Here is a 72,089-nt window from a genome sequence, read left to right as displayed (position 1 = left end):
GAGCAGGACCAGATCTACATGTTTTTTGAGGGGGCGCAAAATTAAAAAATGATGCCCTCTTATGGGCCATTCTATCTTATGGTCCCATAGAATACAATGGACTCCATACCCAATTTGGCGCCCCCCCTCCATCGGCGCCCGGGGCAAGCACCCCCCTCTGCCCACCCCTAGATCCAGCCCTGCTTTTGAGGTGTCACAAGATTCTTTCTCACAATCTTTTGTTTTCCACCTTGGTTGAAATCTGAAATGGCATCTCTGAATTGATTATGCACTTGTTTTTTAAGCACGGTAGGGTTTGGAAGGGAGGTCAGCTTGCACACTTCTCAAACCCATTCTCTTGCTGTTGTGGCTTCAGGGTCATCAGGTACATTGCAGAGTTACCAGTGGAGGTTAATTATTTAATGAGCCTCGTCTGTCACACTTACCTCCAGTTCATGTCACAGCTCATTTGACATCCCTGATTCTTATCACTGCATGGCAGCGAAGTTGTCCAGGGTTCAGAAGAGGGAGAAAAAGAGAAAGAAAGGGCACAATTATCTTTTCATCATATCTATCTCAATTGTCTCTGCTGTTTGCTCCCACAGTGTAAAAAGATTAGAAACAGCTTATCAGGGAAAGAAAGAAAAAAAAAATCGTATTACTTTGAAAAGCCTGCTCTGCGGCCTTCTGCTGATAATAGCAAGCTGGGTTTACAGAGGACAGAACAATGAATAATGTGTTTGCAGTTAAAGTGTGACTGCAAACCCCAGAGTGTACAGAAAGGAGAAACGTGAACAAGCCAGGGATACCAAAAGCAAGCAGTAAATCTGCTTAGGGTTGACCCTATTGGGTCCTCTATGAAGCCGATAGGAAGAACTTTGCCCCTTTCAGTAACCAGGTCACATGGTTCAAATGAAACCTAACTTCCCATTTCCCCAGTATAATGTTAAGGCTACAACCGGGGGTGGAATTCTAGCAGGAGCTCCTTTGAATATTAGGCCATACACCCCTGATGCAGCCAATCCTCCAAGAGCTTACAAAGAAGAGCCTTGTAAGCTCTGGGAGGATTGGCTACATCAGGGGTGTGTGGCCTAATATGCAAAGGAGCTCCTGCTAGAATTCTACCCCTGGCTACAACCCTCCTATACTAGGGGCATAAACCCTGTTGAACCCAATGAAACCTCAGTCTGAACCAGATGTGTTTTCCCACTTATTTATTTAGGACGTAAGAACGTTTTCATGCCACCTTTCCAGACAGCCTGTTTGAGGTGTTCAGTTAGGAGTTAACTGGACATGGATGTCTGGCGAGACCCATTTTTCTCTGTCATCCTTCTCACAAAGCAATTTCACAAAGCATGAATGAGTGTGAGAGTAAGTCAAGTGAGAGGATAGGGGAACCAAAGAAAATGGCATTGGGATGTGCTTGGACTAGGGTCCTGATGGTCAAAGCCCCGAAGGAGGGGGCAGGGGAGCATTTTTATTGTATGGGAAAACTGCTTTTTTGGAAGGGTGACCCAGAGAACAAATTATTTATTTATTTTATTTTATCAGATTTATATCCTGCCCTCCCCTAATGGGCTCATCTGGAAGGGTGACCCAGACATACTCTATCCTAGAGGTGACTCAAAAGTATACATAAATAATGTCAGTTCTAGTTAGTCTCCTGCTTTCAAGTCAACATTCTTCGGATTGGCCTGTATGTCCTGATCTGCATACTGTTATCAGCTGACAGCATGGAGATTGCCCTTATACATATATTTATTTAGGATATTTCTGTGCTGCCTGTGTAGGGCTGCCAAGCCCCTGGTCCGGGTGGGGAATCTCCCACCCAGGAGGTTCTCAACCTGCCAGCCCCCATTGGGCCAGCAGGGGGAACCTCCCCTGCATAGCTGGCACGATGACATCACCTGGAAGTGACATCATCAAAATGGTGGCACCCATGTGGGGCCGCTCTAGGCGTTTCTGGAAAAACTCTATGGTTTTCCTGGACACTCTAGCCATTTGGGAGGTAAAACTCTATGGTACAATAGGTACCATAGATTTTAAACATCCCAAATGGCTAGAGCAACTGGGAAAACCATAAAGTTTCCCCGGAAATGCCTAGAGCGACCCCGCATGGGTGCCATCATTTTGATGACGTCACTTCCGGGTGACATCTTTTTGTCACCAGCGCGTGCATCGTGCATGTGAATGTTCCCTGCCGGGGGATGTAAGCTTTTCCTTACAGTGAGCTCCCCCTCACTGGCAGCCTTTAAACAGTGGTTGGATGAACACTTGTCAGGGATGCTCTAGGCTCATCCTGCATTGAGCAGGTGGTTGGACTAGATGGCCTGTATGGCCTCTTACAGCTCTGTGATTCTATGATTCTAAGCAGGCCATTAAAAAGCTAGAAGAAGAAAGTCTGAGTCCAGTGGCACCTTTATGCCCAACAAAGTTAAATTCTGGAAGTAAGCTCTGGTGTGCAGGCACACTTCTTCAGATACATTGAAACAGACTTCCTCAAGCCTTACATATAGGTAGAGGGGGGGGTTAGTTGCCAGGAAGGGCTAGTTATGTATAAGTAACTGGGTGATTTAAAAGCTAATAAGAGAAAGCCTGGGTAAAAGATGTGTTTTGGCTGTGCACCTAACAGAAAGTAAAGCTAGCGCTGGAGGAGCATCAAGGTCATTCTGGAGGCAAGCTGCCACTGAAGAAAATGCCCTGTCTCTAATTGCCACCCACATCCCCTCTGAAGGCAAGGGCATAGAGGGCAGTGATGGAGAGCCAGAAATTAACTGGCAGGCTGGATAGTATGACAGCAACTTCTGATAGGTGGGATGGCTTTAGGGTTGCCAGGAACTCTGGAGGTGAGGCAAGGGTCAGAAATAATGTAGCACAGCACATTATTTATTTATTCATTTGTTATTTTGAATTGATAACCTGTCCTCCCCAAAAGTGGGCTCAAGGCAGGTAACAACATATAAAACTTACAATAACTCCCCTCCCCCAATGAATTACAAGTTAAAACCGCAGATAACATTAATTAAAATACCAGGATGGTGACAGGAAAAAAAATCCTGTATGTTGCCTCATAGCTGGGCCAGAACACAGATGTCAGTAATCTTATGGGCCAAAAACTATGGCTGTCTGAAGTAGGGAGGCCATATGATTTTTCATCCACCACCTCAGCTAGAAGCATCAACGTCACTTCCGCATGAAAACATGAACGTGACCTTAGCGCATCAGGTGACTTTCTGGAATCCCCTCAATTCTAAAGTGTCACCTGACATACTGACATCATGTCTGGGTGTTCACCCGGAAGTGATGTTGATATGTCACACAATGTAATTTCCACCACCATCAGCCATTTCTCTCTCCAGACCAGATGCAAGGATGGGTGGGAGGACTGAAATGCAGAGAGACTTTCTGCCAAAAGCAGGCAATTGGCAATCCTAGATGCCTTAGACCAGTGTTTCCCATTTGCAGGGTCGTAAACTGGTACTGGGCCACGGAAGCCTCACTACTGGGTCACAAGAAAAGCCAAAGCTAGCCCCGCCCCATCTCTGTGTTGTGCAGAGAGGAGCTGTGCTGCCTCTCCTTCCTTCTCCCCCACACCCAGTGTTTGAGAGAAAAGCTGGCGTCCACTGGCACTTTAGACCCATGAAGTGTTCTTCAAGGTATGAGCTTTCATGTGCCTTGCAGTATGTTCTTTTAGGGAGATTTCCCTGGGAGGCCTGGGCGGCAAAGAAGGGTGTGTGTGTTTTTTTCAGCCAGGAGGGGCGGGGAGTGGGCATTCCAGTAGCTATTTTATTTTACCAAATGACCCCTGGGCATAGGCTTCCCAACCCTCCCGCCCTGGCGGGGGACCCCAGGATTTCCACCCTCTTCCCCCGCTCCCCCAAAAAACGGAAGCGGGGGGAGAGGGTGGAAACGGCGCCGGGGAGCATGGCCAGCCGCCGCATCCCGGGGCCGCTGCGCCGCTGCTGCCCCCTCTCCTCCCACCGCAGCTGCTCCTCCGAGATGAGCCCAGGCTGAGCCCATCTCAGAGGAGCAGCCAAGAGGTGGCAGCAGCGCAGGGGAGGGCGAGGCAGGCCAGGAGCATGGCAAGCCGCGAATCCAGGCCCTTCTAGGACCCAGACTCGCGGCTCGACACGTCCCCGGCCCGCCTCCACCCCCCCCCTCCGCTTCCACCCCAGAAGCGGAGCGGGCGAGGCGGCAGCGGCGGCCTCTTCTCCGCTCGCCGTGGCTGCTCCTCCGAGATGGGCTCAGACCATCTTGGAGGAGCAGCCACAGCGAGTGGAGAAGAGGCCGCCACGCCGCTGCCACCTCGCCCGCTCCGCTTTTGGGGTGGAAGCGGAGGGGGGGGTGGAGGCGGGCCGGGGACGTGGAGGCGGGCCAGGGCTCGTCATTTCCCCCCCTCCCCCCTAGCTCCACCCCAGTGTCTCCTGGCTCCACCCCCAAAGTCTCCTGGCTCCACCCCCAAAGTCCCCAGATATTTCTGGGGATGGACTTGGGAACCCTACCTGGGCATAATTTTTGCTGGCTGGAGTCATCTGATGGTGAGGAAGGCTTTTTTTTTCCTTTGCCCCTCCTCTTTCTTTCTTTCTTTCTTTCTTTCTTTCTTTCTTTCTTTCTTTCTTTCTTTCTTTCTTTCTTTCTTTCTTTCTTTCTTTCTTTCTTTCCCTGCAAGTGATGCTCTGTCTGTATTCTTGGTGCTGGGAGGGGGGGAAGCAACAGTGGGAGGGCTTCTAGTGCCCTGCCCCCGGTGGTGGACATTCTGGTGCTTTCTGGGCATTGTATGAGAGGATTTTGGACTGGATAGCCCACTGACCTGATCCAACGTGGGTCCTCTGCCAATGAAAAGTTGGCACCCTCAGTTGTAACCAGCTGGCCTTCTATGAGATTTCTGTGTGAGTGAGTGAGAGTAAGAGGTGTGGGGCAGAAAGAGATTATTGGAGATTACTGAGGTATATCTCAACAACACTGGAAGAGATGGTACTATGAACTTGCCACCATTTTACTGGTCCTGCTTTTAACAGCTGTCTGACACCAAAATTAAACTCCTCCTGTAGATATTAAAAAGGATGAAAGTAGTTCACTGGCTATCTGTACAACAGGTTGCTTTTAAAGGCATGGAAAACACAGCCAATAAAAAGCTGCAAGCCCTTAATAAATATCCTTTTTGGGATAACTGCAGAAAAGCTTGTATGAACTTCATATAACTTGAAATTAATTCATTAATTGCAATACAATTCTCTGCTATCTTTCACAGTAATTTCCCCATGTTTCAACCAAAGAAAAGTATGAAAAATAGCTGTCGAAAGATTTTCTTGAAACCAAGCAGGCTTGGTTGTAGCTTGAGGCAGGGTTCCAGGAGTAGCAGCTGAAGGAAGGGCCTACTAAATGTGTCAGCATATTTTGAGGTAGAGCAGCTGCCAGGGCCCAGTGTGGGTGGTAACAGTGCTAGCATTCCTGATGGCAATGGCAACAACACTCTCAATTGCATACACTGGCCAGTGCTGTTGAGGAAGGGATGTGTAGGTAGTGCAGGCAATTGAACATGGGCATTAGGAGTGCTTGCAAGCTGGAAAAGAATACACAAACAGATAGCTGCATGCAGGTGTGGGGGTGAAAAGAGAGGCCTGCCCACTTTCCACCCCCATTTTGGCTCAGCATGAGTTTCAGAGAGATTTTTCTGAAAATGAATTTACTTACGAAAAAGAGGCAGGTTTGGGGGAGTGCCCTGGAAGTGACATCACAGGAAAAGGTGGAGTTTTGGTTCAGTGTGACCCGGAAGTAACATCACTTGGTCCTTGACACTACAGAAAATGACATAATTCCTGTCTCCCGGCTCCACCCCCAAATTTTAGTTGTCCACGAAGGAGAAGTGTAAAAATAACCAGGCCACGGGAAAGAAAAGTTTGGGAAACTCTGCCTTAGACCATCCTCACCCCTGAGTAAATATAGAATGAGAGCCTTTTCCGAGAAAGCAAGGGCCAAACTAAACATCATATCATCATGGCCACCAAGACGATGCCATCACCATTTTAAAGGGATTTTAAAATGCTGTGAGGCATAAAGCTGTTTTTCCCAATGCCTGTTGTCTTCCATGCCTTTTAAAGTTCCAAAACAGTTGTGAGAAGTGTTTTAGTGGAAGAAGAGAAGAGGACCTGGTTTTTATACACTGCTTTTCTCTACCTTAAGGTGTCTCAAAGTGGCATACAATTGCCTTGCCTTCCTTTCCTCACAACAGGCACCTTGTGAGGTAGGAGGGGCTGAGAGAGTTCAGAGAGAACTGTGATTGGCCCAGGGTCACCCATCAGGCTTCATGTGGAGGACAGGGGAAGAAAACCTGGTTCTCCAGATTAGAGCCTGTCACTTAACCACTATGCCACATTTGATGAGGCACAAGAGTGGGAAACAAGCACTCCTTAGCCTGTCGCTCTGCAGGCTCAGTCAGGATCAGACCCTCACAGCATTTTTAAAAAGCTCTTTAAAATGGCAGCAGCATCCTTGTGGCAGCCATGAAGGTCCTTTCACATCTTGTTTGGCCCTGAGCCACCACTGACTGAGGAAAACACTGCAGAAAGAAAACAACCAAGGATGATATTATTTGGCACAACACAAGTTGAATGTTCTGTTTGGCCAGCATGCCAAGTCAAGCATATATCTGCTGTGTTTTCTCACCCTGTTTCACCCTTCCCTTACCCCTTTCCCTTTTCCCTCCAAGGGAAAAAAAAGTACTGTGTAAGGAAATGGAAACTGAAAGTAGAATGCCTGCCACAGATATCGCTGTACCACCAAAAAAACTGGCAAAACTGGTCCAGTTAATTTAGATAGTTGGAGGAAAATTTCATATGGATTAGGCTAAAAAGGAAGGGATTGTTTGTTACTATCAAAGTCCCTAATGAATAGAACTTGAAATGGGTTCCCAGGTCCCCTTTTGGCCACCAGTGGGGGATGCGGGGGGTATTATCACAGCCAGGTTGGGAAACTCCTGGTGACTTGGGGCAGAGCATGAGGGGGCAGAGACCTCAGTGGGGTACAATGCCAAGAGGTCCACCTCCCAAAGCATCCATTTTATCTAGGGGAACTGATCTTTGTAGTCGGGAGATGAGCTGTACTTCCAGGGGAGGCATCCCTAAAAAGCCAAAGGTGTGAAATGGCCTCCAGACCTGGAAACTGGAAGAATTTTCAAGATTTTGGGCTTCACACTTGTATACAACCCTTCAGATTTTACAAGATTCTTTTTAGTAGTATTTCTGGCTACTTCTTAGATATAACTCAAAAACAAGGAAATGTAATAGACTCTTTAATGGGAGCAGTGGCGTAGGGAGGGGGGGGCGGGGGGCGGATCGCCCCAGGTCTGGGGGGCCCCTTGGGGGCCCCTCAGAAGCCGGCTGCACTCGCCGGCGCCGCCTTCCCCGCCCGCGCGCGGGGCCCGGCGGCGGCGGCCGGGAAGCGGCGGAGAGGCCAAGGGGCCCCTCAGAAGCCGGCTGCACTCGCCGGCGCCGCCTTCCCTGCCCGCGCGCGGGGCCCGGCGGTGGAGGCCGGGAAGCGGCGGAGGTCGCTGGGAGGGAGGGAGGGGGCCGAAAGCGGGGGGGGGGGGGCGCTGGCGGGAGGGGGGGCGCTGGCGGGAGGGGGCGGCCTTCCTTCCTTCCTTCCCTCCTTCCTTTCTTCCCTCCTCCCTTCCTTCCTCCCTCCTTCCTTCCCTCCCTCCTCTTTGCAAATCTGCTTTGGGGGGATGGGAGGCGATCAGGACGGCTGCTCTATCCCAGCAAGCACACAATTCAAAGAGGCATCAGAACGAAGCAGGGCTAGCTGGCTGAGTTCCAGCTTTTCCAAAACTGCTTGGTGGGGAGGGGAAGAGGCCAGGCAGCTGCTTTACCTCGGCGATTCAAAGAAGCGCCAGGATGACGTGGACTCCGTGGACTGAGCTCCTTCCTGCCTTTGCAAAATTGATTGGTGGGAAGGGGAAGAGACCAGGGAGGCTGCTCTGCTTGAACAGGCGTGAGATCGAAGAGGCACCGGAACAACGCAGGGCTAGCGGGCTCAGTCAACGGAACTCCTGCCTTTGCAAAGCTGCTTGGAGGGGAGGGGAAGAGGCCAGATGGCTCCTCTACTCTAACAAGCGCAGAATTTAAAGAGCCCACAGAATGACGTGGAGGCTGGCCACAATGGTCGAGTGAGTTCCTGCCTTTGCAGAACTGTTTGATGGAGAGGAGAGAGGCCCCCCGCGGGACGGATGTTTGACACCCCTGTTCTAGAGCAAAAGAGCCATCTGGACTTCTCCAGTCAACCTTATTCATATACTAGAAGGCTCAAGGGAGAGTCAGGGTCTTACTACATTTGTACTGCGTTTTTGAAAATGAATCAGTGGGAGAACAAAAAAGAGCCCACCTCCTTCCAAAACCTCTGGCAAAAGGTGAGGTTTTAGCTCATTTATGCTGCTACGAAGAACAAGAAGAAATTGGATTTATATCCCACCCTATTTAAAGAGCCCTGTGGCGCAGAGTGGTAAAGCTGCAGTACTGCAGTCCTAAGCTCTGCTGATGACCTGAGTTCGATCCCGGCGGAAGCTGGGTTCAGGTAGCCAGTTCGAGGTTGACTCAGCTTTCCATCCTTCTGAGGTCGGTAAAATGAGTACTCAGCTTTCTGGGGGGAAAGTGTAGATGACTTGGGAAGGCAATGACAAACCACCCCATAAAAAGTCTGCCATGAAAAAGTGAAAGCAATGTCACCCCAGAGTCAGAAATGACCAGTGCTTGCACAGAATGTTTTTTTTAATATTCTGAATCTCAGAGTGGTCACAATCTTCTTTACTTCCCCCACCCCAACAGACACCCTGGTAGGTAGGTGGGGCTGAGAGAGTGCTTACAGCAGCTGCCCTTTCAAGGACAACCTCTGCTGACCCAATACCATTCCAGCAGCTGCTAGTGGAGGAGTGGGAAATCAAACCTTGCTCTCCCAGATAAGAGTCCGCGCACTTAACTACTACGCCAGACTGGCTCTAAGATGCACCAAGGAGACTCCCAGCACAAGCACAGATCAAAGGACTAAAGGTGTTGAGCACAGATTCAGACTGGTTAATAAGCCAAGCCAATTTTGTGAACCCCTGGCTATTTCATATTTGGACAGCACTATTAATTTCAGTCAATCAATCCACCTTTGTTGTGATCATAGATCAACCATGATTGGCACACAGAAAGAGTCATCAGTACATCTATATGCAGTAAAATTTCAGAAAATTAGTAAAAAGTCCTAACCAGCTGTTTCCTAAAAATGTGTCCACCTTAGAGGTGGTTTCGTTAGAATGGTCTGAGAGGAGGGAAAATATAAAATTAATCAGGTCTGCCTGGAAAAAAAGTAGAGTTATTTATAGAGACCAAATGTCCCTATAAAAAGGACAATACAGTGGCACACTGATTCAGCCATGTGCAGTTGGCAAGGGCAAACATTTTGACAGTAAGGAATAAATGTATATCTCCCTTCCAGAGGAACTGATAGTAACACTTTAAAGCAAGTGAAGATGACAGTCCTTTGGGAATTCTAAAGCACAGAAATGGTCTGCCAGAGCCAAGCTTTTACCATGATTCCCTACCACTGGATAACACTGTGCCTGCACTCTGTCTACTTGAAGAGTTATAGCCCTGACTTACCCTAATTACATCTAATGAATCCAAGATGGCATAGGGCGGGGGGCATATAAATGTAGTTTCACCAGCTCTCACCCAGCACGATTGGAATTTTTTTGAAAGAATTACTGAAATTAATCCAGAAGGGCTAAAATTTAATTTAAGCCAAAAGGAAATCTTCCGGCAGGTGGCGCGGGGGGAAATGATGTCACAGGAAGTGATGTCACTTCCTGTTTCCGGCAGGTTGCACGGGGGAAATGATGTCACAGGAAGTGACGGCGGTGGCATGATGTCACCGGAAGTGACGTCGCCGGAAGTGACGTCACTTCCTGTTTCCGGTGGTGTGCACACACGTAGGGGGGCCCACATAAATCTTGGGCCCCGGGCCCCCAAAGCCCTAGCTACGCCCCTGAATGGGAGGAAAAAAATCTACTGTATATGCTGAAAGGTAGGTCAAAATCAAGTTTTAAAATATACTCTGGGCCTCTGCCCTCCTATGTACTTGTGATCACAGGGGCAGAGAGAGAGAGAAAGGGTAAGAAATTTAAGCTTCTTTCAAGACCCAGAGATGAGAAGCAGGTATTTCAGTGCGATGTGAAGACTAACGTTTCCTGCTCACTGGAAAAGAATCTGTTAGAAAGAACAGTTCTATGGTGATCTTTTACCCAATGTGTTAATTTCTGTATACAGTGAGTGAGAGATCTCCCCCACCCCCCCAGGGAATCATTCAGTTGTGCAAGTTGTTCCTTCATATTCTGAAGTGACACAGGTAGGGTTGCCAAGGTGGTGTCTTGAAATCCCCTGTGATTACAACTGATCTCCAGGCAACAGAAAATGGCCACTTTGGAAGCCCACTGAATTCCCTCCTTGCCCCAACCCTGTCAGACTGTGCTTCATTGAAGTCTCTTTGCTTTATGAATGTATTTAATCCCTGCTTACTAATATCATTACTGAATAAAATTCTATGCTACTAACATATGTGTCCTGCAAGGAAAAGAGGAGGGGTGGGAATGGAGGTTGCCAAGACTCCAAAGGCCAGTGAGGCCTTTGAAGTGCAAAGCGCCCAGCTAGCCTCCCTGGCGCCTCCCGAGCAAAGCAAGGACATCACCAAGGGGGGGGGGGGAATGTAACCATCACCAGTAAAAGATAAGCAGGCGTGTGAAAGTGTTACTTGCAGGAACAACTGTAGTTTTATTATGAGAAATAGTTTAAAGCCCAAAGCCTTTGAAGTGTATTCATAAATGCCAATGGTTCAAGCTGTCTGTTATCAGTTTCAATGAATCCATGTAGAGAGTAACATTGTTGTAATCAATAAATGAAACTTAGTTTTTAACAAAGACAAGTCTGATCATTTTGAAACTTCAATGAACCCTTTGCTGACAAACCCAGATCTGGCAACCCTACACTAAGGGCTTCACATCATCTTAATGTACCTCTACTCTTTGAGGGACCTGTGGGGTGACAAGTAAACATGTGGGGTGAAAAGTAAACACTGCTATGTGGCTTTGCAGGTTATGGCCATATGTAACTTTTGATGACTGGTTTCATAGGAATATGAACTCTGGTCTCCCCAGTTTGACCTCTGGTGCAAACAGCTTCTCTTGCATTAAGAGAGGAGTGCAACCAGGAACAAGATTGTGAACCATAACTTGCTTTCTGGTTTAACGCCACATGTTGCTGCATGTTCGGGGTTCCTGGCAGGCAACCTGGTATTTTTATGCCATTTAATGCAGGTACGAAGTCTACAAAACTAAGGGAAAGGGCAGAGGCTGATCTGAAACACTCACTGCGACCTCTGATTAAGTATCTCTGAAACACTTCACGCAGGTCATAAACCTAGTTACCACTTCAGGTGGTAACTCACAGGATGAAAAAATCCTCCATACAAATATGACCCTGCTTATAGAAACTAGGGTGTCTGGCTTCACCACTCCCTAACATGGTAGTAGTAGTAACATGGTAGTTGTAGTAGTTTTTTTTTTTTTTTAAATGAATGCAGGGTATTCTTGTTGTGCACAGAGAAAATTTCAGTCATGTGAGTCCTCTGAGCTGTTATGACCCAGAAAAAAAGTTTACTGCTTCAGTGAGAACCAGGGCAAAAGTTCCTGTCTATTAATAGTACACCTGACCTCAGAGGATCAGCGGTCTCGGTTCACTCAGGGCAGTCTTCTATGAAAAAAGTTAAAAATAGACAAAAGTCCAACCCTGGTAAAACTTTAATTTGCTGAGATAAAAATAAGAACCACCACACTAGGACAATTAGGCCAAACAAAACATTCCTCGAGGTCATAGTACTTTCAGCAGCTGCTTAAACTGTGGAATAAGCATAATAGCTAACAATTCCAGCTTCAAAAAAGCGAGATTTGTAAAGAACGCTGGAGGAATTAAATCTGGCTCTAGCCAGCAAAGACATTTGGGTCTACACATCTGACTGTCGTTTTGATTTCTGGTCCTTTATCTCAAAATCAAAAGTGGTCCTTGATTTTTGTCATGCTTATAAATTGGGGGCATTTCGGATGAATTCAAGAAGGAGGCTGTGGAATATTTTCTGTAGTTAAGGTGGCTTACGTATGAAAATTAAAACAATAAAACAATGACATTTAAGCAAATATTAAAATTAATGGCATAACCAGCATATGTAAAGAAGAAGATATTGGATTTATATCTTGCCCCCCACAGACACCCTGTGAAGTGGGTGGGGTTTAGAGAGCTCTTAGAGCAGCTGCCCTTTCAAGGACAACTCCTACTAGAGCTATGGCTGACCCAAGGCCATTCCAGCAGGTGCAAGTGAAGGAATAGGGAATCAAACCCGGTTCTTCCAGATAAGAGTCTGCACAATTAACCACTACACTAAACTGGCTCTCTGTTTTCCTATATTTACCTGATAGGGAAATTACATTAAAAGGGAGGTTGGCTTTTAATCGCTATGCTAACATTTGCTTAAATAATGCAGGGCAGCCCTTCCGTGTGTCATGTGGTTCCAAACTGCAAAAAAGAAAAAAAAAGTATGCAAAAGAACAAAAATTACACAATTTATTTTTGGATCATTACTAAGAAGTACTCTTTCCATAGGGATGATTTCAAATGTTCTGCTGTGTCTGCCGGACGATCTCTTTTTTGAGTTTGTTTCTCCCCTGTGGAAACGGAACCTATGATTCTTTGCTTGGTACCATTTTCTACCAAACTACTAAAACAGTTCCTGTAAAAGGTATGCATGCAACTTGACTATCCATGACCCTGGGGAGAAATTGATTTCACCTGCTGCACAGATAAGAAACACCTTCAACAAGCCAAAGAAATGAAACTCCACCACTACAAGGAAATGAACACCATCAGAGCTACAGTGTAGGACTGCCATTCTCCTACCAGAGTTGGAGAAAGGCCATCAGTGACTTTGATCCACTCTAGGAATTGCCAGAAACTCTACAGTTTGCCTACAGTTAGAAGGATATGACATGACATGGAAGTGACCAGAGGTTCCCCAGAAGTGATGTCACTCTGTTGCTGATGGTGTCCCCTATGTCCCCCCCGCAAGTCAATTGTCAGTTGTCATGACCATGCCTAGCAACCAGGTCTCATTTTGGGCAGGAGCTCACAGGAACTTCTAAATTTTATAGTGCTCTTTCTCTCCCCCCCTAAAAATATACTTATTTCTGGGCTCCATTGTTCAAATCCCCTGTAAAAATTTTGCTGAGCTCTTAAGATTTGACAAACTTTCTAATATTTTTCCCCATAAAAAATGGGAAAATAACCAAAACATATAAAGCAGACAGATGGAAATCTTCATCATGCCACTGTAGCCACAGTGGAGAAAGTAATTTAAAAAGTATGATGGGAGTAAGATTTTATTATGACAATTATAATTCAAGAAGCATTTTAAGGTAGATGCTGAGCTGATATAATTTAGTACACCTTCCAGTGATGTCAGGGGTGTGTGGCATATGCAAATGAGTTGTGCTAATGAGCTCCAGCACCTCTTTTTCTACTAAATGACCCCTGCTAGAACTCTGCATTCTGCACCACAGATGTCTGGAAACTGTTCAGCTCTTGCAGCCATGAGTTCAGCAGATCAGAGTTATCATAAAATTTCCAGAAATTCCTAGAGCAGTGTGATGTCACTTCTGGGTTTTCCCCATAAGTGACATCACACTGTTGCCTGATGGCACCCCTCATGTCTCTGCCTTTTCAAACTACCACCATTTGCTGTGCCTGGCAACTCTACTCATGGGTGACCACAGCCTTTTGATGCAACATTTGCAGCATTCCTTGTCTAATCAGAACAATTGGCCATGTTCACAGCAAGCAGAACAGTCAAGACTGATGTTTCTGCATTCAGCAAGCATTTTCCTCAGTCATTGGTCACACTCAGAGGCCTGGAGAGAGAGTTTCTCCCTCTGAAGTATCCTGTTATCTGGGGCTAGAGAGAAAGGCCCAGACTCTGCCCACCAACCCCGAGAAATAGCCAGATGGAAGGGTTAGGTGGACTTTCACCCCTAGTAAACTGTAAGCATGCGCAAAGATGAAAGAGATCACTGGTTAGGAAGGTTTAAGTTTCTTCTGAGAATGAATGATAACTGCTGGCTCAGGATCTGAGACCTCTTGGAGAGAGGGCATAAATTCAAACTAGAACTAAGCAGGTGTTTATGGGGTAAGCATGATTTTGCCTATTCACTAAAGCAGAATGCGCCAGTGAAGGGAAAGCAGGCCCATTTCCCTCCCTACCTATGCGGACTGCTTGTCCAAAGCATGTTTTTTTTTTTTTTGCCTTTCCCAAGATGGGTCTGCAACTTATCATTTTGGCTCCTGTAGAATAGGGAGGCTTTCTCCTGTTTGCCTCCAATTCAGGTGAAGGCTCCAACTCCTGAGAATTCATTCTAATCTGGCAAGAAACAAAACAGTTTGTGGACATAAGAACAGACTGACTGCCTGTGAACATGAAGGTTCCCTTTAGTCACCATGGCTAGTAGTCTCTGATGGACCTTCCTCCATGGAGTTATCTAATTACCTTTTAAAGCTGTCTATGCCTGTGGCCATCACTACATCATCCGGCAGCAAATTCCACATTTTAATCACTTTGTGTAAAGAAGTATTTCCTTTTGTTCATCCTGAATCTACTACACATCATTGGATGCCCCCAAATTCTAGTATTTGGGGAAAGGGAGAAAAAGTTCTCTTTTTCAATTCTCTCTATCCCGTGCATAATTTTATAAACCTCTATCATACTCTTCCTTAGTTGTCTCACTGTGTTTCCTATTGAAATCAGCAGAAATTATCTTTATACGATTCCTGCCACACGTTACTACACTATTGAGGAATCCAAGCAAAACAACCTGAATCAAAATCTGAAAGAGAAAAAAAAGATCTATATGCATTTCTTCCACTGTTTTTGACCAGAGAAGAAGGTCTGAAAAAGGAAATAGGAGTTTGGTTTTGCAAACGCAAAATGCACTGTGGTGGTTGCATTACAGAAACAAGCAATTGCTGAGAATCTGAAGCAGGTCAGAAAAAAATTTCCATAAGATAGGCAACTCAAGAAGATTCTTGGGTTTGGTTGTATAATAAGCCTTTGGGTTTCTTTAAGCATCCCAATGTGTTATTGTTGTGGTGTAACCAAGCATTTGATTTGAAAGGTGTCTCTTCTGCCTCCAGCCATTGTGAATCATGAGGCAGCTGGAAACAAATTAAAAATGTGTGTTTATCCTCTAATAAGTAGGTTAACATGATTAGCATGAATGGGGGAATGTTACAGAGGGATGATTACTCTGTTCTTGGAAGGCTAATGTTCCTGGAGCCATTTGTTTTGATGCTGAGCCCAATTTTCAGTACATGCTGTTGCGGGATCCGTCTTGGAGACTACATGCATGTCATCCAGGGTGTGAGGAAGATGGTAAAGATGGGAACGGATTATTTTGCCTAGCAACAAGGTCACTGAGTTTCTCAGCTTGAAGACAAAACAAAGTATACAATTATGTAGCATCTCCATAGTGGAACTTGCTTATGTTCAGTCTTCTCTTTTCATTTCACCTTATTAGAACCTTGTACAGAATAAATGTGTACATCTTAGTGACATTGGAAACTCATTGCCAAATGCCCTTGGTTTTTATTTTATAACACTCTGTAGAGGCCATATTTTCAAAACTGATAAGTCTACTATCACCAAGGATCAGAGCTATGGAACAACAGAACATTCTGGGTATGCTGTACCCCATTCACTTCCCTCGCTCAGAGGCAAAATTTTCCCTCCATTTCTCTGTCCCTTCACTGACTGAGCAGCCCTGGTAAGGTGTTTTCTTCTCCCCTGAAGAAACTTTGGCTGTCCCACTCTGTGTCAGTGAGATATTTTGGCTCAGCCTAGAAACCTGAGGGAAGGAATAGGATAATCCTTTCACTAAAACCCTTGACAATGGCATTTAAGTCACTTTTTAAATTCAAACATAACTAAATGTTTTATTTAATATTGAAGGGAAAGAGATGAAATTAGGGGTTGAAATTACTGAGGTACTGTAAGAACATAAGAGAAACCATGTTGGATCAGGCCAGTGGCCCATCCAGTCCAACACTCTGTGTCACACAGTGGTCAAAAACCCCAGGTGCCATCAGGAGGTCTACCAGTGGGGCCAGGACACTAGAAGTCCTCCCACTGCTGCCCCCCAAGCACCAGAAATGCAGAGCATCACTGCCCCAGATGGAGTGGTCCATCTATCCCTTGTGGCTCATAGCTGCTGATGGACCCCTGCTCCAGATGTTTTTCCAATCCCCTCTTGAAACTGTCTATGCTTGTGGCTGCCACCAGTTTCTGTGGCAGTGAATTCTAGTGAAACTAGTACAAGCACACACTTTTGTTCTTATATATCAGGCTAATGAGAGGTTCTTAAATGATTTGCAGTTATTTAGATCTTGATATTGAGAGGCTTTTGTTCCAGTGTTTCTCAAACATTCTAATTCACTTTATTTGCATAATTGCTGGTTGTTTTTTTTTGTGCCCAAAAGGCTGGTACACTCTTTCCAGTACCCAGACCCTTTCTCTTTGGAACACCAGTAATCTTCTTGAGTTTTTGACTGACTTTTAAAGTCACTACAGGCAGTTTCTAATCGCACCAGAGCAGGTATCTCCACACTCCTCAGAGACAACTTTTCCTGTTTGACTGGGTAGGAGATCTTCTCTCTCTAGAAGATCTATCCCCTTTCCCTTGGTCTGAATGGGAGTCTCCTCTACTACCCAAACTTCCTTGCCAAACTTTCCTCCAGTTCTGTGTTCTAATTACTCTCAGCTAATACTGAATCCAGACTGTATTCAGTCAAGGCTGAAATATGACCCTGTCAGCAGTAAACCCCCTTTTCTAACAGGGCTATTCTCAGACAGCCTTAGAACATCTTCTCAGTTAAGGCAGGAATCTGACTGAATCTTCTCAGCATTCAGCTCTCTCAAGGCCTTTTATTTTTTGCTCAGCTGATGCTAACCAATCAGATTGCTTAAAGCAGCCTGTCACTCAAGGCTCTCTGGCTCTGTGAAGAATTAACAATTCACAGTCCTTTAGTTGTTGGTACAGCACTTGTAAGCCTCTTAAAAGGTGCAGTCCATCACAGTGGGTTATTTAAAAAAAAACCCTATTTCTAATTGTGAGTAATTCTTTGGTTCTTTTGACATAGCTCTTAATGCAAAGCAGCCAGTGAAACTAGGAATTGGAATACTGCTTCCATTCAGCAGGGCAGACTGCCAGGCAACTGCTCAGTCTGCATCTTATTAAATGATCATTATAATCTTTTTAATATTATAAACTGTCCAGCGCCTGAAAAACAGAACAAGGAATCAATGTCAATGAGTGCTTAAAAATGCAAATGAACAGCACACCCAATTTAAAACCCAGCTGGTCGAGTGGCGGTGATATAATGCGACATAATTAGGTGATAATTTGTTGTAGCATACTGTGGAGGCAAATGAAATCTTCAGACTGGCTCACATTTGTTCACAGTTGCCTGTTCCCTACGAGGACTGCAACATTAAGTCACTGCTGAGGAATATGAATGGGCCCTCACAGGTCTAATGCGCCACAGATAACTTGAGAGAACATAAGAAGAGCCCTGCTGAATCAGACAAATAGTCCATCTAGCCCAGCATCCTGTCTCCCACAGTGGCAAACCAGTTCCTCTGGACAGCCAACAACAGAACACAGAGGCCGAGGCCTTCTTGTAATATTGTCTCCTGGCTTTGAATGTGAAGGTTCCCCTCAATCACCACAGCTAGTAGCTGTTGCTAGACATATCCTCCATGGATCTATCAAATCTCTTTTTAAAGCTGTTTCTTCCTCTGGCAGCAAATTCTACATTTTAATCACTCTCTGTATAAAGTTGTATTTCCTTTTGTCTGTCCAAAACTTATTGCCCATCAGCGTCATTGGATGTCCTCAAGTTCTAGCGTTTTGGGAGAGGGAGAAAAAGTTCTCTTTGTCAACTCTCTCTACCCCATGCATGTCCCACTTTAGTCATTTGTTTTCTAAACTGAAAAGTCCCAGACTCTTCAGCCTTTCCTCGCAGGGAAGGTGCTCCAGCCCTCAATCATCTTGGTTGCCCTCCTCTGTAATTTTCCCAGCTCTGAGATGTCATTGTACTGTACACAGTACTCTAAATGAGGTTGCACCATAGTTCTATACAGATGCATCACAATATTGGCTGCTTTATTCTTAATCCCTTTCCTAATTATCCCTAACATAGTTTGCCTCTTTATTTTTTTTTAACCATTGCAGCACAGTGGGCTGACACATTCATTAAGACCCCAAGATCTTTTCCCCTTTCAGTCTCAGCAAGTTAAGATCCCATTAGCCTATAATTGGATTTTTTTTGTCTCAATGTGCATCACCTTACACTTACCAACACTGAACTTCATTTGTCACATTATTGCCCACTCACTCAGTTTGTGGAGGTCCTCTTGGAGCTCTTCACTGTTAGCCTTGGATTTCACTATCCTGAATAATTTGGTATCATCTGCAAACTAGACTACACTACCCACCCCTAGTTCCAGATCATTTATGAATAAATTAAATAATTCAATATGCCTGATATGCAAATGAGTTTTCCTACAAAAAAGCCCTCCCCCTTTGACTGTGGATTCCCAGGTTAGAGTACTCACTAGGCGCCAGTTCTAAGGTCCATTCAGCAGAGACATGTTGGCTCAAAGCATCAACCTCTTAATTGCAAGGTCACACAATTCCAGCAAGGAACAGCTTCTAGTTGGCCACTTATTAAAATACATTGTAGCACAGTCAAAGGTGCAAGGAAAACATGGAATGGATTTTCCATTAAGGTCTCTGTGTCCAGAGACCTTCACGGAAAGTCCATTCCACATTTTCTTTGCAGCTTTGCTTCCTGCTTCAGCCTGCAAAGACAAGGAAGAAGGAGCTGGGAACTTCGGCAGCCCTGGAGCTTCAAAGGGTGATGACAGGAGTGGAGTGGGGGGGGGGGAGAAAAGAGCCCAGTGGGCCTGATTAAAGTCCTAGGTGGGCTGGTTCTGTCTTGCAGGCTGGAAATTTGCCACCCCTGTTGTAAACTTTCAGCTAGATATGATGCATGTGAACTTGGGAGTAAGCTCTGCTGAATTCAATGGGGTATGCTCCCAAACTATGGATAACAACTGCGCCTAAAACGTACACATACTTTAAGTAAAAACATTCAGAATACTTTTTATAGATAAATAAGCATTAATATAACAACAGTATAGACACAAAACTTATAAGCACAGTGTCCCATAAAGAACAAGTCAATTTTACCGCGTGACTCTGAAAGAGTTCTTAGTCCTTGAGAGGTTGTAGAAAATCCAAAGTTAAATCCTGGCATAGAATCTATCCACAAAAGTCAGCTCCAAAGGTAAGTTTGCCTTCACGTGATCGCCAGCTTGAAAAATCATGTTTCGCTGAATGCTGCTTTTTCATAAGCCAAATAAATTTTTTATAAGCCATCTCTTGCACATGCCCGTCTCTCAAAGTATTCTTCTCAAATGAGTCCTTATGAATCTTAGGGAATCCATTTAGTCGTGGTGGCCGTGCTTGTGTCTTGCATAGTTTTTTGTGCATGTCAGGATGAAGTGAAGAATTCCTGATCAGCGAGCTTATTTGTCTGGTGATTTTGCCAGTTGGATCTCATTTTAGTTTTTTGAATGTAGCTGGGTCCTACAAGATAATGACTCAGCCCTACTCCACCTTCCTGAGTAGATATAAATTACCTACCTACCATCTTCTTCTCACTTGACCCAGAGAGAACTCCAGTTTTCTGAGTTATACCTCTGAAGATGCCAGTCACAATTCCTGGTGAAATGTTAGGTCTCACAATGCCAAGACCAAGGTCATACAGCCCAGAAAATCTACAACAACTGATGAACTCCAGCCGTGAAAGCCTTTGACAACATATAGTTTTTCCGCAAACACACCAAACAATCATTTGGGTTATTTAAAAGTAGCATTTTTGGATGTAGTTTCTACAGGGGTTTTTGTGTTGTTGAAACACACATTCCTGTGTGTTTTACTCACTCAAACCAAATGGATTTATTACTTCACAATGAGCCTTTGTCTTCCCTGACTAAAGATTGAATCAAAATACTGAAATTCAAAGGAAAGACTTATTTTTTTTTTCTGCAATGAACCCATTGACTGTAAATCCCTTCTGCTAATTGTTTGGATAGAGTTTCCACATTTGTTCTTTCTCATTGTGTGTAACTGAGCTCTGCTAAAGCAAATGGCCAGCGCGGGCTCTCTGTTGAAACTAAAAAACTTAAATCTGTGGGAAGTGGATACATGAGCACAACCTCTTTAGGGAAAGGGCAATGGGTATAATTTTAGGGCACCCAATCAAGCTGATGGGCAGCAGATTCAGGATGGCCAAAAGAAGTACCTCTTTACTAGAATGATTAATTTGTGGGATTTGCTACTAAAGGAAGAAGTGATGGCTACAAGCATTGATGTAAAGGGGAATTAGATAGATTCATGGAAGATAGGTCCACCTATGGCTACTAGCCATGATGACTAAAAGGAACCTCCACAGACAGAGGCAGTAAACTGCTGGATATCAATGCCAGGAGGCAGCATTGGGGAAGGCTTTTACCTCTGAGCTTTGTAGTTGGTCCTCCTCAATAACTGGTTGACCACTGTGTGAGACAGGATGCTGAACTGGATGGATTAAGCTGGCATCTTCTTATATTCTTAGTGTGTTCTTGTCCAGGCAAAAGATGCTCACCGTACATTTTCCAAGAAATTGTAAGCAGCCATTGTACCACTTGAACACATCTTGCCATAGAAGCCAAAGAAAGACCAGCTAAGGAGACTGAGAATGGGAAGCGGAACCACGAAGGAACAAGAAGAGATTCTTAAGTCTAAGGATGGGTTGCTGGTAGAGATGTGAGCCAAATAAATACCCAAAAAATACCTTACTGATATTTTTCAGGTATTTATTCAGTCAAATACAGATTAGACAATCTGATTTGGCTACCAAAATAGCCATGCACAAATTAAAAAAAACAATATTATTTGGCTTTTACTTGGGCATGAACTCAGTGAGTCACATTGTAGCACAACATGGTGAGTGAAATCCTCCATTATGGGGATAGTCCCCGAACACCAGTACAATAACAATGCTGATATTTGGGAATACTGATATTTTTCAGGTCCAATTGACTTGAATAGGAAAAACAAAACAAAAACACCCTGTGAGGTAGGTGGGCTGAGAGAGCTCTCCCATAACTGCTCTCGAGCAGAGTAGCTCTGAGAGAACTTGTGTCACATCAGCAGGTGCATGTGGAGAAGTGGGGAATTACACCCAGTTCTCCCAGATAAGAGTCTGTGCACTTAACCACTACGCCAAACTGGTTCTCTGCTGTAGGCTGGACAATGAAGAGAGCTGACAGCAAGAAAGTTGATTCATTTGAAATGTGGTATTAGAGAAGAGTTTTATGGATACCGTGGACCGAATAAGTGGCTTCTAGATCAAATTTTACTAGAAACTAAAATGACTAAGCAGTGGTCACATTATGAGAAGTCAGGAGTCACTGGAAAAGACAGTCATGTTGGGGAAAATTGAAGGCATCAGGAAAAGGGGAAGACCTCCCTTGAAATTGAAGCCACGGCCTTCAGTTTGCAAGACCTGAGCAAGGCTGTTAATGATAGGATGCTTTGGATGTCATTAATTCGTCAGGTTGCCATAAGCTGGAAGTGACATGATGCCATTTAACACACACAGTGACGTAAGTACAGTATAACTGCTTGGACTGTGCATTTTGTGGCTAAACACAGTAGTAATGTCATCCTAAGCAGAGTTAAACCCTTCTAAGCCCGTTAAAGTAAATGGACTTGGAAGGGTATAACTTTCCTGAGGATGGCGCTATACATTCCCTAACGTTTGATATGCAAAAACATGTTTTTAATCCTTTGAAGTCATTGAGAGGTTTCACAATGTTGCCGGTTGTGCAATATTTCTTAATGGGCTGGAAAATCCTATGTGCTCTTGAGTTTAGCCCTTAACTATTAAAAATGCCCCTTTGTGGTATGCCAGCGGCTGGTAAATTCATTATGGGTGAGGCCACTCTTGCATCTGCCAGTAATGGTTTAATAATAGGCTTAAGGTGTCCAATTAGTGGAGAGAAATAAAGCAGCATGTTTTAGTTAATAAGTACAAGATCACTCATGCTGAGCTGTTGGCTTTCTGACATGCCTTTCTGAAGCTTCATTGCATTCCTTGAAATTTAGACAATGGATTCATATGCCAAGTTATTAAAATGTTAGCAAAAACACAAAGAGGACAAAAGACAGCTCAGGTGGTCTGAGACAACATGAAGTTCCCAATAAGCAACTCAGAATTTACTGGATGGTGGCTTAAGGCTAGAGCATCTGCTTGGCACACAGAAGGTCCAGGTTCAGTCCCCAACATCTCCTGTTAAAAAGGATCAGTTAGCAGGGGAAGTGAAAGACCTCTGCCTCAGACCCCAGAGAGCTCCTGTCAGTCTGAGTAGACAGTACTGACCTTGATGGACCACAGGTCTGACTCAGTAGAAGGCAGCTTCATGTGTTCGTGGACTATGTGTAAAGTGGGTGGAACTTGTGAACATATGAAGAAGCAGACACTTATAGCACCTGCCATCATGGCTAAATGCAATATCACTGCCTCGTCTTAAAACCAGACATTGGCTTGCCTAGCCCAATAGTGTTTACTCTGGTAGGCATTGGATCTGTAGGGTTCTGGTCAGAGGTCCACTGCAGTCCAGCTGTGTGAGATAATTTAAAACAGAGAAGTCAGGGACTCAAGCTGAGACCTTCAACATGTGAAATGGGTGTACTACTTATGAACTATTGCCTGGATGAGGAGTTCCAGATGTGCTGGTAGAACAGTGGTGTTAGGGAAGGCTGCCCCCTCTGATCCACACCAAGGCATTGCTGCTCGTATCATAAATGTGATTTTCCAGTTCAGTACCAGTAGTTCAAAGCTGTGTGTCATTCTAGTCATTTTCTTGATCCTATAGGAAGGACTGCAGAAGATCTGCCAATACACTATCCTGGAGGCCTCTTGAATACCATAGAGCAGGTGTACAAAGTCTCATAGTCCTGATGTACAGCCTTGAAAATAGAAGAGATGTTGTAGCTAGATGAATACAGATCAGAGGATCAATTTTGTATCTTTATAGAGTACCAGATTAGGACCCAGTTTGAATCTCCATTCTGCCACGAAACTCACAGGGTGACCTTGGGTCAGTCATTCTCTCTTAGCCTAGCTTAGCTCACAGAGGTTTGGTGAGGATGAAATGGAGGAGCAGAGAACTATGTATAGCAAACTCAGCTCCTTGAAGGAAAGGAGAGATTAAAAACTTAATATTGTTAGGAGTCAAATAGACCATTCATGTGTGAGCCTGGAAAGTACAGGGCCAATCAGCAGGACAGCCCTGCTACTTTAGAAGCCTGGAACAGAATCTGGAAACTTCTGCTTACAAAAACTTATTTAAAAAAAAAAAAAAAGCACTAATGTTTTTATAGCACAGATCCATGTGCCAAATCATTCACAGACAGAAATCAGCATGTTCGAAAAACCAAGCAGCCATGGAGTCACCAAGCTGTTAACATCTATGTGGATGCACCACATCCCCATCTATCTCTCCTTTCATTCCTGCTTTCCTTCCTTGCTGGCAAGCCCATGTTTTGTCACAAGTGCAACAATGCTATTAAATTGCAGCTAATATTTTGTGGGCGAATGACATACACAGGGCTAGCCCTAGACTGTCCATCACCCTAAGCAAGGCTAACTTCTGACACCCCTCCCACTGCACTGATAACATTACCAAGTCACACAGGGGGTACTCAACTTGGTGCACTCAGAAGGTTGGCGCCCTAGGCAATCACCTAGTTTGCCTAATGACAGGCCAGCCCTGGACATACACTTTTCTTGTAACTTCCATGTGCATTTCCCTGGAAGTCTTGATTGGGCCCAGAACTCAAGTACATGGGTGTTAAATGGTTAGGATTGCAAACCTCCTGGTGGGGCCTGGAGATTTCCTGGAATTCCAATTTATCACCAGACTACAGCAGGGGTGGCCAATGGTAGCTCTCCAGATGTTTTTTGCCTACAACTCCCATCAACCCCAGCCAGCATGGCCAATGGCTGGTGCTGATGGGAATTGTAGGCAAAAACATCTGGAGAGCTACTGTTGGCCACCCCTGGACTACAGAGATCAACTCCCCTGGAGAAAATGGCTGCTTTGGAGAGTGGAATATAGGCAATATATTCACTAAGGTCTCTCCCCTTTCCAAACTCTGCCCTTTCTAGGCTCCATTCTCCAAATCTTCAGGAATTGGCCACTCTATTAAAGGTGCATGGGATTGTTGTAATTTAAGAAGCATCTTCAGGAACTGGCCACTCTATTAAAGGTGCATGGGATTGTCGTAATTTAAGAAACATCAATGTAACACCCAGAGAAAGACATGTTTTCTGTGTTGTGTGGCACAATTCTCCCTTCCATTACTTTGACACTTCTCTCCCTTCTTGGTTTGGTATTCAGACATGCTCACATTTACCAAAAGGGAATTTTTGTGCCCAACTGATTGCGCTGCTTATTTTGTGTCCTCCTGAGTTGGAGAAGAAGAAGAAGAAGAAGAAGAAGAAGAAGAAGAAGAAGAAGAAGAAGAAGAAGAAGAAGAAGAAGAAGAAGAAGAAGAAGAAGAAGAAGAAGAAGAAGAAGAAGATATTGGATTAATATCCCGCCCTCCACTCCGAAGAGTCTCAGAGCGGCTCACAATCTCCTTTACCTTCCTCCCCCACAACAAACACCCTGTGAGGTGGCTGGGGCTGGAGAGGGCTCTCCCAGCAGCTGCCCTTTCAAGGACAACTTCTGCCAGAGCTATGGCTGACCCAAGGCCATTCCAGCAGGTGCAAGTGGAGGAGTGGGGAATCAAACCCAGTTCTCCCAGATAAGAGTCCACACACTTAACCACTACACCAAACTGGCTCTACACTGGCACTACGCCAAACTGGCACTACACCAAACTGTATGCTTTCTTCAGTGTCACTTAGCACATGGCTTGCCATCTCTTCCTCATTCCCATCCTGCTTTGAGTTCAATGGACACATGCTCCATTAAGCGCCAAACTATTCTGGCTTGTCAGCAAAAGCACGTCCAAGAAAGCAAAGTGTAATTTTTTCCAAAGAATGAACTACATTCCTCCCTGTTGTTGTTTTGAAGCTGTCCCTTAGAACTAAATGTTTTGTGTTTCATAAGGGGCCTCATGGCTGCAGTAGGATTGTTGAGGTTATTAGCACTGAATAATGAGTCCTGTTTCCAAGGCCGAACACTTACACTCTTACACACTCAACACTTATACACAAAATCTCTGCCTCCAAACCTCTGCCAATGCATGCCTTACATGTATGCCTGGATAGATGCATGAACACTGATCTTCATATCCAGTGGTAGCTTTCCCCTAGTATTGAAATTGGGGGAAAACTACCATTTTTCTAATAAAATTTGATGTTATTGTTAGATTTCACATGGATTATAAAAATACATTTGAATTTGGAAAATCTGGCATCTTCAATAGAAGTTCCAGTTAGGTGCATTATGCTTTTAGCCCCATAGCCCAACTGTGTTTATTTATTATTTCTTTATTTCATTTAAAACATTATTAGCCACCTTTCTACCTTGCGGAACTCAAGGCAGCTTACAATATAAAACATTATTTTAAAAGGCAATCAAAACAAACAATTATAAATCCCATAAAAAGTCAAAATTTAAATACTGACTGGGGAAGGTTGTCACATAACTGGTCAGAATCAAGTTTCACTGTGTTTTTAGGATATCACTCTACTATTTGCACTGTGCTATTTTGTACAGGTAGAATAGATTACATTGCATAAAGCCACTGCCTGCATTAAACCAGATATACTGAGAATTCAAAAAGTCCCAGCAAGCCTCACCCACTTTCTAAAAACACTTGGCGAGCCCCGAGAAAGGTGCTGGCAGGCATCATGGTGTCCAACTCCAAAGGCACCATGCTGAGGACCTCTGCTCTAGGAATTTCCCTGCTCTCTGTGGTAAAGACATGGAGATGTGTCTAGAAATGTCTTAAGTGTTACTATGGAGGCTTTTTTCTGGACACTTTTTCTCCCACTCCACAGTGTCTTGAAGTTGGGGGACTGAGTTTGCTGCATATAAGGAAACAACAATCTTACTATCCCTTGTATGTTGGGCAGGGTATAAATGAAGCAAATTAATTAATTTTTTTTGTTTTCTTCCAATGCACACTTACAGATGATATGTTCATATTGGCATTACTGCATTTGATAGATTATTGTTGTGTAGATTTGATAGATTATCATTGCAATTCCAGGTTCTTGAAAATAGACTGTAGACGTACAGCATAACTCCAGTAGATTTTTGTTTTGGTGGAAGAGGAATCAGGATCATGAACCTTAGCTGTGTGTACTCAATGACCCCATCATTCTCTCTCTCTCTCTCTCTCTCTTTTTCCTACTGTGCCAGATCACATATCATAACTTGGAATCAGTCCATTTCCTCTCTTCATTTCTCACAACTTGGCACCTTTTACAGTATGCAAGTGTATAAATTAGATAAGAGGATTTGAGTTCAGTTTCATAACACTTGTTGTCAAGGTTGCCTTCCATACATCTAGCATATGTTTGCCAACAGAGCCACACTTAAAGCCACCCATGCTCTAGGGTACATTCCTCTAGGACAAGGGTGGCCAACGGTAGCTCTCCAGATGTTGCCTACAACTCCCATCAGCCCCAGCCATTGACCATGCTGTCTGGGGCTGATGGGAGTTGTAGGCACAAAACATCTGGAGAGCCCGTTGGCCACCCCTGCTCTAGGAGGGTAATTTCTTTTTCAGATCAGGTTGCCACTAACTACTTTGGAAGTCCAGGATGAACTCTGAATCATTTAGCTGAGGCTATTTGGGAAGCAGAAAAACCTAGGAAACCCGGGGCTCACAGCTCCACGAGACTCTGAAACTGGTGACAAAATTCTGGAATTATGAGGTTCACCTGACTGGGCATTGCATGGGACCCAACATTTCCTTCAAGAGATGTTTCCAATATTTCTTGAATGGATCTCTGCTGGAGTACATTCCTTCTTCCTGTCCATTTTTTTCATCGTTCATAAGTAGGTTGCTCCCATGGACAAAGGGGGAAAAGCCACTCTTAGCAAGGTAGCCATGCATGTAATTTCTCATGCTCTTGATGTAAACAATAAGTTATAACAGGAGAAATTTCATCCAGTATAGGTGTGATGCGACCCAACACTGCATTTTATGTGCATATAACTGCAGGGGGGTGGAATTGTTGCAGAAAAGCATCATTTATTAACTTATCCACTTTACATTAAGTTCCAAGAATTTTTTTAATCCCATTCTTTGTATATGGTGCCTTCCCGACAGAGTTAAAGTCCAACACTTTCTGGTTATAACCCCCTTATAACCTTTAATGTTGCCTGTTTTCTTCAGCTTGCAATTCAAACCAGGGAAGGTATTCAATGAAATACATTCAATGAAATTCAATGAAATTGCTGAGCAATCAATGAAATTGCTGAGCAATCAATGAAATTGCTGAGCAGTCAAGTCAAAACAGATAAAAGGAAGTACGTCTTCACCCAAAGGGTGATTAACATGTGGAATTCACTGCCACAGGAGATATATATGTGTGTGTGTGTGTGTGTATACACACACACACACATATATTGGCCACTGTGTGACACAGAGTGTTGGACTGGATGGGCCATTGGCCTGATCCAACATGCCTTCTCTTATGTTCTTATTAACTGATGCATTTTGTTTATACCTTGCTTTGTTCTTTCACTGTATTTTAAAACTTTTAACGTACCTTTATCTTTGATGTGCCAATAAAGGTTGTCTGTCTGTTTGTCTGTCTGTCGTTCATAAGTAGGGTTCTCCCCTGGACACTCTTAGTAAGGTAACCATGCATGCAATTTCTCATACTCCTGGTGTGAACAACAGAGTTATAATATGAGAAATTTTCACCCAGTACAGGCATGATGTCACCCAACACTGCATTTCATGTGTATATAACTGCAGGGGCAAAAATCGTCGCAGAAAAGCATCATGCAGACTCAATGGCTGAATGCATGCCAGGGCACATCCTTTGAGGATCAAAACTGCAGAGGCGGTGTGTGTGGGGGGGAACCCATTGTCTCTTTCAACATGTTGTTTATTTGGGGAGTCATCCGATATGAATCTGATCCCTGGAATACTAAACGGTGCAGACACAGCTAGGGGGAAAGGTGTGCTTAGCAAGTCAAAGTGGTTGCCATTATTTTTATTATAACTGGCAAGCAGGGGAGTTGGGCCCATGGGCACTCTCCTTTCCATGTAGACAAACTGGCAGAGGTTCAGAGGAGGGCATAAATGATGGTCAGGCAGGACTTCTATAATGAGAAGTTGAAGGAGCCAGGTGCATTTAGACTGGAGATGAGAAGGCTGCAGGGGATCGTGATCTTTAGATACCTGAATGGCTGCCAATTGGAAGAGGGAAGTGTACTGCTCCAGAGGGTATAACTAGACCTAATGGGTTTAAATTACAGAGAGGGAGGTTTCAGTTGGACCTTTGGGGGAGACTTCCTATTGGTAAGAACAGTTTGATGAAGAAACCAGTTTCCTGTCTCAAGCGGATGCTGGACTGCCATATGTTGGAAATGCTCTGGATTTTCTGTATGGGACAGGGGGTGGGACTAGACAGCCTATAAGGACCTCTGTGATTTTATAATTCTGTCCTCAGAAGAACTCCTGACAAGCTTCTGGAAAGAAAAGGAAGCAATTTCAAAGATCTTGAGGGTATATGCAGGATTACATAATAATGCACCACAACAATTAAACCACTGTCTCCAATTGCCTGGTTTTTTTTTTAACGTGCTTATTCAGAAGTAAATCTAACTGAGTTCAGTGGGTGTTTAATGCTAGGTTGGATCCAGGCAATTGAAGAATGGAGCTTCCTTGCCTCCTGCCTTCTACTGCAGCCCTCTGATCGCCACGGAGCACTTCTGCTGGGGGAACAGTGAATCCTGAGAAACCATTTGGAGGGCATCTGCAGTGGGAAGGTGAAACTGGTGAAAATTCCCAACTTAGACTGGATCCAGACCAATATTTCCAGACTGAAACCTTAAAAAAGATAAAAATGCCCACTCAACACAAGCAATATCACAACCATTCATTTTGGACTGATGCAGAGGAAATCCCTTGATATATACTTCAGTTTTAGCAGTTACTTACATAAATTAGATCCAGGTGGGCAGCTGGACTGGTCAGAAGCAATTGAATAAAATCGTGTGCATGCACATGAAAGCTTACATTCTGAATAAAACTTTATTAGTCTTAAAGGTGCTACTGGAATCAAATGTTGTTCTATGATATAAATTAGAATCCGACCTAATTTATAAACATGCTATGAATCCCACCTAATTTATAAACATGCTACAGAAGAATCTATAGTTAATAATACTGAGTGTAAGTTTTTAAAAAGCATGTTAAGGTACTGAAGGAATTTAAGTGAATTAGGTGAGAAGTAGCCTGTTTGATCAGCTTCAAGAGACTGGATCTGGATCTGCTCTATTGTAATACCCAGTGATTTGTGGATGCTACTAGAATCACAATTAACTGTAGGCTGTTTGAGAACAAGTAGTTAAGAAATAATGTGTCAGTATTAAGCAAGTTCGAACAAAACTGTGGTAGGGGAGTCCATTTCACAACAATAAAACCCACAGCACAATGCAAAGTGTCTCTTTTATTGATAATTTGTGTGGGCTCTAAATGTGAAAACATTTGCTGCACCCACACTTCCTTCTTTTGATAGCACAACTACAGTTCCCTGGTTTTGTTGGGTCCTGGGCAGTAGTCCCTTTGAGTCCCCATTAGCTCCTACATTGATACTGTTAACGGATTATATGTTGCTGGGGGTACAAAATAATTCCCACGACAGTTGCCATTTTCTTTCTGAAAGAATACATCTTCGTTTCTAGGACTCATGACATGATCACATGGCCAATGAAGAGGTCTGGCTCCACAGTGACACCACTGACAAAGCTAAAACAAGAGTGCCTTTGCTTTGTTTCTCCTCAGTGACATCACCATAGAGCCAAATCCCATTGGCTATGTGGAAACAACACTTTCACACAAAAGAGGAGATTAATTTTGAAAAAGAAAAGGGTGCCAATGTTGTGCCTATTTAGAGTGGTGGAAATCTGCAGGGGTGGAATTATAGCAGGAGTTCCTTTGCATATTAGGCCACACACCCCTGATGCAGCCAATTCTCCAAGAATTTACAAGGCTCTTTTTTTGTAAGCTCTTGGAGGATTGGCTACATCAGGGGTGTATGGCCTAATATGCAAAGGAGCTCCTCTAGAATTCCACCCCTGGAGATCGGTATAACAGTGGAAGGCTTAGAAATGAGAGTTGGAAAATCACCTGCTGGAGAAAAGCCTGGGCCACACCCAAACTGCTCTTGACTGAAGTTCCAGCATATTAATTTTAAATAATCTAGAGTCATTTATCTGGGGCGCAGCAGTAAAAGTTAGCCTACACTCAGAAAAAAAAATATTGAAAAGATTGTTTTACCTTTACTAGATCGGACTGATTTGATCAAATACATTTTTAAAATCACCTAATTCTTTTACATGTATTTCCTCAAACTTATACAGAAGGGGTGGTGGAGGAATTCTAATATGCAAGTATTAAAACTGGAAACATAATTATTAACGTACATTATGGAGTACATACAGGACTTTTTTGTAGTAAAAGCCCAATAGGAACTTATTTGCATATTAGGGCACACCTCTTTACATCACCATTGTTTCACACAGGGCTTTTTTGGTAGAAAAAGCCCAGCTGGGACTCATTTGCTTATTAGGCCACAACCCTGATACCACACCAGCTGGAACTGTGTTCCTGTGCATTCCTGCTAAAAAAAAAGTCCTGAGTACATACAATATCATTGCTTTCTCCCCCACTCTGAACACAAAACCAAACCAATAAATTTCCTGTGATTTGCTTCCTGGTGCTCTGTCTAAGGCTGACACTCACAGGCAAAGTCTAATCCTGGAAATGGTTTTGTAAGAGTTGATATGATTGTTTTTTCAGGTTTACACTGCGGTGGGGCAAATCGCGGGTTTCCCCCGCGCAAGATGCTGGCGCGGAGCAACTGGTGCAAAATCGCCAGTTTGCTCTGCCCAGAAACGGAAGCCTGCCCAGGAGAAAGGTGAGTGCGGAATCAGCCATTATATCACCAAATTGGCTTGGGTTCCAACTCCTTCTTGCTTTCATAACTAAGGTGAGTAGATGGTAATCTGAGGAGCAACAAGCATATGCTTGTTTCCAAGAATGTGAATGGCAGCTATTCAAAGGAAATAAATGCATTACAGATAAATGTCTTGGCGTTATGGATAGCGGATCTGATTCTCGAGCAGCCTCAGATGGCAAAACCTTTGAGTTACAGGCCATTTCCACACAGGGGTTTTTTTTTGCCCCAAGGTGTTCACTGGCACTGGGAAGCATTCTTTTTCCCCTGCTTCCCCACAGCATTGTGAAGCATTCATGCACCTCCTGTGGTCTTTCCCAAATATGCTTTGTTGCAGAGCTTTGAGGAAGGTAAAGATAGTCCCCTGTGCAAGCACTGAGTCGTTACCGACCTATGGGGTGATGCCACATAAGGACGTTTTCTTGGCAGACTTTTTCTTGGTTAGTTTGCTATTGCCTTCCCCAGTCATCTACGCTTTACCTCCAGCAAGCTGGATACTCATTTTACCGGAAGGATGGAAGGCTGAGTCAATCATGAGCCGGCTACCTGAACCCAACTTCTGCCAGGATCGAACTCAGGTTGTGAGCAGAGAGCTTGGACTGCAGTACCTGCAGCTGACCATTCTGCACCATGGGGCTGCTTGAGCTTTGAGAAAGATCATAGCAAAACCTAGTTGATGGCCATGTGAAGGGGATAGTTCAAAATTTCCTGGTACTGCCGATACAGCAGCCATTCTCCCCACAACGGACAGTTCCTTCCTGACCAGTGTGCACATTTAAAAAATAATAATCAGAAACTGAATATTTATTTTTAGTAATCATTTATACTCTGCCTTTCACCCCAGTGGGTACCCAAAGTGGCTTATATTATTCTCTCCTCCATTTTATCCTCATAACAACCCTGTTGAGGTAGGTTAGGCTGAGAGTGTCACTGGCCTGAGGTCACCCTGTGAGCTTCCATGGCATAAGGGGGATTCAAACCCAGTTCTCACAGATCCTAATCCAACACTCTGAACCACTACATCACGCTGGTTCCCTGTAGTATAATGTTATAACACTGTAGATCCAGGTGGGCAGCCATGTTGGGCTGAAGCAGTAGAACAAAGTTTGAGTCCAGTGCAACCTTTAAGACCAACAAATTTCAAGGTATGAGTTTTTGTGAAGTGTTTGTACACGAAAGCTTGATTTTTTTAAAAAAAGAGAGCTGTACATTTAACAGAAAAAGGAACAAACAGGTAAAGTGTACAGATTTTTTTTGTCTAGTAGGAAACGTCCCAGCAAGTTCCCCCCTGCTAAGCACTCATCCAAGCTGGGTTCATGGTTAGAAGGCTAAACTAGAACCTGGAAGACCCACATTCAATTCCTTGCTCAGCCTTTCAATTTGTTGGGTGATTTGGGGTTCTTCACTCTGATCTACCTCACAAGGTTGTTGGGAGTGAGAACCCCCCAACACAGCACCCCAGGTGCCAAGGCTTGTGAGCTGGGAAAGTGTTGGCACTTTTTTTTTTTAATCTTGAGGATAAAAACCAAAGACTCATGCATGGAAATGGAAAAGGAAATAAACCAGAGCACGGGGTGACTAGCAAAGCCCTGAGCTCATCCTGGCCAGAGCTGTTATAGTTGTTCATCCTTTTCCTCAACACAGGGCTCATGGGCGCCATGGCCACTGCCAATACCTTTTCTGGTGCTTGCCAAGTGTTTTTAGAAAGTGGGTGGGACCAGGTAGGGTTTTTCCCAGCAAGGCTTCTGATTGGCTCTGCAGATTTTTAAATGTTACTTTGGCAGCAGCTCCCACACTATAAGGATCTTCACTGTGTGATTGAAGGTAAGCTGCAGCAGCCTTTTGTGACTGGCTCCACCTTCTCAAGCAGCCATTTTGTGACTGTGCTCAGCATACTGCATCAGAATTCCAAAGGGGCCTGCAGGCTCAAAAAAATTGGGGACCCCTTACCTAAGCTTTTCCTTCACGAGGGGCTTACAAACTCTCCCAGTGGAAACACAAGAAGCAAACATTTATCTTTTAAAATGTAACCAAACTATATTTCTTCCTTATAGCAGAGTTGATCCTGCCCCAGCAGCTGTTTTGTGATTGGCCCAACCTCCTTGAAATCTTTTTTGTGGTGTGCTTTTTCAATATTCTTTCAAAATATCCCTTTCTTTCAATATTCCACATGCTCCACAAGGTTGGGGATCCCTGCCCAGAGGAAACATGATGCATTTCCTCTAGGGCCCCAAATGAATTGAATGCTGTAGGATTGTTTGATAAATCCAGTAGTCAGCCGTATTAGTCTATTGTTGCAAAATAGTAAAGAGCCCAGTAACACCTTTAAGACTAACAAATTTCATTGTAACATAAACATTTGAGAAACACAGCTCTCTTTGTCAGATGCAGGTAGACAAAGTAGAGAGCTGCGTTTCTTGAAAGCTTATGCTACAATAAAATTTGTGAGTCTTAAAGGTGTCACTGGACTTTTTACTGTTCGATAAATGGCTCATTTACCTAAGGCTAGCAGCTAAATGCAACCAAATCATTCTCACGGGATTTCAAATTACACTAACAAAAGTATGTTGGGACACAAGATTATTGAATAAAGACAGAAGTATCTCATGTGAAAAAGAATTCTCTTTTATTACAAAAACCTTCAATATCAAGAACACAAACAGAAAATCAAATCGCGCATCATGTACAACTGATCATCAACTTTACCAGTTTTCCAAAGCACACATTTTAAAAAGAGTCTAAATATGAAACTGTACAAAACAGACATTTATGCAACATTTTAAAAACAGAAGGCACATCTTTATTATAAAGGAATTGGGGGGAAACGTAAGCTATACAACTCATATTTCACAGCATACCATGCTGCCAGAGTGTAATTTTGCACACCTTATAAAGCACCAAACAGTGCAACACACTAGCCAGATATTTGGCCCTGGGTGGTGCTTCACTACCTCGATGTGTTTCCAAACCAGGACTTATGCAGCTACAGGTCAGCTAGTACACAAGAGTTGCAACTGATATTACTCTGAGGTTATAAAATGTGCAGGCCCAACTGTAATTATCTAGTAATCCCCTGGACTGTCACACAGAGGCAATGAAATTCAAATAACCCACAGACAGCAATTTAGCCTGTTGCAGCTATGATGCTCAAGTATTCTCATAGGCTCAGTGGAGCTCTGTTTATGTGCAACCCGCTCAATGTGCTTTGCTTAGGCATAGTCAAGTTACTAGTTCTCAAGAGCCATCTGGCAAAGATAGCTGAAATGGGGATTTGGAAGGTACGTACAGACACCCTTTCCCCAAAAGCCATTTGTGCTGCCTATATACACACAAGTGAGGGGTGGGGGTGGACAGGGCTCTCATGAGCGTGTGGGAATGCTGCTGTTTGCCTCCCCTCCATAATAATCAACCCTGCAACTCTCTTGGAAGGCTTCTTTTAATCAACTTAAAAGTGGAAAACAAGCAAATCAAAACAAGCAGCTGGTCCTGCAGCTAATTAAAATCCTTACAGAATGTTAAAAATGTTAAGAATTTTAGAAGAGAGAAAACAAGGTTCTCCTCCCACATTCTCATCCCTGATCTGACAATATCATTGCATCCATTTCTGAGAAGGTGACACTCCCCTACCAAAACAGTAAACTAAGCAGACCAGTGGATTTTGTGCTGGCAGCTGAACAGTACAGGATTTCTGTCAGGCCTGAAGAGATTTCTTGAGCCTTTCAGCCTTTGTCATTCTTCCATTTCATCCTTTTAAAAACACAAACAAGCGGGGCTCTAGCTCAAGTTTCACTTTAGTGCTCCAAGAACCGCTCAGGTGAGCTTCCAGCCATCAGAGAGACTTGCCCCTCTAAGCAAAGGCAGAACAAATTCTGGCTGGTCCTGCCATTGGCATTGCTCAGTATATGCCTACAGGCTGCCATTTCCTCAATGAGATGGCAGGAGCTGGGACTCCAGGCATTCACGGTTGTCATCTTCAGAAAAAGAAACAGCTGGCAAATGTTCTACTGTTTCCTTTTCACTGTATCTGAGGGGGAAAAGGTGAGAGCATTGTTTACACTTTGTGGTTCTGAAAAGGCTATGTGGCACAAGCTCCATTCAGAGACTGAGATACTTGTTCTACTATAACAGTTACTGACTTTATACCTCAAGGCTGTGTATATTGAAGTAATAGTATTCCAACAACCCAGCCTGCTCAAGATCTTCGACAAGTGTGAGGAAGAAATCCTGCCAGTCATATTTGAAAAAGAAACTGCTCAACATTTCAGCAGGCCTCTTGCTCAGTAACGAAACCCCCACTGGAAATCTATTATGGCCCAGATAATCTACACTGGGTTGGACTCCAATCCTGTTTGCTTTCTCTAGCAAGAGGATTCTTAGTGGAAAGAAGTCATCTGAACTAGAAACGGGCTGTAAAAAAGTCTTCAGATCCTTTCCAAATGCAATAGAAATGGCTGGTTTCTCTCAGGATGCAACAAATGAATACATTCCAATTCCAGTATTCTTAGTGTTTTAGTGGCTACCATAAGGAATAGGCCACCAATGGACAAACTACTACAGAAACAGACAAAAGTGGGCAAAAGAAACATCTCCCATTGCACCCATGCCTACTGCAAAGAATGCTCAACTTTCCCCAAGGTGTTCTTTAGGCACGTCTATAATGCTCAGGATCGGCCACACTTTCAGCATTATAAACAGGACCAAAAAAAAAATCACCTAGTTTTACTCTGCTGTTCTCTTAGGCTTGCATGACCACAAAAATTCCCTAAGGAAGCCCTTCTCTTTACCTGATCGTATTCTGAATGCAACAGGGATTTCACGGTTGGGTATCAGGAGTCCGGAGTGCAGGGTTTCTACTGGCTTGTCATCGGTTGCAATAACCTGGTACTTCCGTACAACCTGCGAGAGAAAGAGAAAAGAGTTGAGTCTCTGGAACTTACCGATAACAAGGCTTCCTAGGAACCAATTATTTTCGGCCTATGCAGCTGGGCAGAGATTTCTGTCAAATTACAGCCAACTTATGGTGACTGCATAGGGTTTTCAAAGCAAAAGACATTCAGAGGTGGTTATGCCATTGCCTGCCTCTATGCAGTGAACCCAGACTCTGCTGATGGCTTCCCATCCAAGAACCATGGCTTTTTTTGTAGCCAGAACTCCTTTGCATATTAGACCACGCATCTCTGATGTAGCCAATCCTCCTGGAGCTTACAGGGCTCTTTTTACAGGGTCTACTGTAATCTCTTGGAGGATTGGCTACATCATGGGGGTGTGGCCTAATATGCAAATGAGCTCCTGCTACAAAAAAAGCCCTGCCAAAAACTAACCAGGGCTGACCCTGTTTAACTTTTGAAATCTGACAAGATCGGGCTAACTTGGACCATCTACATCAGGGAAAGTTTCATTTAACCAGTGCTAACACGGTAATTCTTGGAACTCACAAAATCTGTGTCTGCACAAGTTATAATCAAGGACACAACTCAGTCATCCTTAAAATCAGGCCAGTTCCATTCATTTCAACAGGAAAGTCCCCTGTAATAATGATCCTGAGGGTTAGCAGGCCCTTGTTAATGCAGAAAAGCAGGGCTTTTTTTGTAGCAGGAACTCCTTTGCATATTAGGCCGCACACCCCTGCTGTAGCCAATCCTCCAAGAACTTACAGAGCTCTTACTACAGGGCCTACTGTAAGCTTCAGGAGGATTGGCTACACCAGCGGTGTGTGGCCTAATATGCAAAAGAGTTCCTGCTACAAAAAAAGGCTGCACAAAAGGAAGACTGGGAGCCTACTGGGTGAGAATCAGCAGCAATCACTCTCCCTGCCTTCTTTTCAGAGGGATACAAGCTATTTAAAATAGGTCTCCTTTAACAGAATCTTGTCAGAAAATGAGGAACATTTTTAAAAATATAATCTATTTATGAAGAAGGAAAGCATTCATATAGCACAATTCAGGGATTAGGAAAATCCTCTTTTCATTGTTACACAAGATGATAAGTTCATACAGCATACTTCCCCTCACAACTGGAATTTTTATTAAATAAAGATCACAGGGAATATGGTGTTAATTGCAAGCTTACCCAGAAAAGAGCCAAGTGAAGCTGCAGCTCAGCCAAGCGGCGTCCGATGCACATCCGCTTCCCAATGCCAAAAGGAATGTGAGCGAAAGGGTTTATGTTCTTCTGCAGCCAACGTTCGGGTTTGAACTGAGTCCAGTCACTAAAGTTTTCTTCGCTGCATCCTAGGATGTGGCTATTTAGCATCAACACTGTCTGCAGAGACAAAACCCATAGGGGTGGGGGATAGTAAGTTCGGTTTTTGCTAAAGGAAAATAGTGTTGTGCGAGTCAAAGGAAATGGTTTTCTCCACCAATAGTATGATACTGCATCAAAGTTCATTGTGAGACAAACCATACATAACACTACCATGTGATCCCCATATGACAGCTGTGAGTTTACTATGGGAACTCAATTCAGAAGCGCTGCAGAGGCCCAGTTTGGATTGGGACTGTGGGGTGGGGAGAGGAGGGGGCACTAGCATTCTCCATGCACTGATTTTTCTGACCTGAAATGGTCCTGAGGCAAGTTTTTTGCCTGGGGTGTGTGTGAATGTGTAAGCTTTCAGAGCATATACAGTCCACCTCCCCATGTAAATAATGACCCTGGAGCTGTTTCAGGTTGGGAAAACATCATGGGATGGCCTTAAAGTGCCTCTCCCCATGCCATGATTCCGATCCAAACTGGGACTCTGAGATGGTTCTGAATTGAGTTCCCATTGGGAACTCTCACTTGTTGTAGCTGCATATCCCCATGGTAGTCACATGGTAGATGTGATGAGTATTTGGGACCTAAACTTCATATACAATCAAAAATACTGGAGACTGTGTCTGGGGTTTCATTCCAGGTTTTTGTCTTTTTAAAGGTAGGTCACCTACAGCTATTTTGACACTGAAAGAGTCACTGAAACACAGAATATTCCTTGCCTGCAAGCTTTCAGTCTTTAAATGCTTTAAAGTTTTAAACAAAGTTGCAACAGAGGTCAATATTTTGACCCTGGGACATGTCAAGCCTTAGCCAGCAACCTGCTTTCAATGTTTGGACTTACCTGTAGCTTGCACAAAGTGATGCTATAACCCTGTCTGAATTCATAGAGAGGAGAGGTGGAGGTGGGGGCAGGGAGAGAACGCAGTCTTCCCTTACCATGGAAACATTAAGGGAAAAGGCTTTAAGAAAATGTGGTATTTCCCCCTGCAAGGGCATCTGCATCTTTAAAAGAACAAAAATTCAGCATGGGATGTGTGCCACAACACTGTATCTGCATGCTGTGAAAAGGTGGTACAGCCTGAGATGTACCTGTATATATTTGCCTGCCATGCAACTATTGAAGCCTCAAAAATCATGCTGGGATCCTTGTCATTTTAGAAACTGTCAAAATGACCAACCCTGTTAAGTGATATGAATACCAAGCTGGCTCTCAAACTCGTCCAATATGACTCAGCCCACTGTGCTTCCACAAAACGGCTGAAAGTATGGAAAGCAATAAAATACAAAAGCGCACATCCCCATCCCCTCGAACCACATTCTTCCTAGATTCACATAAAGGACCTACCCCACTGACTAGGGAAGAAGAGCGTTTAGGGACGGGGCTGTGTGCCTTGGATATGCATAGTTGCCTTGGGTAGTAGAAATATATACTCACCCCTTTAGGAAGCACACAGTCTCCAAGGGTTGTTTCTTTATCAAGGGTCCGACTGGTAAATGGCACAGAGGGAGTCAGCCTAGAGCAAAATAAATACAGTTTCTTTACTATTTTATTCAAACAAGTTACTTCTAACAGGGATATATAACGGTAGGGAAGTTCAAACCTAGCTGGCTTTGGAAACCTAGAGAAGTGTAGCTTGCCTTTCTGCAACACAGTTAATTCTGGTGTAACGTAGGGTGTTAAGAAGGAAGTGGCACCTTGCAAGCATACCTCTTCAGATATAACATAATGAAAACAGAAATAAAAGCCATTCCATTGTATCTGAGGAAGAATGCTTGCACACAAAAGCTCATAACTGAAATAAACCTCTGTTGGTCTTAAAGGTGCCACCGAACTCAAGCTTTGTCCTACTGCTTCAGACCAACATGACTGCCCTCCTGGATCTATAGGGTGTTAAAGACACTGCATGAAAAGTGCTTTGAACATTTTGGAATGTATAAATACCTGCAGGGGGAACTATTGTATATAATGAATACTGCTATCAAAAAAACAGGACTGTGGTCTATTCCATATTATCACATGTATTATCCTTCACAGCCGACTGAAACCAAGTGGCAAAAACAAAACACAGCATTCCTTTACATGCCAACAAGTCTACACAGAACACTTTACCTCATAGATTCCTTCAGACAGGACTTCAAATAGGACATTTTCTTCAAGTGTTCAGCGCTTGGGCTCTCTCCAGCCCCAAGCACACTCTGTATTTCCTCAAGCAGTTTCTCCTGGACGTGTGGGTTGCGTGAGATGTTATAGAGAGCCCAGAGCAAACTGTTGGCAGTCTGAAACATGAGCAGAAAAATTCAGCGCCTCAGATCCTGGCAGGCTCAGTAATTAATGTGACAAATCAATGGCGAAACATTCAAAATATGCGTATTCTTTCTACAGTGGGCTCTGGCTCACAGTGTATGCCACAATGAACTTATTAGTCACAACAACTCTTTTGCCACATGACTCTCATGTTATTTTGGCTGTGGCAGACTATGCCTCAGGAATATACTTGCCACTGCCTGCTTTCTATTATAAAAACAAGGACATATCTTAAAAAATCGGGCCACTTGTTCTTTGCAGGAGTACAGGATTTAAAGCATCAAGAATGAGGATTTCTTATTCAGATAAAAAGTTGACTTGAATTTATGTAACTGTAGTCCAGGGACGACCCAACATGGGCAGATTTATATAACCTATAACCAGTCATGTCATAACTCGAGCTGCCACTCAAAAGGTTGGCTACTGCTGTCAAATTTTACCCTTCTGACAAGAAGCTCAAGATGGAGTGTGTGGGATTATCCCATTTCATCTTCACAACCACTTTGGGAGAGAATGGAACCTGGGATGCCGATCTAACATACACATTTGTCCACAGCGGCTGTGAGAAGCACTTACCTTTGAAACAATTATTTCACTTTTCCTTGAATATCAATAGCAAAAAAAACCTAGCCCAAAGGTTTGGATTCTTCCCCCCTTTGGCCATTTGCCCAGTAGCAGCGCATGTTCCAGGTTTTTTGGGTGGAGGGGGAGCAGACAGAGTACCACCTTGTGACTACTGGGAGAAATGCCAGGGTGCACATCCTTCCCTGGCAGAGCTGGGCAGCACATGCAGCCAGGAGCTCAGGTAACAAGAGCCCTTGCAACCAGGTAGGGGAAAGGCAGGCATTGCAAGCATTGCGGGAGGGGGGGGGGTGCACAGGTGAATAGTTGGCAGCAGTGGGCTCTATTAAAACCTCTAGGCACTGGCAGGTGCCCCACCTCAAGAGTATGCCTTGCTCAACAGGCAGATTTAATCTTTTATGGCTTCTTTCCTGCAGCACACACCACCTATTCTTCACTCACTGGGGTAGTCAGAAGAGCTGAGAAAGGAGATGGTGAGCAAACTGTAGTGCAAAGGTGAGCCCCACATCACTGTCTTGCATGAGACTGTTCTCTTAGTTGGCTGCAGGGCCATCAATATGCCAGAACTATGAGCATTCACCTTCTAGTCCTCACAGCAGGGATCAGCATCTCATGATCACTCCTTGGTCTTGTCACTTTGTAGAACTTGCCATATGAATCAAAAGTTTGTATGGCCAACCCACACTGGCTGCCTTGGGTGGAATCTTCAGGTTGCATTTGGTTTGGAAACCTGTGGCCTGGATTCTACTGGCAAATTCTACCTGTGATTTGGCCAGAGAAGAGAAAACTACATGGAGATGCAGTTCTGGGGAAGGGCTGTTGCTCACTAGTAGAGTAACTGCTTTGCGCACAGAAGACCCAGGTTCATTTCCTGTTAAAAAAAAGATCAGGACGTAGGTGCTGTGAAAGACCTCTGACACCCTGGAGGGCTCATGTCTGAACCATGATCTATTAAACAGCGAGTACTCAAAATGAGACAAAGAGAATCGTATTCAATTGCAAGGGAAGGCCACTGTTACAGACAGCTGAAAGTCATGCAGTGTGCTCTTTCTTAATGCAGAAAATGCAACTTCTGCTTACCGTTTCCACTCCTGCAATCTGAAACTCTGTGATGGCTGCGTACAACTCTTTCTTTGAAAGCCGGCTCCCAAAATAAATGTCACAAAGGAAATCTTCGCTGGGGTTGGCAGAGTATTTCTTCAGCCTGCTGTTGATGGAACGCTTTGCTGAGGAAGGAAAGGAGAAAAACCACGAGTGATCATCAAGAAACAAAAAGGGTCACTTACAGGGCTCTTCCACATTACATTTTTAAAAACTCCACATGCACAAAACAAAGGAATCAAGGAAAACAATCCTACACTAGCCTTCTTCCAGATATGAGTTTATGACAGTGGAATTCAATCCAGAGTTCATGGAGAGCCACATTGGCACTTAAACTATCAAGAAAAAGAGCCGCATATACTTCCATCCCTGGTGTAAGGCCTGCACTTCAGGGAAGTTTACTGCTTGTCTCTCCAGCACTGGGAACCACTTGCCAACCACAAACCTTGTCAGGTAAGGGCACAGCCCACTTTCCTGCTTTAGAGGAACAGTGCTCAGAAGAACCACAGGTGGTATGCTGAAGAGCTACAGGTGGCTTACTGCATTGGGGGATTTTTTTTTTAACAGAAAATACTTAGTCCCACACATGAAGCCACCTTATACTGAATCAGTCCATCAAGGTGAGTATTGCCAGACCAGCAGCAGCTCTCCAGGGTCTCTTTCGCACCAATTCCTACCTAGTCCTTTTAACTAGAGGTACCAGAGATTGATCCTGGGATCTCTGGCATGTCAAGAAGATGCTCTGTCACTGAGCCACGGCCCCTCTCCTCCACCCAACTGTCAAATTTCCCTTCCAGTCAGAAGATGGCAGCTGACTTTGCCATGCAAGTTGTTGGTGGGGGATTTAAACCAGAAGGAGTTCGAGCCACAGAACATATTTGCTGCTTCTGCAGGTGCCCAGTTAGTTACCTGTCTTGAAGATATGATCCCATGCCTTTGTGTGAGCCTGCCAGACTTTTGTATTTAGACTTTTGTGGAGCTCAACTGGAGTCACCATCATCATTCCAAAACTGCTCATCATCTACAAAAAACAAATAAATGTCAGTTGTAAAATGTGCAACAAAAATACAGAATGGAAGCAGAAGAGGCAAGGAGGAGCTGGGACTTTCCACTGTAGCAGACCTGTGGTTTCACCAATTTGGCTGAACTTTTACTGGGGACTCCGAGGAAAAACTGGAATGAGTGGTAAAGGTTTCCACACTGGCTCTTGAAATAAGTCACAGGTTCATGACCTGACCAGGGAGACTTTGTCTCCTGAAATACTGTAGCATCCAATGAGTGTGAAAGAGCTGGACAGGTATGGCCCACCTCTATCCTGGATGCCTTGTCTGTTCATTCATTCCAGGAAAAAGATATCAGCTACCTCTATGAATTGTTGGCAGGGTGATTACCCAGTAATTACCATTCAAACTGATTAAAGAGCACAGAAAGCTTTACTATCAAGCATGTTAGTTTCTGATTAAAGAAAAGTGATATCGATTCCTAGCTACCTTGCTGAGTGAGAGAGTGAGAGTGAGAGAGTTCTGTTGTGCAGAACCTCTGAGAGGATTGCTAACAGTAGCAATCTGGAGACAGATGAAGAACAGGGAAAAAGGTGTAAATCCCACTTTCCTATCTAGTTTGCCAGTTTGGTGTAGTGGTTAAGTGCACAGACTCTTATCTAGGAGAACTGGGTTTGATTCCCCACTCCTCCACTTGCACCTGCTGGAATGGACTTGAGTCAGCCATGGCTCTTGCAGAGTTGTCCTTGAAAGGACAGCTTCTGTGTGAGCCCTCTCAGCCCCACCCACTTCACAGGGTGTCTTGTTGTGGGGGAGGAAGATAAAGGAGATTGTGAGCCACTCTGAGACTCTGAGTGGAGAATGGGATATAAATCTAATATCTTCTTCTTCTTCTAATTAGCAAGCTGTTGGTAGGGGATTTAAACCAGAAGGAGTTTGAGCCATAGAACATATTTGCTGCTTCTGCAGGTGCCCAGTTAGTTATCTGTCTTGAAGATATGATCCCATGCCTTTGTGTGAGCCTGCCAGACTTTTGTATTTAGAAATACAGAGTCATCTTCTTTTCTTTTGTACCCCAGACCCTGCTTACTCCAACACGAAAAACCCATCCCTCTCAATGCAAACTGCACAGGGTATGCCTATAAGGACTTCTGGACCTCCACTTAAGTGAAACATCAACTGTCTAACACAGTTAGAGGGGAAAACGTCTTACCGTCTTGACGGCCTTGATAAAGTTCAAGCCTTCATCTCCCACATTCTGTTGCAGGAGCCCGAACCTCTTCCCGTACAGCACCAGACACATGCCTGTTCGGAAAACAAGAGTCATTTATTCAGTGTGGTTGGGCATATGAGACGTCCCCCCCCCACACACACACACTCACATTGTAAGCACAAACAAATAGATACCCCCTAGCTCCTTGACGTGAGAAGCTTATAGCTGAAATTCCAATGGCAGGGGAAGGAACAAGATACCAGTGACGTAATTGCAAGCAAATGAAGGTGAATATTGCTGCACTTCAGGTTTCACTTTTTTGGTTTTGAGAATGAAGGTCAAGAGAGAAAACCAAGATTTTTACATAGCAGTTTCTATGTGTTCACTGGAATGTACCCCATCCTACTGTACAGGAATTCGCTTTTGAAATTTAGCTGTACATGACTGTCTTTCACCACATTTTAAAGAGCTAGGGTAATGAGACAGAAAGCAGAAAAGGGTTCTCATACAAAATACGAGATTTTGGTGAGTACACCTTGTAAAGCAAGGGAGAAATAGTATCTATGGAACTTGCTTTTCTTCACAATCATTTCTGGATTTGTTCTCTTTCTGCCTGTATGCACTTATTTCTTCTTTTCTTTCTTGGTCTCTCCACACCCCCACCAAACACTCCAAACAATGGTAGTATATTCTGATCTCCACATATGTATGTTCAACTTGGGGTCATCACAGTCCATAGTTTGCAGAGTTGCACGGCATCATTTCCAATGGCTTTGCATTGATCTATTGTCAGCTGGCTTCATATATGTCTGGAGAGGTTGCATATAAGCAACCAAAAATACAAACATGTTTGATCAAAGTGTGATCCATTTGCAAACCTTAACCTACCAACTGAAGATCAGCAACTAGACTATACTCTGTTCCTAAGAGGGTATTACTAACCTATTAAACAGTAAAAGGTTCTTTCATTTTTTCCCCCTTCATATAGAAAAGAATCTGTCACAGCTAGAAACTGGACATCAGAAAAGAATCAAGTGTACAGTACAACATATCTGACCCAGAGTTATGAATTAAGGCAAAAACTTACTTTCAAATGACCACTTGTTCAGTTCAGAATACAAATCTTCTATTTCTCCATTCTTGTTGCAAAGTGTGTCTATTCGATCCATGAAATCTGCTAAAACCTACAAAACAAATGTTAAAAGATAGAATCATAAATCACAAGTACATGTTCATTTTTCTAAAAAAGTGTTGCAAAGTTTTCCACAGCACAAGAATGAATTATTTTTCCACACTTGAAACTCCAAAATTTTTCAAATTAATTGACTCACTAGCTCCACCTCATGTTCATATGGTTTTTTTTTTAATCTAAACCTCTCAAACTGCCAAATACAGTGTAGCTGTGAGCAGTGGGGAAACGTGTGTATTTCATAAATGCATCTTGACCCCAATTTGTTTTTAAGAGTAGGTGCTAAATATTTGATGTAAAGCCACCCCTGTCTGTTTGGAAGTATCATAATCAATAACCAGAGAGATTCTTCAAATGGAAGATACAGGGTTTTTTGCTTCCCCATCATTAAGCAATATTACCCAATCTGACTTTGTTTACATAGAGCATCATCCAAAAGTAAGTCTCCATCTTTGTTGATCTAACAACTACAACATTTTCCTTCTGCTTTCAGCCTTTTAAGTGACCTGTTCTGTTTGGCATTTGACCATCTATTGGTTTTTAACAGATCATCTACTGTTTTTCACATTTTCAACTAGCAGCTTCCATTGTCCCCCTCTTCTTCTCAGAAGTCTGCTCCACCTAATCTACCCAACATAGGATGCAGATGTGTAGTCATCAGATTAGGACCAAAATTACCCCCATCCCCTTCCAGGAATTCTGGAGAACTCAAACACTTCTATAATATTTTGTGTTCTTTTGGTTGGTTGGTTGATTGTAACAGCAATAAGCAGGGCAATTGGCAACATCTACTAATTATATTGTATTTTTGCTTGAGAGGGGAATACATGCTTTTTAGAAATATGTCATTTAGTTCCATTATGGATTCAGACATTCAGCTATTTCCCTTCGCTAAGTGCTGATATCCTCAGAGGTTGTGTGAAAGAACAGTACTAAAATGTCTAAACATGTCTAATGAGTAATAGAATCTATAGCCACCACTTGTTAAGACAAAGTCTGGCCACTTGGACATAGCAAGAGCCCATGTTCATAAAACATATAATGACCGTCAGAATCCTCTCTAAGTGACTCTCCAACAGGGGACACATGTACAGTTTCTCTTAAAGTGGAGGTATGCATTGATCATTGTGTTGTAAGCCGCCCTGAGCCACTTGTTGGGAAGGGCGGGATAGAAGTCATAAAATAAATAAAATAAATCAAAATCAAGTGGTATAGCCCTTCCTTCATTTTGCCATTTTAGTCTGAAGGTGGAGGATATTATTTATTTATTTATATTTTGATTTATATCCCGCCCTTCCCACCGAGGTGGCTCACATTTTTTGAATGTTGCTCTGCACACACAAAAATCCCTACATGAAACTAGTGTATCAGAGTAAAAACACTACTCTAGTCCTAATATACTTCTTCACCCAAAGTGTGATTAACACATGGAATTCACTGCCATAGGAGGTGGTGGCGGCTACAAGCATAGCCAGCTTCAAGAGGAGACTGGATAAGCATATAGAGCAGAGGTCCATCAGTGGCTATTAGCCACAGCTTATCGTTGGAACTCTCTGTCTGGGGGCAGTGATGCTCTGTATTTTGGGTGCATGGGGGGGCATAGTGGAGAGCTTCTGGTGTCCAGGCCCCACTGGTGGATTTCCTGATGGCACGGGTTTTTTTGGCCACTGTGTGACACACAGTGTTGGACTGGATGGGTCACTGGCCTGATCCAACATGGCTTCTCTTATGTCAGGGGTGACCAATGGTAGCTCTCCAAATGTTTTTTGCCTACAACTCCCATCAGCCCCAGCCATTGGCCATGGAGTTGTAGGCAAAAAAAACATCTGGAGAGCTACCATTGGCCACTCCTGTCTTATGTTATTATGTTCTTAATTTCCCACTTATAAAACTACTTTGAACTGGAAGGGAAAAAAAGATACATAAATATTTTAAATAAATAAAAGTATCATTTTCAGGAGCATTCAAAAATTCATTCCCTTTATATGGGTCTGAAATGAAACAATGCAAGGAGGATTCTACCACACTGGGGGGGTGTTTTCAGAGACAGTTCTTTGACAGTCCTTTTCAAGCAGTGAAAATACCCATACCAAGCAGACTCTTCAAAATCTTCAGCAGCATCTGTATCTGGATAAGTCTTAAATGACAAGATTTCTTGACGTTTCATTGATTCTGAGAATAACCATCAAGCACAACACCCCCACCCCAATCTGGTACCTCGTTGATTTTGGAATCCAGCTTCACAATCTCTGTGGGCTTCATTAACTTCTGCTGAAAAGCGCTTCTTACTCTCTGCCAGTCCTTCCCTTCTCTGCACAAAATAAAAAGCACAAAGAATTAAAGAGATCCTCATTTTAAACAAATCTTATCATATTCATTTGCAGAGGTTCTTTTGATGTGGGTGTTTTCTCTTAGTATTTTGGGGAGCCTCACAAGGAATACCAGCCAATGCCAATGGCTGCTAAATGTCAAGAATTACATGAACAGAATGATCCTGAGCAGAATTACACTGTCATAAGTGTACTGAAGACAATGGGTTTAAAAGAGTGTAATGCTACGGTACTGTAAGCGTCCTTTAGCCAAGACCCACATTTATAGGACTTAGAAAAATAAGATCATGAGGTTAAGGCAGCCAATTCCATGGCTGAACTACTCTTACTGTAAAATTAACTTACAAGTAAAACTTTGTTTGCCTTAAAGGTGTCACTGCACCCAAACTTTGTTCTACTGTTTTAGACCGGGGTGGCCAAACTTCTTTAATATAAGAACCACACAGAATAAAAGTCAGATGAGAGCTACAAGACATGAATGGCAGATGTTTGAGAGCAGGCAGGCAGGAAAATTGATGGGAGGAGGGAGAGAGAGGTGGAAAGGAAGTTACTTTCCTCCCAAAAAATTTACCCCAAAAAAACTTATTTTCGGGCACCACTTAGATTGAGCAATATGTTTAAAAAAAGTGGTCTTAGATGCAAATGCATCATACTTTAGGCTGTATCTGTATTGTGTTTCCTCTATATTTTGCACTTCTCTCTGAATCAAGTGGTGGCTAAAAATGGCCTTTTGCTCTAAAAACACTTATCTCCTGACTTTCTCTTCCACATCAACAGCATTCAGAAATGATATAGTAAGGTAAACTGTGGTACTGAGTTGCAGCCAACTCATGTCAATCCCATCAAGTTCCACCTCGTGGGATTTGTAAGGAAAGAGATGAGCAGAGGTGGCTTGCCATCACCTTCCTCTGCAGTCTCTTCCTTGATGGCCTTCCATTCAAGAACCAACCGTAATTAGCTTCCAAGCTCTGATGCAATTAACCAGCTTCCAAACTCTGCAACCAAGTGACTTGATCCAAGTACAAAAGTGGTCTTAATCCCATTTGCTGCAATGGCTGTAAATTTGTACAGAAATCAGAAGGAACCCATTTTGAACCGAAAGTGTACATCCTTAACACAAAGTTCGAGTGCAGTGGCACGTTTAAGACGAACAAAATTTAATTCTGTATACAAGCTTTAATGTGCCTGCACACTTCTTCAGATACAGTGTGCATGCACACAAAAACTTATTCCTAGAATTGAAACTTTGTTTGTCTCAAAGGTGCCACTGCACTCAAACTTTGTTCTACTGTTTTAGACTGGGGTGGCCAAACTTCTTATAAGAACCACACAGAATAAAAGTCAGATGAGAGTTATAAGACATGAATGTCAGATGTTTGAGAGCAGGCAGGCAGGAAGGAAAAATGATGGAAGGAGAGAGAGAGAGGTGGAAAGGAAGTTACTTTAAATGCCACTGCGCTCAAACTTTGTTCTACTGTTATAGACTGGGGTGGCCAAACTTCTTATAAGAACCACACAGAATAAAAGTCAGATGAGAGCTACAAGACATGAATGTCAGATGTTTGAGAGCAGGCAGGCAGGAAGGAAAAATGATGGGAGAAGAGAGAGAGAGGGGGAAAGGAAGTTACTTTAAATGCATTCTCCAAGCCTCTGGTTGGCTTGGAGAAGTGATTTAAAGAGACAAATGTCTTTTCCAAGCCAGCTGATGGGGTGATGGGGCTTTGAAAGCCAAACCATTTGTGTGAGAGAGCCACAGTTTGGCCACCCCTGTTTTAGACGGACATGGTTACCCACTTGAAACCCATCCCAAATTAGCAGACTGCTCTGATATACAACCGTTTGGCATAGTCTTGTCTTCAAAATGGGATTGCAGACTAATGATATTTTATAGGTGCTTAAATAGGTCTTGTAAGGCCAGAACATACGTAAGTTTTCTGAACTATATATTTTTAAAAAATCAGTCATGGCAGAGAATGAGAGATGCTCAAAGACTTTTTTGGGAAGAGGAATGGATATCACACATGAAAACCACCTAAAATTCATTAGGTATCCAGCCTTGATCAGTGTGGGCTTAGAAACATGGGGAATTCAGGTTCTGTACTTCTGCGCCCTGGCCTGAATGGGCCAGGCTATCCCAATCTCATCAGATCTTGGAAGCTAAGCAACATCTGGCCTGATTATCTACTGAATCAGACCCTTGGTCCATCAAAGTCTGTATTGTCTACTCAGACTGGCAACGGCTCTCCAGGGTCTCAAGCTGAGGTTTTTCACTATTTACCTGGACCCTTTTTAGTTGGAGATGTCAGGGATTGAACCTGGGACCTTGTCCTTACCAAGCAGATGCTTTACCACTGAGCCACCATCCCTCCCCAAATCATCTCTTGCTTTCAAACTCCTATGGGTTCGACATAAGTCAGCTGGGACTTGATAGCACTTTCCACCACCACTTCACATCACTTGGGGTGCAATAACTAACCAAATCCAATCTAGATGGGCAGCTCTGCTAGTCTGTCTGCAGCAGCAGAAAAGAGCAAGAGTCCAGTAATACCTTAAAGGCTAACAAAATGTGTGGCAAGGGATGAGCTTTTGTGTTATTTGAAGAAGTGAGCAGTGACTCACAACAGCTCATCCCCTACCACAGATTTTGTTAGTCTTTAAGGTGCTACTGGACTCTTACTCTTTTCTACCATATCTAATCTGTTTCGCAGTGAATTCTGCAATGCCTAGTGGCTTCAAGGAGAGAAGGTGCATGTCTCCCTCCTAACACCAGAGAATCAGGACTCCTTCCCCTAGACAGGCTTCAGAGCCCAGGAATGCCCCAGACCCATTCCCACTCACAGGATGAGCAGTCCGTAGCCCTCGCCCCTGTAGTCCCGGTAGGCTTTCCAGGGCTTGATCTCCAGGCGCTGCGGGTAGGTGCTTTCTTTCCTATAGAGAGCCTCGAGCAAGCAGGGTGCGCCGATGTGCACCGAGTCAAAGGCGCCCAGTTTCATGCGGAAGATCTTGCCAAACTTGTGGTGGTAATCAACCTGCAGCAGAACACAAATGAAGGTGCCTCGATCAGACCCATCAAAGTCCATACCATCTACTCAGACTGGGCTGTGGTTCTCCAGGGTCTCAGGCAGAGGTCTTTCACATCATCTATTGTCTCATCCCTCTCTTCCTTTTTAAACAGGAGATGCTGGGAACTGAACCTAGGACCTTCTGCATGCCAAGCAGATGCTCCAGCACTGAGCCAAGTGTGTGCATGTAGGAGGCAGAAAACTCTCCCGGAAGGGGGCAATAACTCTCCTGTCAGACCCAAGGTGCTGATCTGGACACTAGGATCATGTCAAGACAATCTGGTTAACCCAAACAACTTCACTGCACCCTCCAAGAGGTTCATCCCAGGATGCCTTGCAAAAGTCACAGAAGATTCTGAAGTGCAGCTCTCAGGTTACACCAAGAGGTCCAATTGCAGCATCATCTGCAGGAGCTCCAATGCTCACCTTTCATGCAAGATGAACATCAGAGCTGAGACAGTCTGCCAGATCACCCAGCAATGATTCTCCAGGGTTTCCCAGCACCCTCTTCCTAGAACAGGCGGGGCAGCCAAACTGTGGCTTGGGAGACACATGTGGCTCTTCCACACATATTGTGTGGCTCTTGAAGCCCCCCCCCCCATCAGCAGGCTTGGAAAAGGCATTTGTCTCTTTAAATCACTTCATCAAGCCAGCTGATGGCTTGGAAAATGCATTTAAAGTTGCTTTCTTTCCTCCTTTCCCTCCCCATCTATTTATCTTCCTTCCTTCCCTGAGGCTCTCAAACATCGATGTACACACCTTGCAGCTCTCAAACATTTGGCATTTATTCTATGCGGCTCTTGCATTAAGCTAGTTTGGCCACCCCTGTCCTAGAATCACTGGGGATTGGGCCTGGGACCTTCCACGTGCAAAGCAGTAGCTGGGCTTTGAAGCCCTTGCCCCCCACCAATGGCTGCCTGGGGTTGCTTGTGCAGGCAGCTTGGGAGGCGGGGCGACTTACCAGCGTCTCGTGCTGCTTCTTGAGGCCACCTTTCCGCAGGATGTCGAAGAGGCTGCCCACCAGGGGCCACTTGGTCGGGCCAGGCAGGGCGGAGAGCGAGTGGGGAGAGTGGAAAGGGCAAGCCGGCGCCTCCTCCTTCGGCTGCAAGGCGGACACCGACGAGGTGGGCAGCAGTTGTTGCTGGTGCGGAGTAGCCGGCGCGCTACGTTGACCCTGGCGCTTCAGCAGGGAGCCGAGCAGCGGGGCTCGCTTGAAGGAGGAGGAGGCGGCCATGGCTTCGGGGACAGAGCGCTGGAGGAAAGCGGGATCTGGCCGGGTGCACGTGGCGCACGGAGCTAGCTGGGATCTCTCGGCCGGGGGTGGCTCTAACCCGATCTAGCCTCACCTATTGGGGCAGGAGGGTTGCTTGCAAGGCAGGCAGGAAAGCGCGTGAGGAGGCGCTCTTGGGAGGAGGGAATCTTAACTCCCAGGAGACCGAAAGGGACTCTACAGGGAATCCTCCGCCGGCTGCTAAGAACCGAAGAGGCAGGAATCTAGTTGCAGAAAGGGAAGATCTTGGAGGATCAGGGAATATATTAGGAAGGCGTCTCCTTGGCAGCAAAGCCTTGCTGGAGGGGATCTGAGCAGTGCCGTCGGGATGTACAGCGTAAAGGGATCTCTCCCTAGACAACGGCAAGCAAAATTGGAGGGATCCAGCCGCTGCTATCCCGGATCTGAAGAAACGAGATGCTTCGCGCTCTCCCGGCTGAGTTCCCGTCGAGGGCACGGAACGAGGCATATATAGTATTCGGGCCGGGCGCCGGACTTTCCTCCAGGGCCAATTGGAAGGGAGGGGAGGGGAGCCCCGGGGGAAGTTTGGCAGGGCGGGCACAGCGCCTTTCAGCCCAAACCTCCCCTACCTACACCCCCCCTCCCTCCCTCCCCTTCGATTCGGGCCGAAGGCCAAGGGGAAGGGCTGGAGGAGCGCAGGCGGAGAGGTGAGCGGGTTCAGGGATCCCTCCACGAGCGTCTCTCGCAACTCCAGGCTTGGGTGCGCGCTCGTGTTCTTGCTTTCTCCAGGGCGGGGAGATTTGGCCGGGGCGCGCCCCCTTGCGAGTGCCAGGGCTTGAACTGACTCCCTCCGGCGTGGAAAACATGTGCCGCCGCTTCTAACCTTTGTGCCCGGTTCGCTGAATTCTGGCAAAAGAAAAAAGCACGTGGGGAAGATCTTTGCGGTGAGCCGAAATACCGCGAAACCGACCATGTGCGAGCCCAACCCCTACAATATCATAACATAAGAGAAGCCATGTTGGATAAGGCCAATGGCCCATCCAGTGTAACACTCTATGTCACACAGTGGCCAAAAAAACCAAGTGCCATCAAGAGATCCAGCAGTAGGGCCGGGACACTAGAAGCCCTCCCACTTCCCCCACCCAATCCCGCTCCTAATCTTCTAGGGCCCACTGGGGAGGCAAAGCCAGGCCCGCTGAAAGCCACACAGACAAGAACCCCCCGGATGCAGGAATCATGAATGTGCAGACTAATCGGCCGGCTTTCCCAGCTCCCCGGTCTCCGGAAGTTTATCCCCCTCTCCATCCCTTTCCGCAGCCTTAAGGAGAGCCCGCGGAAGTCAGCAGGACTTCCTTTCATGTAAAGCGTGAGTACGCTTGCTTTTGTTTCCACGAGGAGGCCCTCGCCCATCCTGCCCATTACCCCCAATTTCCACCTCTGCAAGCAGGTGCAGCGAGAGTAGGGTTACCAAAACCAAGGTGGGGGCAGGGGATCCCCTGGATTGAAGGCCCTCCCTGCCCGGTCAGGGTCATCAGAAAGCGAGGAGGGAACTGAAATGTCTGCTGGGCACTCCATTATTCCCATAAGTTACAATGGAGAAAATAAGTACTTTTCTCCAGGGCCTTTTTCCTAGAAAAAGCCCAGCAGGAATCATTTGCATATTAGGCCACACCCCCTGATGTCGCCATTGTTTCACATAAGGCTTTTCTGTAGAAAAAGCCCAGCAGAAACTCATTTGCCTATTAAGCCACACCCCCTGACACAAAGCCAGCCGGAACTGTGTTCCTGTGAGTTCCTGCTGAAAAAAGCCCTGCTTTTCTCCCTTTCTCACAGTACGAAAACTCGTGGACATTCAATGAAATTGCTGAGCAGTCGGGTTAGAACTGATAAAAGGAAGTACTTCACCCAAAGGGTGATTAACATATGGAATTCACTGCCACAGGTTGTGACGGCTGCCAGCATAGCCAGCTTCAAGAGGAGATTGGATAAACATGGAGCAGAGGTCCATCATTGGCTATTAGCCATAGTGTATTGTTGGAACTCTGTCTGGGGCAGTGATGTTCTGTATTCTTGGTGCTTTGTGGGGGCACAGTGTGAGGACTTCTAGTGTCCTGGTCCCACTGATGGACCTCCTGATGGCACCTGGTTTTTTTGGCCACTGTGCAACGCAGAGTGTTGGACTGGATGGGCCATTGGCCTGATCCGACATGACTTTTCTTATGTTCTTATGAGTGTGCGTCTACATGACATGCCGAAGAATTCCGACTTAACATGCAAGTTGCTCCCTCGTTTCTTTTATGATTCTGAACTGGAGGGGTGGTGGTACTTGCTTTTAATTCCACTTTTGTGAAAGTGATGGAATAGTCAGACTACCTTATTTCAGACTTTCAGTATGTATTTATTTTTATTTTTCATATTTATGTTCCACCCTCCCGCAAGTGGGCTGAGGGCAGATTACAGACAAATAAGTAAGCCATTCAGCTTCTCAATAGCACATGGATTAATAAATAGTTAAGACACATTTAAATGAAAGAATTTAAAAACAAATTGCACTAGTTATGTGCACACTCTCCAGAATGGGCGCTGCTGGGTGGCTGTCAGTTTTATATGAAGTGAATCCCTTCAAATCACAGCAGTCCCAGACACTTCCAGGCACTGGGTGAATACTGATTTCCAGCAGAAAAGTTGCTTGACAAATAAGGTTTATTTAAATCATTTGTACCCTGCCTTTCTATCCAATGCAGATGACCCGAAGTGGCTTACAGTATTTTCTCCTTCCTTTTATCCTCACAACCCTGTGAGGTAGGCTAGGCTAAGAGTGTGACTGGCCCAAGGGCATCCAGCAAGCTTTCATGGCAGGAGTGGGGATTTGAACCTGAGGCCTCCCAGATACTAGATCTTAACAAATACACCACACCACACACTTAACAAATACATCACACTGGCTCCCATTTGATATATTTGCTAAGAAGGAAGTGAACCCCTTTGACCTCAGTAGGACTTGCTTTTGATTTGACATGCAAAGGATTGTTTGAGAGAGAGGGTGTGTATAATGTTCTGGGTTCAAAGCATGAGAATGCCCAAGAGATAGTGAGTTCAGCTCTTTATTCAGTGATTCAGCATAGTGAGAAAGGAACAGAATTGTCTGGCAGGACCAACGGCCCTGCTTATATGCATGCAGACCTCCCCACTCAAAAACCCATTACCTTCATCCCATTACACACAGGTGGCTATTGTTTTAGGGTCTCAAGCTTAGCCAAGTCTCTGCTGGCCCTAAGGCCAAACTCCAGTTCCAATACATAACAGTGTGTAATAACTTTGCAGGGGCCAAGACAATAGCTTGGAATTGTCAATAAATTTGATTAAAACATTTTCACTTGTCAAAACCCTCGTTTGTAAATAGTCTCCAATTATTGTATATTGCTCTGCTTGAAGGAGCAGCTTTTGTTATGACAGCTTCTCTACTTCTGTTCTGCCCGATGACTTCTGCTCTCTGATCTACTGTTAAATTAGGTCATTTGTAGCCTATCGTAGGGCTTTTTTGATGGTGGCTCCGCTCCCAAAGGATGGACTGCCAAGTGAACATCCCTTTAGATGAGCTTGCATGGCAGTGCTATTTTAGAGGGCTTCTGCTGATTTTCTTGGATCTTTTCTTGTAGGCTGTACTGTTTTGTTGGGGTACATATGGTGTGGTTTCACAGTGTGTTTTATTTTAATGGACTTAACTGGTGCATGTTTGTGTATTGTAAGGGAAAGGCAGTCTCCAAGTAAATAAATAAATAGAGGTTGTCTCTAAAGTGAATTCTATGCCAAGAAAATGCAAGCACACCGAGCGAATATTATCTTAATGATAATTGTGCATAATAGATCTTGAAGGGCTTAATTGGGTTATTGTCAGTGTGGTATACTGGTTAAAATGTCAAGACTAGGATCTAGGAGACCCATGTTCGAATCCTCACCCCACCATGGAATTTTGCTGGAGTGACCTTGACCTAGTCACACACTGTAAGCCTAACCTACCCTATAAGGTAATTGTGAGGATAAAATGGAGGTGAGAAAAATGATATAAGCAACTGTGGGTCCCCACTGGGGAGAAAGGGAAAGTATAAACGAAGCAAATAAATTATTGGCTGGTGCTTTAACAGGTCAGCTTTAACACGCCACAGTGGCTAGTCCGGGGCCAAATTAGTACAGTCTCATCTCTTTGAAGTTCAAACATTTGTAGTGGAATTCAAGGAACCATTTAAATCTCTTCCATGGTTTGCTGTAGCAATCTTGATTTCATTCACAGGTTTGGGGTTGTTGTTTTTTTTTTTTTGGAATGTGGTTAACCACAGAGTGCAAATGCAAGCAACCTGCATGCCTCTTGAACAGTCAGCAGGTGGAACTATTGATTTAGTTGCCTCTGCTGGAAGAAACTGGCAGATCTGAGCTGGGATAGTCACCCTAGAAATTTGATATGTATATATTTAATTAGAATCAAGCCGGGCTCAGAGCAGTGTACAACATAGGCATAACATTTAAAAACAAAAGCCTGTAGCGCCGCTAGCTTGCAGGAGGGGTGGGAGTGCTGCTTAAAAAAAGCTATCAGGTCCAGGAAGGTTAGCTAAAAGGAGCCTTACAACCAATGTTCCCTCTAAACTGCAGAGTCTTGTGAGCAAAAATTCTACTTTGTGAGCTACTGGTATTAAAATTGTGAGCTACTGGCATTAAAGTTGTGAGCTACGCCATAAATTATTGTGTTCTGGGGCCATTTTTTCCTGCGCTAAGACAAAAAGGTGTGAGCTGGAGGCTAAAAATCTGTGAGCTAGCTCATGCTAACTCAGCTTAGAGGGAACATTGCTTACAACACCACCCTGAAAGAGTTACGCTTTTCTTACCCCATTGGCTTCAACAGACTTGGAAAGGTGCAGCTCTATTTAGGGTGGGAATGGTGTGAATCTAACAGATAGGCTATGGCAGAAACTTCCATAGATTGTGACCCCACATTGTCAGATGCTAGTCCCCAGTAGCTTCTGTCACAATAAATCTAAGTCTTTAAGGTGTCACTGGACATTTATGGGATTCCTCTCAAATGAAATAAAAGAGCCCCTGGTGCAGAGTGTTAAAACTGCAGTATAGCAGTCCTAAGCTCTGCTCATGACCTGAGTTCGATTCCTGGTGGGAGTTGGGTTTTCAGGTAGCCGGCTCGAGGTTGACTCAGCCTTCCATCCTTCCGAGGTCGGTAAAATGAGTACCCAGCTTGCTGAGAGGAAAGTGTAGATGACTGGGGAAGGCAGTGGCAAACCACCCTGTAAAAAGTTTGCCGTGAAAACGTTGTGAAAGCAACATCACCTCAGAGTTGGAAACGGGACCTTTGCACAGGGGACCTTTCCTTTTTCCTCAAATGGCATTCCTCTCAGATTTGTCAGAGCATGGTTAAAGCCAATGTGCAATGGGACAGCGCCATATTGGCCTCACCCAGGACCATGATGCCAGCACATGCCACTCTGTTGCTGAAATTAATTTCTTTAGAATCAACAGGAAAAAACATGCTAAAAAAAGAGAAGATGATGACAGGTATGTTTTGAGGTATATCCTTGAATCTTTTCATAAAATGAGACAGAACTTTAGTATTCCTTAGCTGGCAAGAGGAAAATTTCTTTCCTGTCTTCCTTTGCGTCACAGCGACTTGTTTTTGCCAGGCATGAAATAGCAGACGAGCTTTTATTCAGCCAACAAAATTCCCTTTTTTATTAGCTTTTGGAGAGGTAGGGAAAGAATCCTCTCTATTTGCGGCATGAAAAAGATGGTCCTGGTTATTTCAAAGCTTCTGGGATCATTAATAAAAGTACATCTAATTAAGTGATCGTAATCCCACTGGGCTGCTGCAGTTTAATGAAATGATGCCTTGATGCGTTTGATGAGCAGAGCTGCACTTATAGGTGTTATTAAATGATAAATAAAACTTGCTCCAAAGGACATTTTCAGGCATTGCATTGGGTTCATAAAATCACCTGCAAGAGCTGCCATAATTGAAAACGCCTCAACCAACTTTGCATCTCTACATAACTTTCTGGTGCTGTCTCAAACTTGGGAGTTGCCGGCTTATTGTTGGTATATATAAACCTAAAGGAATGTGCAAGGGATGGGAGAGACACGCAAATTCCGCAATATTAGCAGGCATATATGTGTACAAATACATATATAAACAGGCATAAATTAGGACTATGCATATATTTCTAAACAGTTGCACCATTGAGGGGCCAAAATAGGACTTCTAGGAAAGGGTAATTCTTGCATTTTGGGCCAATGCATTGTAGGCTGATTTTACTGTGATGCTGTTGAGACAAAAGAGTTTTCCCATGTGACTGCACATTTAAACTCAGGCCTCAGATTCAGCAGAAACTCACAAGAGCACAGCTCCAGAATCTTTCTGACGGCCCCCCTCCTCCTCCCCACCAACCTTGTCCACGGAATAGTAGGTGCAGCTGCATAACAATCCCTGGATTAGGAGAACGGGCAGCCAGCCAGCTACCAGGAGCTTTGCCATGCTCCCAGCAGCCTTCATTAACCCCTGGAGAAACCCATGCCACCCTTTCTCCACTTCTTATGTGATGGCTTATGGGTGGCGGGTGGCTTGCTGGCCTTTTGACTGGGGGTGGGGGGCGGCCCAGGTGAGCCCCAGACAGCGAGGCCTGCTTGGGCTGGCTGGATCTCTAGCCAGCCCAAGCAGGACTTGCTCTTTTCTTGCATCGGGTTGCTTTTGGCTGGTGGGGGGACAGCATATGCTAATGAATTATGCTAATGAGTTCCACCACTTATTTTCCTACAAAACGACCCCTGTTTAAACTAGGGTACTCTGAAAGGGAGGGTAGGTGGCACGTACAGCCCTGTCTTGCTAGGTCTTGGAAGCTATGCTGAGTTGGTATCTGGATGGGAGACTACCAAGGAAGGGTCTGCAGAGGTAGGCAATGGCAAACCGCCTTAGCTTTTCATTTGCCTAGAAGTCACCTTACAGAGTGGGTTCATCTCAGCCTTGGTCCCCTGGATCCTAGGCTAGCATTCTAATCACTATGCCACACTGGCTGTCCATTGACAGCTGTACAGAAGGAGTTTGGTTTTATTGTTTGGTGTATTAATTTGTTTTTTAAACATGTTATCTGATTTTAGTTTATTGATGGCATGTTATGGATACCCTTGATTGCCGTTGCTGTAAGCTGTCTTGAATTCATTTGGGAGAAAGGCAAAATACAATTTTTTAAAAAAAACAAAACACACCCATTTCAGTTTTCCTGCATTTTTGTGCCATGTGAGCAGATATTTCTATCTAAAGTGTATTTTTAGTATTCTGATGTTTTTAGGGTCACCACTCTCCAGGTGGGGCCTGGAGATCTTCCAGAACTACAGCTCATCCCCAAACCACAGTGATGAGTTTTCCCAGACAAAATGGCAGCTTTGAAGGGTAAATTGTGTGTCATTATGCCCTGCTGAAGTCACTCAAGTAGGCATGTAGCTGGCGGAGGATTGGGAAAGCCAGAGGCACCCACACTTCTTGGGCTGATGCTGTTGACTAGGAGTGGCCAAACTTGCTTAACATAAAGCCACATAGAATAAACATCATATGTCTGAGGGAAGGAAGGAAGACAGGCAGGCAAATGGATGGGAGGAGGAGAATGAGAGAGGTTTGGCTTGGAGAAGTGATTTAAAGAGAAACATATTTCAAGTTGAATATGTGTGATAGAGCCACATGTGGCTTCCAAGCCACAGTTTGGCCACCCCTGCTGTTGACCACTGTTGAGTGGGCATGTGCAGCTTGTTGCATTGTGTTTCAATATGCTTGGAGAACAAGGAAAGCCAGGAGGGCTCTGTTTTGGGGGTGGGGCAGCATGAGGTAAAGGAGCATTGGCCACGGCAACAGCAGAGGTTACCCCTCACCAAAATCTACTGCGTAAGATCTCTGCCTCTCCCTCCTCTCACTATATAGACAACAGTTTATCTAATCATAGCTGAGGCAGAGACAACAGAATTGTCTTCCTTGAGAGCCAGTTTGGTGTAGTTGTTAAGAGTGGGGGAATCTAATCTGGAGAACCATGTTGATTCCTCACTCTTCTGCATGCAGCTGCTGAGTGATGTTGGATCAGTCACAGTTCCCTCAGGATTCTCTCAAGCCTGCCTACCTCTCAAAGCACCTGTTGTGGGGAGAGGAAGGGAAGGCGACTGTAAAGCACTTTGGGACTCCTTAGGGTAGAGAAAAGTGGGGTATAAAAACCTACTCTTTCTCCTCCTCCTCCTCCACATGAAGCCTTGGCCTAGTTACAATATTTTTCAAAGCTCTCTCAGCCCCACCTACCTTACAAGTTGCCTGTTGTGGGAAGGGAACGTAAGCTGCTTTGGAACTCCTTATGGTAGAGAAAAGTGGGGTAAAAATACCAACTCATCTTCAGCAGAGGCTGTTGGCTGCATCTCTGTATGAGTGTCATTTTGGGCATCTCTCCTTCCAACTGGAAGATTTACCTGGTTATGAGAGTCATGAGAGGGTTAGGGCCGAGCAACTCTGGAGGAAGCTCATTCTTATTTTACATCCACTGAGAAGCAAATTTACATGTGACACAGAAAATCTGTGATTAGAATCACTCAAGTTTTTTTTTATTAAAAAAAGGAAAAACTGCCCTAGGGGATCACACATGTGATCAGAGCTGTGGTATGTTAAGTCTTTTTGAAATTATCATGCAACCAGGAGTAACATATAGTCCCCCTCTTAAAAAAAAAAACCCGGCTGATCAGCTTCAATGCAAAACCACAAATTAAATATGCATTTATTACCTCTCCTTATGAAGCCCTTTGGCTTGAAATGTGGTTAAGAACATAAGGGAAGTCATGTTGGATCAGGCCAAGGGCCCATCCAGTCCAACACTCTGTGTCGCACAGTGGCCAAAAAAACCCCCTCCAAGTGCCATCAGAAGGTTCACAAGTGGGTCTAGAAGCCCTTCCACTTTGCCCGCCCCCCAAGCACCAAGAATACAGAGCATCACTGCCCCAGACAGTTCCAATAATATACTGTGGCTAATAGCTACTGATAGACCTCTGCTCCATATTTTTATCCAATCCCCTCTTGATGCTGTCTGTGCTTATAATTACCACCACCTCCTGTGGCAGTGAATTCCACATGTTAATCACCCTTTGGGTGAAGAAGTACTTCCTTTTGTCTGTTCTAACCCGACTGCTCAGCAATTTCATTGAATGCCCACGAGTTCTTGTATTGTGAGAAAGGGAGAAAAGTACTTCTTTCTCTACTTTCTCCATCCCATGCATAATCTTGTAAACTTCTATCATGTCACCCCGCAGTCGACGTTTCTCCAAGCTAAACAACCCCAAGCATTTTAACCTTTCTTCATAGGGAAAGTGTTCCAAACCTTTAATCATTCTAGTTGCCCTTTTCTGGACTTTTTCCAGTGCTATAATATCCTTTTTGAGGTGTGGTGACCAAAATTGTACACGGTATTCCAAATGAGACCGCACCATCGATTTATACAGGGGCATTATGATACTGGCTGATTTGTTTTCAATTCCCCTCCTAATAATTCCCAGCATGGCGTTGGCCTTTTTTATTGCAACCTCACACTGTCTTGACATTTTCAGTGAGTTATCTACCATGACCCCAAGATCTCTCTCTTGGTCAGTCTTTGCCAGTTCACACCCCATCAACTTGTATTTGTAGCTGAGATTCTTGGCCCCAATGTGCATTACTTTGCACTTGGCCACATTGAACCGCATCTGCCACGTTGACGCCCACTCACCCAGCCTCAACAGATCCCTTTGGAGTGCCTCACAATCCTCTCTGATTCTCACCACCCTGAACAATTCAGTGTCATCTGCAAAGTTCTGGAGCAGGCAAACACTTCTCATCTTCCACAGTGAAGACGGAGGCAAAAAAATGCATTCAGCTTCTCAGCCATTTCCCTATCTTCCTTCAGTAATCCTTTTACTCCTTGGTCATCCAAGGGCCCCACTGCCTCCCTGGCTGGTTTCCTGCTTCTAATTTTGGTTTTGAAACAGTGGTGAAATAAGCTAGGAGTAGGGAATACTGTGGCGGGACTAGAAATGTTTCAAAATCCACATGAACTAAACAATGATCCCCCCCACCCCCGCTGGTTTTTAAAAGAAGCCTCTCTCCGTCGTAAACATTGCAACACCAGAGACATGGAACTAGGGCTCTTTTATCAGTGAACAAACACAGAGGCCAAGAAAATGGACAAAAGCTGGACTTGTGTGAAGTGCACTCAATACGGATCGGATCAGGAATGCAAGAAGATGGGTCTAGCTAAGCCTTTTTTGCAAAGCCACAGCCTTTGGCTTCTCTTGGAGAAAGAAGTCACCATTCCAACCTCTGGAAGGAAACCAAACAACCCCCTTGACCCAGCTCAGAGCATAGATGCATCAGGGGAACAATCTTGCTGCCAGAGAGCCAATTTGGTGTAGTGGTTAAGTGTGCAGACTCTTATCTGGGAGAATTGGGTTTGATTCCCCACTCTTCCACTTGCAACTGTTGGATTGGCCTTGGGTCAGCCATAGCTCTCACAGAGCTGTCCTTGAAAGGGTAGCTTCTGTGAGAGCTCTCTCAGCCCCACATACCTCACAGGGTGTCTGCTGTGGGGGAGGAAGGTAAAGAAGATTGTAAGCTGCTCTGAGACTCAGAGTGAAAGGTGGGGTGTAAATCCAAAATCATCATCATCTTTAAAGGCCATTTGAAATGCAGCCTCATGGTACCAGCCTCCAATGAAAGCCACACACTTTTGTAGATTTTGTCCAGTTCGTCATAGACTAAGGTTGCCAAGTCCAATTCAAGAAATATCTGGGGACTTTGGGGGTGGAGCCAGGAGACATTAGGAGTGGAGCCAAGATCAAGGCTGTGACAAGCATAATTGAACTCCAAAGGGAGTTCTGGCCATCACATTTAAAGGGACGGCACACCTTTTCAATTCCTTCCTTCCATAGGAAATAATGAAGGATAGGGGTACCTTATTTTGGGACTCATAGAATTGGACCCCCTGGTCCAATCTTTTCAAAATGTGGGGGGTATTTTGGGGAGAGGCACTAGATGCTATACTGAAAATTTGGTGCCTCTACCCCAAAAAGCAGCCCCCCTCCGAGCCTCAGATACCCGTGGATCAAATCTCCATGATTTTCTATGGGAATAACAGAGTTCCCAGCAGACATTTGCCTCCCCTCCCCCCGCTTTCTGACGACCCTGAAGCGGGGGGAGGGCCTCCAAACTGGGGGATCCCCTGCCCCCACCTGGGGATTGGCAACCCTATCATAGACTGAGAAACAGGATAGTTTCAAATAGGTTGCCAGGTCTGTGTTGGAAAATACCTGGAGACTTTGGGAGTGGATCTGGGAAAGACCGAAGTTTTGGGGGAGGAGAGAGGCCTCAGCATGGAATAATGCCATAGAGTCCACCCTTCAAAGCAGCCATTTTCTCCAGGGGAGTGATCTCTGCCAGTTGGAGATCAGCTGTAAAAGCAAGAGATCTCCAGGCCCCACCTGGAGGCTGGCAACCCTAAAAGCTGTGTTGGTCTGCAGTAGAACAGTTAGATTTGAGTCCAGTGGCTCTTTAGGTTTACAGGGTACAAGTGTTCAGTATAAGTGCCACAACTCTGGACATCCTCAGTGGCTTCCCATCAAAGTACTAACCAGGTCCTGCTTAGCTTCCAAGATCTGACAAGACTGGACTAGATTGCGCTATCCAGGTCAGAGTGAACAGTATTTTCCCTGAGGCAAATAACCTGTGTGCCCAGGTGTGTTTTCTTCAGCTCTGCCCCCCCCCCCAAATTATCTTTAGTGCTTTGAAGTATGTAAATTGCAATACTTGGCATAGTTTATCCTACTTCCAAAACTCACTAGGACGGAAGGATGTTAAGAAGGCTTGGTGAATCAGTGATCGGCAGGAGGGGGACTAGTCGGAGGATCATGACAGTTAAAAGCAGGGGAAAAAAGTAGTGCTTAAAGTTGGGGCTAGGACTCCAAAGTGAGTGGTGACTCTCCCAGTTGGGGATCAGACCATGATACCCGCTGGAGGGGGGGGGGCAGGGGTAGCTGTCACAGGGGGCTTGGTAGTAAATCCGGGGTTACCCTTGTCAAATATACAAAACTGGCTATGTACAGAGGCCTCAGTGATGTTACAAATGTACAAAAACTTGCTCAGTGTTGATTGATGTAAGATTTATTCTCAGTGCTGAACATGTACTCCAGAAAGTATGCCCATGCTGTAGTGCTCAATGTATAACAACAACAACGACAACATGAATTGCCTCATCCCGGCTGATGCCAGGCTCTAGGTGATGTACAACAAGAACATGCTATTTGTCTATGAGTAGTTTGCCCTTACACAGATGGCATGTGGAAGTAGCTTTTTCCTCTCACTTCCCCAGAGCACCAAGGTTCTTTTGTGCGCCTCCCAAGTTCTCCCCACATTTCCTTCCTTCTTTTCTCAAATCTACTTTGCTGCAATATTTTGGGAAAGATGGCAGCACAGCTGGGATGGTCTTATGCCCACTATATTGGCACCGTTTCCTTGGCTCCAATGGCAGCCATGGGGCCAGATTTTTGAGGAGTTTTTTTGTATTGTAATTGACACACCAAAATAAGGGAATCTCAGTATGTCAATTACAGAAAACTTTGCTCAGTAGCCATAGCTCAGTTCTCCTGAATGTGTTTTTGGAAAGATGGTCATACAGAAGCAATAAGGAAAACCAAAGCTGGGCCATGAATGCTTTGTGCTGGGTTCGTTTGTATGTACTGTCACTCTGATAGTAGCAAAAAACAACAAACTGTTTGAACATGGGCAGGTTTTTTTTTTTTGTAGAAAAAGCCCAGCAGGAACTCATTTGCATTAGGCTACACCCCCCCCCCCCCATGCCATCATTTTTCACACAGGGCTTTTTTGGTAGAGAAAGCCCAGCAGGAACTCATTTGCATATCAGGCCGCACCCCCTGATGCCAAGCCAGCTGGAACGGCACTGCTGTGCCTGCTTTAAAAAAAGCTCCGAACATGGGGCAAAAAGTCTGCACTTGAGCCAGCCCCTGCCTCTAATCTGAACATTTCCATAAAGGATGCAAACAGGCCTCAAAAGGAAGTATGTGCCATTCCCTTCACCCTGTCCCCTGCCAGGCCTGATTTGATATATTGAGTGATAAGGCTGGTACACTGGATCTCCAAGGATGCAACTGAGAGCCGTATGTGCAGTTTTGGCTGTGACTAAGAAACAGAGAGAATGGCTATGTGCATAAGCCAAACAGTGAGCTACTTTTGTGACCTTTTTCATTTCCTGACATTTGACAAGGGGCATCAGAGCTCTTGAGACAGAGGGGCTGGTGGTAAGCAGACAGCCTTTTTTTCACCTTTGAGACACCTCTGAACTCAAACAGTTGTCTGGCTATATTTACTGTGGGAAATGTCCCTGGGTCCCAGTTGGTCCCTGCTCCTTATTTCTGTTTAAGTGACAGCAATCTACACTGGCTTAAGGAACTGGATCAGCCTGAATATGGATCAGGAGGGTGTTCCTTGTTCCTTTTGCCATCCTGTTCCCTTTATATTCAGAACAAGGTGCATGCAGCAACTGGAGTATAATTTCTTCTCGTTTGTGTGTAAAAGCAAGAAGCAGACTGGTTTTTGGGGGGGGGGGTTGCCACTTTCTGCCTCTGCTTAACAACTTTGGACTTCTTGGTGGTTTCCATTCAAATACTAACCAGGGCTGATCCTGCTTAGCTACCAAGATCTGATGAGATCTGGCTAGCCCCTTCATTTATTTAAAACATTTATATTCATTTATTTTACTTATACTGTGCCTTTATCCCCAATGGGAACCCAAAATAGCCTACATTGCTTTTCTCTCCTAGGCTTTGTCCTTGTTACAACCCTTAAGTTTTGGTCACCAAATAAGAAAGGAGCACTCACTGGAGAAGACCCTGATGCTGGGAAAGATTGAGGGTAAAAGAAGAAGGGGACAGCAAAGGATGAGTTGGTTAGACAGTGTTGTCGATGCAATGAACATGAATCTGAATGAACTTAGGAGGATGGTGGAAGATAGAAGGGCCTGGCGTGATGAGGTCCGTGGGGTCGCTAAGAGTCGGACTCGACTGTGCGACTGAACAACAACTCTGTGAGGTAGATTCAGGTGGGTAGCCATGCTGGTTTGAAGCAAGAGAACAAAGTTTGAGATCAGAGGCATCTCGAAGACCAACAAAGGTTTCATGCAAATGTATCTGAAGAAGTGTGCATGCACACAAAAGCTTATATTCAGAATTAAATTTTGTTAGTCTTCAAGGACTCAAATTTCATTCTTGTGAAGTAAGTTAGACTAAAAGGTTGCAACTGGCTTATGGTTACCCAGCAAGTTCCGGTGGCAAAATAGGGATCTCACCCCAGGTGCTGAAGATTCTTGTCCAACGCTAACAACTACAGTGGATTGGCTGGGTATAAATAAAGTTAATAAATTTACTTTTTTTTGGGGGGGGGAGGAGGTAACTCAGCATTCCTGCCTTTCCCATCCAGATGTTTTTAGATAGGATTTGGCCCAATATTTCTCAATCTAGGGATCTACCACCTGTCTTTTCGCACCTCCTCCATGCCCCAACTTTGAGAAATCCTGAGTCACAGCTTTGGTGTGCTAATTATAGATGCCCTTCATTCTTTTACACACCCATACAAAGAAGAAACAAGAAAATGAACAGAACTGTCTTTCCATCTTCTTGCAATGTCAGTTAAGCTCAAACTCACTGGCCAGAGTTCACTGAACTCAATGCTTTCTGAGAACCAGCCCGGATATCTCCCTTCTTTTGTACAGAGTTGTTAAAGATTAGTTCGGGCTGCCGGGACAAACTCTTTGCCTTGTATCCACCCGTTCTCTTCTCCTTCCCTGCCTGGCAATTCTCCCTCTGTAGGAATGGGTTTAAGATTACTGAAGGGACACGATGCCACAGGGGGCAAGGATTGCACTTTTTAACCTATTTGGTGGCTCGGGTTCCAGATAAGGCACCAAAGACGCTTGCCAGTGTTGCACTTCTTCATCTGAGTCTTTGTCAGTGATGGGAATTGAAGAGGGGGGGGGGACTTTGCATAAGGAAGAAAAGAAGCCGTTCATTATAGTGGTGGACTAAGAGGATGGTGGGAGGGAAGGCACCATGGTACAGCCCAGGGGTGGCCAAACTTGCTATATGGAAGAGTCACAAAGAATACATGTCAGCTGTCTGAGAGCTGCAAGACATGAACATCAGATGTTGGAAGGAAGGAGGGAAGGAAGACAAATGGGGGAGAGAGAGGTGGAAAGAAAACAACTTTAACTTTAAATGCGTTATCCAGGCCACTGTCTGGCTTGGCTTGGAGTAGTGATTTACAGAGAGAAATGCCTTCTCCAAGCCAGCTAATGGGGTGGTAGGGGCTAGAAGGGCCACGCAATGACCGTTTTCGCACACAGCTTACCTCGCAGTCACAATCCTGTTCCCTCCGCAGCATCTGGTCGGATTTCCCACCATCTGCGCCGAAGTTACAGGAAATGCCGCAGCTTTTGCGTAGCATACGTAAACCACTAAAACCCAGTTTACGTTTGCTACACAAAAGCCACGGCACTTCCTGTAACGCTGGCGCAGATGGTGGGAAATCCGACAGATGCTGCGAAGGGAACAGGATTGTGACTGCGAGGTAAGCTGTGTGCGAAAATGGTATATATGTGTGAAGGAGTCACATGTGGCTCCTGAGCTGCAGTTTGACCACCCCTGGTGTAGCCCAATCTCATCAGATCTCGGGAGCTAAGCAGGGTCAGTACTTGGAAGGGAGACCACCAAGGAAGACTCTGAAGAGGAAGGCCACCTCTGCTTCTCACTTGCCATGAAAGCCTTTTGCTGGGGTCAGCATAAGACAACTGTGACTTGATGGCTCTTTACACATACAGACAAGTGGATGGTGGTGTGTGTGTGTGTGTGGGTGCTGAACTACATATGCAACACAACGAAGTGACAGATTGCTTGAGGTGATGGAATGGAGAGTGTGGTACAGTACTTAGGCCATCAGACTAGAAGATGGCAGACTCAGGTGTGAATCCTCACTTTGCCATAAAAGGTCTCTGGGGAACTCTGGGACAGTCCCCCTCTCTTCTCAGGGTTGTTGTTAGGATAAAAAGGAGAAAGTATGCACTGTCCTAAGGAAAGGCAGGATAAAAAAATGTAATCAATGCTTTGAAGGTTTCAAAGTCTAGGTGAGAAACTATACTTTTAAATACCCCCACAAGCAGAAATATAGCATAGCAAGAACCTTGAATTTATTCATATATTTTGTTTAGTCTACCCCTTCCTCCAAGGAGCTCATATGCTGATTGGCAGATGCTGTTTAGTCCTCCTCCATTTTAACCTCATAACAACAACCCTGCGAGGTAGGTAAAATGGAAAGAGCGACTGGACCAAGGTCACCCAGTCAGCTTCCATGACAGAGTCGGGATTCCAACGTGGGACTCCCAGATCCTAGCCCAACATTAAAACCACTTCCTGTTTGCTACTGTGTTAGTGCCCTGACCCGGATGGCTCAGGCTAACCCAGTCTTATCAGATCTTGGAAGCTAAGGAGAGTTCACTTTGGTTTGTATTTGGATGGGTGACCTCCAAGCTGTGGTGGATTAAACCCTTTCGAGGCCCCTAGAGACCCCCTCACAAAGAGCAGCTCAGTTAATAAGGACATAAGAGAAGCCATGTTGGATCAGGCCAATGGCCCATCCAGTCCAACACTCTGTGTCACACAGTGGCCAAAAAAAATTATATATATCTATATACACACTGTGGCTAATAGCCACTGATGGACCACTGCTCCATATTTTTATCTAAACCCCTCTTGAAGGTGGCTATGCTTGTGGCTGCCACCACCTCCTGTGGCAGTGAATTCCACATGTTAATCACCCTTTGGGTGAAGAAGTACTTCCTTTTATCCGTTTTAACCTGTCTGCTCAGCAATTTCATCGAATGCTCACGAGTTCTTGTATTGTGAGAAAGGGAGAAAAGTACTTCTTTCTCTACTTTCTCCATCCCATGCATTATCTTGTAAACCTCTATCATGTCACCCCGCAGTTGACGTTTCTCCAAGCTAAAGAGTCCCAAGCGTTTCAACCTTTCTTCATAGGGAAAGTGTTCCAGCCCTTTAATCATTCTAGTTGCCCTTTTCTGTACTTTCTCCAATGCTAACAGTTGCTGGCTGTTGCTTGCAGGCTGGATGGCTGCAGGCTGGATGGCTGCAAGCACGGGGAAAACCGGGGGGGGAGGGGGTGGGGGGAGCTGGCTTGGGGCCCCTAAAGGCATGGGGGCCTATAGGCTGGTGTCCATTCAGCCTATTTATTAATCCGGCCTTTCCTCGAAGGAATACTAGGGTGTAACACAGAGGCAGGCAATAGTAAACCACCTCTGCAATGTCTCTTTCCTTAAAAACAGGTCTAGCTTGCCACCTAGTAGTGCATAACACTGAAAAAGCTAGCACTTCTGGCTGCCAGACAATCTTAGGATCTTCTGGTTATACTACACACAGTGTCATATGATAATTATTTTAATTATTACTGTGTTAGTGTGTTCTTTGTGTATATGTGTTTGTTTAACTTTCAGCAAATACTTTATATGAGGTAGGAAACATTTGAACTAGCATGTTCCTACCTGTTACTGTTCTACTGTCCATACTATTTATGTATATACTTTATGTACAGTCTGGGCACTTTCACACATGCTGAATATTGCACTTTTGATACTCCTTCAATGTACTTTGCAAGTGGATTTTATGATTAATTGTTAATTAAATGCATAGACTGCCCTTCCTCGAAGGGCTCAGGGTGGTGCACAAGAAGTTAAAATGCACAGAAAATTGATTTCAATTTACAATAAAACAACAGAATTTAACAATGGCCTAAAATTGTGTTTTACTCCCTCCTTTGGGCGGATCAGGGACTGGTTTGACCGGTGTGTGTGAAATGGCAAAATCCACTTGCAAAGATTGCTAAAGTGCTTTGAAAGTGCTAAAGTTCAGGACTTTTTTTGAGCAGGAACTCACAGGAATGCAGTTTCGGTTGGCTTGGGGTCAGGGTGTGTGGCCTAAAATGCAAATAAGTTCCTGCTGGGATTTTTCTACAAAAAAAGAGAAAAAAGTAAAGTACATTACAAAGTAATGTACTGCTAAAGTACATTATAAAACAGTGTAGGAGAAGTAAGATAACACATACAATTGCTGGTGCAATAACCTGTATCCATAATTTCTTTATAAAAAAACATAAGAACCCCACTGGATCAGACCAATGGTCCATCTGGTCCAGCATCTTGTCTCACACAGAGGCCAACCAGTTTCTCTGGAGGTCCAACAACAGAGCATAGAGGCTGAGGCCTTCCCCTGATGTTGCCTCCTGGCTCTTGGATTCAGAGGTTTAGTGCAATTCCATTTTCTTACAGCTTTATTCCCAACTGATCCCTTGCCCTTGTCGGCTTAACTCAATACTGTTGATCATTTAAAAAGACAATGAGATTCCGAACTCCTCTTCCCTGCTAGCAAGACACTTTGGCCATTCCACTACCTCATTTGGATGCATGTTTGGTCCAAATTCACATAGGGGTCCCAACCCTCCCGCCCTGGCGGGGGACCCCAGGATTTCCCCCCTCTTCCCCCGCTCCCCCAAAAAATGGCAGCGGGGGGAGAGGGGGGAAATGGCAAGCCGCCCCGTCCCGGAGCGTGCGAGGCCGCGCCGCTGCCGCCCCCTTCCCGCCCAGTGAGGCCGTAGGCGGCGGGCCCGCCGGCGCCCAGCAGCAGGAGGAGGCGGCGGCGGCGGAGGAGCTGTCGGCCGAGGGCCTCGCTGGCTGGTGGTACGTTCCAAATTATGATTACAAAAAGTGGCGGCGGCGATTGGTCCCGGGACGCGGGGAGGCGGAGGGATGCGAAGCCAAGGGCGGCTCAAAGGACTGCAGCGGGGCCAGGGCGCGATGCTTTTAAAGGGGCCGCACGTAACGGTGAAGGGCAGTTCAGGTGCCTGGAGGAGAAATCCCGGGGAGAAAGCGGGAGAGAGACTGGGAGAAGCCCAGCCAGAGCCGGCCGCGCACGCCCTGCAAACGTCACCGACTGCTGCATGGGAAGAGAGAGCAACCTTGACCTACAGCCAGCCTAGAGCTGACATGGAAACGCAGCGCCGCTCTCCATGCCCGCGCCCGCCCTGCTTCACCCAGGCCTCCAGCCTCAGGCGGCAGCCGAGGGGCGGGGAGGACGAGCGGGAGGAGGAGGAAGGGACAGCTGCTAGTGCAGCTGCGGCGCGGGAACCTGCGGCGCTTGTCACAGCCTTGATCTTGGCTTCACCCCTAACATCTCTTGGCTCCACCCCCAAAGTCTCCTGGCTCCACCCCCAAAGTTCCCAGGTATTTCTTCAATTGGACTTGGCAACCCTACAAGAAAACCATCCTAATGCCATCCCCTTTGACACTAATTATGAATGGCAAAAACAGCCCCAGAATCCTGCAGTATCTCTCTACACTTGCCAGAACATCACCCTTTGGAGTACAGCCGGGGCTGGGGGGCCCTGGGGGGCCCTGGCAGAGAGTATCAGGGATCCTCCTATGCCTCCTATCAGCCCCCCTTCTTGTCTACTCACCCATAGGCTACCACCTGCCAACGTTCCCTCTAAGCTGCAGTCTTGTGAGCAAAAATTCTACTTCGTGGCATTAATGTTGTGAGCTACTGGCATTAAAGTTGTGAGCTACTGCATAAATTAGTGTGCTCTGGGGTCATCCTTCCTGAGCTATGACAAAAATGTGTGAGCTGGAGGCTAAAAATTTGTGAGCTAGCTCACGGTAACTCAGCTTAGAGAGAACACTGCCACCTGCCTGTATGTCCCGCACCCACTCACAAGCTCTCCCATGGCCTGTAGTCCCAGCAGCCATGCACACATTCTTCTATGGTGCTGGGTGGTGGGTGCCACTGTGAGTACCACCGCTGTGACCCAGCAGCCCTGCTGTTGTGGGCACCACAAACATGCCCTTCCCTGGCAGCGCTAGGCAGTCCATGCAGCCAAGAATGTGGGTGACAGAGCACTCGCAAGCAAGCAAGGGAAGGGCATGGGAGCGGGCATTGGAGGAGATGCGTGGGTGGAGAAAGAGAAGCAGTGGGCCTCGCCAGAATCCCGGGGCCCTGGCATCTGCCCCACCTCAGGACATGCTGATGCGGGCCCTGAGTACAACACAGTGGCAGATCAGAGCATGCAGTGTGAGGACTTTCCATGTGCAATTTCCACGCTGCTCTCCTTAACACAGCCAGCCAAGCAGACAGCAGGAGTGATCGTTTTCTGCTGCCTAATCCTTCACAATTGGCAGTGATGTTCATGGATCTCCAGCATGGCACAGTTTGTCAATCGCCAATATGGCACAGCTCAAAAACGTCAATTTCACCAGAGCTCGGAAATCTACATG

At 44.9% G+C, this 72,089-nt stretch overlaps 1 protein-coding gene across 1 annotated transcript; it reads right to left on the bottom strand.

Annotated features, from left to right (window-relative positions):
- Positions 1-34,681: 34,681 nt before the first annotated feature.
- On the bottom strand, positions 34,682-51,502 carry LOC132567554 (1,25-dihydroxyvitamin D(3) 24-hydroxylase, mitochondrial). The gene is made up of 12 exons (XM_060233235.1): positions 51,373-51,502; positions 50,188-50,378; positions 47,237-47,330; positions 44,918-45,014; positions 43,831-43,922; positions 42,526-42,637; positions 41,596-41,741; positions 39,739-39,905; positions 39,064-39,142; positions 37,446-37,637; positions 36,161-36,272; positions 34,682-35,400 (listed from the first exon to the last, which is right to left on the bottom strand). The coding sequence occupies exons 2-12, from the start codon at positions 50,340-50,342 to the stop codon at positions 35,378-35,380; spliced, it is 1,269 nt and encodes a 422-aa protein (XP_060089218.1). The 5' UTR covers positions 50,343-50,378; positions 51,373-51,502; the 3' UTR covers positions 34,682-35,377.
- Positions 51,503-72,089: the final 20,587 nt, after the last annotated feature.

This window comes from Heteronotia binoei, chromosome 2 (assembly GCF_032191835.1).
Source record: "Heteronotia binoei isolate CCM8104 ecotype False Entrance Well chromosome 2, APGP_CSIRO_Hbin_v1, whole genome shotgun sequence".
Lineage (NCBI taxonomy): Eukaryota > Metazoa > Chordata > Lepidosauria > Squamata > Gekkonidae > Heteronotia > Heteronotia binoei.
The sequence above is the reverse complement of the archived record's forward strand: the minus strand, read 5'-3'. Positions and strand labels throughout refer to the sequence as shown.

What these genes read in the sequence shown, in the direction of transcription:
- LOC132567554 (XM_060233235.1), bottom strand. Translation starts at nt 50,342, where the DNA reads ATGAAACTGGGCGCCTTTGACTCGGTGCACATCGGCGCACCCTGCTTG. An exon ending in TTATCAAGGCCGTCAAGACG is followed by an intron (nt 42,638 to 43,830) that starts GTAAGACGTTTT and finishes TGTTTTTTGTAG; the next exon opens with ATGATGAGCAGTTTTGGAAT. An exon ending in AGATTGCAGGAGTGGAAACG is followed by an intron (nt 39,906 to 41,595) that starts GTAAGCAGAAGT and finishes CTCATGTTTCAG; the next exon opens with ACTGCCAACAGTTTGCTCTG.